The sequence below is a fragment of the Nicotiana tomentosiformis genome, chromosome 8 (genome assembly GCF_000390325.3).
Source record: "Nicotiana tomentosiformis chromosome 8, ASM39032v3, whole genome shotgun sequence".
In the NCBI taxonomy this organism is placed as follows: domain Eukaryota; kingdom Viridiplantae; phylum Streptophyta; class Magnoliopsida; order Solanales; family Solanaceae; genus Nicotiana; species Nicotiana tomentosiformis.
In genome coordinates, this window is record NC_090819.1 from 105,792,772 (window position 1) to 105,864,860 (window position 72,089).

Below are 72,089 nucleotides of genomic sequence, written 5' to 3' on the forward strand. Positions count from 1 at the left end.
TCACAATATATTTCTAATAATTTAAGTAAATAAGGAATATAATTTACACATGTAATTTATGATTTGAGTCCTAAACTACTCGGACTTTAGCATAAATAGTAGCTACGCACGGACTCTCGTCACCTCGTGCGCACGTAGCCCCCACACTTAGCAATAATTATTAATTTAATCACATATGGGGTAAATTTCCCCTTACAAAGTAAGACAAGAGACTTGCCTTGTCTTAATGCCCACTTCCGATCTCCATGTCGTGTAAAAAACCCAATTCGGTGTCGAAAATCCGAAACTATCCAAAAGTTATATGAAATAATTAATACATGTTCAAAAATTAGAAATTAGGATATTAAATTAATTACCCAACTTAAAATGGTAAAATTTCTAAAATTCACCCCGGGCCCGCGTGCCCGGATTCTGAAAAATTCGGAGGAAATCGTTACCCATAACCCCAAGAACTCAAATATACCATTTCCATCCAATTCCATAGCCATTTTCGTGGTTGAAATCCAAAATACCAATTCTAGGTTTTTCTTCAAAATCCCAAATTTCTACAAATTTTCATGTCTAAATCCGCGTATAATCCTTTTATGTAACTCACAACTAGTAGAAATCACTTATCTCATGCTTTATGATGAAATCCCCTCTTCAAAAGCTCCAAACATTGCCTCAAGTCGTGTGAAAAATGGGTGAAATGAACTTAAACCTCGCTTAAAAACGTTCTGCCCAGCCCAGGTCTGCCCTTCTTCGCGTTCGCGACCAAAGCCTCGCGTCCGCGAAGGCCAAAGGTTTCTGACCCAAATTTACTCTTCGCGTTCGCGTCATACCAGTCGCATTCATGAAGGCCAGCTGCCCAGACCCCTCGCGTTCACGTTCCCCTCCACGCGTTCGCGTAGGTCAAATGGCCTTAGGCCCAACTCATCATTTCTTCTTCGCGTTCGCGTCGCATTGGCCGCTATCGCGAAGGCTTGCCCAGCTCTTGCCTCGCATTCGTATCCACTGCCTCGCGTTCATGAAGACCAAACCAAAAGCCCCCTAGATTTCCTCTTCGCGAACGCGGGACTCCCTTTGCGTTCGCAAAGAAGGAAACCAGACACCAGCAACAGCAGTTCCAAAACAGTCTGAAATGATATGAAACCACCCCGAAACACACCCGAGGCCCCCGGGACCCCGTCCAATCATACCAACCAGTCCCATAACATGACACAAACTTGATCGAGACCTCAAATCATATCAAACAACATCAAAATCATGAATCGCACCCAATTCAAACTTAATGAACTTTGAAACTTCAAACTTCTACAATTGATGTCGAAACATATCAAATCACGTCCGATTGTCCTCAAATTTTGCACAGAAGTCACATTTGACATTACGGACCTACTACAACTTCGGGAATCGAATTCCAACCCCGATATCAAAAAGTCCACTTCCGATCAAACTTCTCAAAAACTTTCAAATTTCTAGCTTTAGCCAAATGACTCCAAAATGACCTACGGACCTCCGAAACCACTTCCGGACGCGCTCCCAATACCAAAATCACCATACGGAGTTATTCCCAGACTCGGAATCCCAAACGGATATTGATAACATTGAAATGCACTTCAACCCAAATTTATGAAATTCTTCCAAAATGCCAACTTCCAAAATAGGCGCCAAAATGTTCCCGGGTCATCCAAAACCCGATCCGGACATACGCCCAAGTCCGAAATCATCATACGAACCTATTGGAACATTCAAATCTCAATTCTGAGATCATTTACTCAAAAATCCAACCTTAGTCAATTCTTCCAACTTAAAGCTTCTGAATGAGAATTTTCTTTCCAAATCAACTTTGAACTTCCGATATTTCAATTACAACTACGTGTACAAGTCATAATACCTGAAGTGAAGCTATTCATGGCCTCAAACTAGTGAACGACGTGCTAGGGCTCAAAATGATCGGTCGGGTCATTACACTTCATTTTAAACTGCTCCAGTGAATACCTGAAGGTTCAAATTAATGAAATCACGAACCCTCGCACTGATGGCCCTATCTGCATGACCAATACCTACCTCCTAATGCCAAGCTTATGCAACTACTAATCGAGTTAATAGTTGAATAGGATTTCTCATCTCCTATCCCGGTATATCTGGCTGAGGAGCCGGATATACAGGGGCAGGCGCTGGAGCTGGTGCCCCTCGGAGCTCCTCTAGAGAGGGAGGGGAATGTAAAGTCTGACACGGTCTGTAGACAACCCTAGGACAGAACTGTTCTAATACCACTTTTATCACGACCCAAACCGATGGTCCATGACAAGTGCTCGAGTCCTACCTGTCGAATACCCCTAAGCATGCGTCTAAGATATAAACATGAATTAAGGGTAGGTCATGAATAATATCTGTCAATAAACTGTTGAATTACGTGAATAACATATGTGAGGAAAACATGTCCAAAAGACACATATACATATACATGCGAAATACGGTAGGCGAGCCGGCAAGACTACTATAGACAACTATATATACAAAACTGGAAGCCGACAAGGCCACATACTATCCAACTATACATGACTGTCTACAGACCTCTAATAGAGTGTACAACTGTATAAAGGACGGGTCTGGGCCCCGTCGTACCTATATCTACAAACCAAAAATAGCATACCAAAACTAGTAACAGCTCCGAATCAAGTGGAGCACACCAACTTTCGCTGATCAAAAATACTAAAAAGGGGGACCGTCAGGCTGTCTACCTGCACCTGCGGGCATGAAACGCAGTGTCCCCAGGAAAAAGGGACGTCAGTGCGAATAATGTACCAAGTATGTAAGGCATGAAAATTAGTACATAAAAGACATAAAAGAAACATGGAGTAAAGGAATCCACCAGTAAGTCTAAATAACTTTGTAAATCCTGAAATATTTATAAGGTCATGCATGTGCGTATAAATGTCGTATCATGCGTAGGTATATGTGTACATAACATCATCAAGCCTCTGAGGGCATCCTATCATATCATCTCGGCCTTTGTGGGCAAAATCATCAACGTATATCAATTGATCAGGTGGTGGTGCATATATAACGCTGTAACCTTTTCCCATATCCCATATAAATATAACATACGCATATATAACACCATCTAGTCATGGATCAATGTACATGTATAAATGAATGAAATGCATAAGAAGTAAGTTAATAAGATTTCTCGAAACGTCATCAGATCAATATGTCTTCGGATAAACTTTATCAATTAGGCATTTTTCTAAGACCCATGAACAGAAGATATAATAATAAGACACATGGGAATTCAAGAATATAGGCACCCCTAGTGCTTCTATGAATAGAGACATTTATGAAAGTTGTGCATTTGCTCATTTCGTTTGTATCATATGGGTCATGCCAAAAGAAAAGAAATGATAGCCTTAATATACCTGATCTGATTCTCTTAACAATCCCTCTAACCCACGTCTTTTGCGAAAAATACGTAACGACGGACCGAAGTAAGGAAAAATCCGTATGATATTCTTGAGAAAAATAATAGCGTGCTCCCTTAGAATTTCAAGTCACGCTGCTTATAGCATTTTGTGGGTCGTATGAATTCTTTTGTGGCTTTCCCATCCGTTACTTAGAAAATATAAGTGTGATGTAGGAAGATTTCTTTATCAAAGTGGTGGGCCCCACTTTTTATGGATTCTTGTCAAAGAGTCCCCTAAATAAGCCACCTAGCCACATATGCCAAAGAGCCACCATTAGAGCTTTGATCCATTTTTCACTTGCTGCCACGTGGGGGTAGTCTACCCTCCCCCCCCCTTCCTCGTGCGCAATATTTATCAAAAATTTTCTAATTACCTTGTTAATCTCCCACTAAAATTAATAATTAACCTATTACCCACATAATCAAGAATTATCTCAAATTACTTACAATACTAATCACTTTTAATACACTTTATATACCTTACAATCATGGTCATATAGTACCTTGTATGGCACTAGCCCATAAATACGGGATATTATAGTTTGGACCGTATTTTATCCCAAATTGATAACCTTCAATGAAACTCATTTCTTTGATTTGTTTACCCTCTAACCTTCATGGTACTTACTTATCACTTGTTACAAATAACATAAATACTTATAACCTCAAAAATAATCTCATTCCTGAGCTTACGTCGATTAACTTACGGCAAAACTTTAACATACAAAATGCGGGATGTAACATTATTATTTTCCTGTTGTGCCTTTCTATGTGAGTTCGTTCTTCCGTTTCTTTGTGTTTTGAAGTTCTTGTATTGATTTACTTGCCATATTCTCGTGTAATTGTTGTTGTTGCTGTTGTATTCAATGTTGCTGAGCCGAGGACTATACGTGGTTGTGATATTGCAACTGTTTTGAGGAAATATTGTGGCATGTAGGCACATATTATGAAAGTCATTTATTGTTATATTTTTGGCATACGTGTTTTGTTGAGAAAATTGTTTATGTGTTTGCACGAGGTTTCTATCGTGTGATTTTTATTATGTAGCACGAGGTTTCTGTCGTACGGTATTTATCGTGTTGCACGAGGTTTCTGACGTGCGGTTGTTATTATGTTGCACGAGGTTCTTGCCGTGCTATTATTATTGATACGCATGCGGTGCTATAAGGTCTGGGTGTTGAAACGCATGCGGTGAGATAAGGTGGGCTTGAAATGCGTGGCTAGTAGGGGAACTACTAGAAGTCATGCGGTGTGATAAGGTGGGCTAAAACGCGGGATGCTATTTCGGAAAAATAATTTTCAAAAACTAAATATAAAGGCTCCCGCGGTGATATAAGGAAAGTTGTGATTCATTTACGATTTGAGACTACGAGATGGTACCTCGGGAGTGCTCTTGTTGTCATTTCCCCCTTTTCTATGTACTTGTCTTTGATTGTTGTTTTCCTTAGCATACTATTAATTGCTTTTCTCCGTGTTGCACTATTTGCTCAGATCTGTGTAGCTAATCTTGTTGTATTGGTCATTGCTTCAAACTTCATTGTTGCTTCTGTTACACCGTACATTTCGTGGTGATCGTTGCTTATGTGTCATTTATTGACTTTACTCTTATTTGTTGACTGGAATTATAGTAGAACACTTGCACAAGCATACACGTAGTTAAATCACCCATATCGGTTTTAAAAGGTGAATCCTGGTGATATTAACCATTATACGTACTCTTGTCTTTTTGCCTTCTGTGTGAGGATTGTCATATTGGCATGTGAGTCCGTGCGGTTATTAGTTATAATGTGGGCACAAGATGCCAAGTGATTAGAGTTCATGAATTGGGACCCGTGAGCTGTGATTATGAGGTTCGGTACCTCGTGGAAATGTTTGAACAAATTTGGTATGAAAGCGGTTGTTCTCATTGAGTTGTTGATAGTTTTCCCTGTACTTAGACTGTGATTAGTTACTCTACAACATTATTACCTGACTGCTTCCTGTTGAATATTTTTGTTACTAGTGTTTCATTGCAAGTATTGTCTTGTATTCCTTATCCCGCTTAGCTTTATATTAATATTGTTTCTCTGTTAGTTCATCTACACACTTGTTCAGGTTGCTTAGTCCGGTAGGTGTCTTGACTGTCCCTCGTCACTACTTTACCGAGGTTAGTCTTGATACTTACTGAGTACCGTAGTGGTGTACTCATACTACACTTTTGCACATTTTTTGTGCAGATCCAGGTGACTCGATTGTTGTTGATTATTAGCTGGTTGGTCGAGCTATGGAGACTCAAGGTAAATTTGTTGTCGCGTTCGCGGGCCTCGGAGTCACCTTCTGATATTTTCATTGTACTGTTTAATTCCATCCGAACAATTGTATGTAGGGATTTTCTAGCAAACTCAGTAGAGCTTATGACTTGTACTACCGATTTTGGGAATTGTAATTTGTATAAAAAAAATTTATCTCGGATTTTTCAAGTGATGGTTGAATTCTTCTAATTATTTAGTAAGTATTAGGATTACCTAGTCTTAGAGACTAAATGTCGTCACGACATCCTACAGAGGGAAATTGGGATCGTATATATATATATATATATATATATATATATATATATAGTTACTATTTATTAGACTGAAAATAAAAAACGAACAAAAAAAGTGAAACAAGAAAATACTACAGAAAAGTTATGTTTTCTCGTCACTATGATTTTTGTGTGAGTTAGTGAAAGTTTTATGGTTTTTGTGTGAGAAAATAAAATTATATGACTTTGGTGAAAAAATATTATAGTTATATGATCATTTATGAAATTTAACCAAATGAATAATGATCATTTACAGAACCAAATTTAACTACTTTTAGATTAAAAATAATTATTATTTTTGTTGTTGTCATTGAATTCAATTTTTACTATGTCATTTCTTGTCACGATTCTAAAATCATTTCAGGTAAAGAAATCATATGACAATTATCAGCATGATATTTTTAACTCTCAAAAATAAAAGAATTTCCATATAAAATGGAAGCTTCTGGAACCAAACGAGAGCCAAAAACCAAAAAAACAAAATGAATAAAGGGTTGCTTTTGAATTTGTGAGAAAGCACGGGAGAAAATATATTATTGATATTAGATAATAAATACAATACAAGAGGTCCTTATTTATAGCTATACACTACAACGAGATATTACTCCTCTTCCAATATGGGACAAGACTACACAATACATGCTAACACTCCCCCTCAAGCCGGTGCATACATATCATATGTACTGAGCTTGTTACACATGTAGATAATACGAGAACCAGTAAGAGACTTAGTGAAAATATCTGCTAGCTGATCATTTGACTTTACAAACTTTGTAACAATATCTCCTGAAAGTATTTTTTCTCTAACAAAGTGACAGTCGATCTCAATATGTTTAGTCCTCTCATGGAACACCGGATTTGACGTAATATGAAGAGCAGCTTGGTTATCACACACTAGTTTCATCTTGCTTATTTCTCCGAACTTTAACTCCTTGAGCAACTGCTTGACCCAAACTAACTCACACATCGCTATAGCCATGGCCCGATATTCGGCTTCGGCGCTAGATCGAGCAACTACATTCTGTTTCTTACTCTTCCACGAGACCAAGTTACCTCCTACTAGAACACAATATCAAGACGTAGAACGTCTATCAAAAGGTGATCCTGCCCAATCAGCATCTGTGTACCCAACAATCTGCTCGTGGCCTCGATTCTCGAATAGTAATTATTTGCCTGGAGCTGACTTTATATACCGAAGAATGCGAACAACTGCATCCCGGTGACTATCACATGGAGAATCCATAAACTGACTTACAACACTCACCGGAAAAGAAATGTGAGGTCTAGTCACTGTGAGGTAATTCAATTTGCCAACCAAGCTCATATATATCGTAGGGTCTCTAAGAGGCTCCCCCTGTCCAGGCAGAAGCTTAGAATTCGGATCCATAGGAGAGTCAATAGGTATGCAACTCATCATTCCAGTCTCCTCAAGAATGTCTAAGGCATACTTCCGCTGTGAAATAACAATACCTGAGCTAGACTGAGCGACCTCAATACCTAGAAAATACTTCAATCTACCCAGATCCTTAGTCTGGAAGTGCTGAAAGAGATGTTGCTTCAAATTAGTATTATCATCCTGATCATTGCCAGTAATAACAATATCATCAATATAAACTACTAGATAAATACACATATTAGGAGCAGAATGCCGATAAAACACAGAGTGATCAGCCTCACTACGAGTCATGCCGAACTCCTGAATAATTATGCTGAATTTACCAAACAAAGCTCGAGGGGACTGTTTCAAACCATATAGTGACCTGCGCAATCTGCACACATAACCATTAAACTCCCCCTGAGCAACAAAACCAGGTGGTTGCTCCATATAAACTTCTTTCTCAAGATCACGGTGGAGAAAAGCATTCTTAATGTCTAACTGATAAAGAGTCCAATGACGTACAACAACCATGGACAAAAAGAAACGAACATATGATACTTTAGCCACGGGAGAGAAAGTATCACTATAATCAAGCCCAAAAATATGAGTATATCCGTTTACAACAAGACGAGTCTTAAGCCGATCAACCTGGCCAACCAAGCTGACTTTGACTGCATAAACCCAACGACAACCAACAGTAGACTTACCTGCACGAAGAGGAACAAGCTCCCAAGTGCCACTCGCATGTAAAGCAGACATCTCGTCAATTATAGCATGTCGCCATCCTGGATGAGATAGTACCTCACATGTAGACTTAGGGATAGAAACAGTGGACAAAGAAGATATAAAAGCATAATGAGTTGACGACAGATGATGATAACTTAGACCGATATAGTGGGGATTAGGATTAAGTGTGGATCGTACACCTTTGCGGAGTGCAATTATTTGACTAAGAGGAGACAAGTCCGCAGTAGGTGTAGAATCTGATGCGGGGCGTGAATCACTTGGGCCTGATGCTGGATGTGGACGACGATGATAAGTCAAGAGTGGTGGAGCTGCAGAAGGTTGAACTAGATTATGTGGAGGAGCTGGAGATATAGGTGGTGGAGCTACAACTGGAGCTGTAGGTGGTGGAACTGGAGTTATAGGTGGTGGAGCTACAACTGGAGCTGTAGGTGGTGGAACTGGAGCTATAGGTGGTGGAGCTACAACAGGAGCTGTAGGCGGTGGAGCTGGAGTGACTGAATCTCCAAAATATGAAACTGGTAGTACCTCAAAAATATCTAAGTGATTACTTAAACCTGTGAAGTATGATTGGGTTTCAAAGAAGGTAACATCAGCGGACATAAGGTACCATTGGAGGTCAGGAGAGTAGCATCGATACCCCTTTTGTGTTCTCGAGAAACCCAGAAATACACACTTAAGAGCACGAGGAGCTAACTTATATGTTCCTGGAGTAAGGTTACGGACAAAACAAGTGCTTCCAAATACACGGGGTGGAAAAGAGAACAAAGGTAAGTGGGGAAACATGACAGAGAATGGAACTTGGTTCTGGATAGATGAAGATGGCATACGATTAATAAGATAGCAAGATGTAGAAACTGCATCCCCCCAAAAGCGCAACGGAGCATGAGATTGTATGAGTAGGGTACGAGCAGTTTCAATAAGATGTCTATTCTTTCTTTCAGCTACCCCATTTTGTTGAGATGTGTACGGACAAGATGTTTGATGAATAATCCCATGATATTTCATAAACTGCTGAAATGGGGAAGACAAATACTCTCGAGCATTATCACTACGAAATGTGCGAATAGAAATCCCAAATTGATTTTGAATTTCAGCGTGGAAGGTCTGGAAAATAGAAAACAACTTAGATCGATTTTTTATTAAAAATATCCAAGTGCACTTGTAATAATCATCAATGAAACTGACAAAGTAGCGGAATCCCAAGGTAGAACTGACCTGACTAGGACCCCAAATATTTGAATGGACTAAAGTAAAAGGTGACTCTACTTAATTATCAAGACGCCAAGGGAAATGGGAGCGAGTATGCTTACCGAGCTGACATGACTCACACTCTAGAGCTGACAAGTGAGATAAACCAGATACCATTTTCTGAAGTTTTGACAAACTGGGATGTCCCAACCGTTTATGTAATAAATCTGCTGAATTAATAACAGGACAAGTTGTAGAAGGAAGACAAGATGTGAGTCCATATGATTTAGCAAGGATAAGGTAATGAAGTCCGTTTCATTCATGTCCGGTACCAATGATCCGCCCCGTACTGCGTTCCTATATAAAAATATAGTCATCAAGAAATAAAATAGTGCATTTAAGTGATTTGGCTAAGCGACGAATAACTATGAGATTAAAAGGACTATTAGGAACATAAAAGAACTGAATCTAAAGGTAAGGAGGGAAGTGGGCTTGCTTGACCTATTGCAGTTGCCATGGTTTGAGACCCATTGGCCATTGTGACTTTTGGAAGAGATTGAGAATACGAAATAGTAGTAAAAAGAGATTTGTTACCAGAAATATGATCTGATGCACCTGAATCAATGACCCAAGACTCAGAGGATGAAGATTGGGAGAAACAAGTCATGTTATTACCTGTTTGAACAACAGAAGCTATCTCAGAAGATATCTGCTTACATGTTTTGTACTGAAGGAACTCAATATAATCTGCTAAATAAACCATCCGACTATTCAAAGCATCGGTTCCCATGTCGCTACGAGATGTCTGCTTACATGCTTTGTACTGAAGGAACTCAATATAATCTGCTAAATAAACCATCCGACTATTCAAAGCATCTGTTCCATGTCACTACAATTTGTAGTAGTAGAGTTAACTTGAAATAGTTGAAATAAGTAACTCTAGAAACAATGTTTACAACAGGAAACAAAACACTGTTATGTGCCGGAAAAAATGTTCATGCTGGGAAACACTGTAGATCGCCGGAATCTACTGTAGCTGACGGAAAAACTCAAAGTGGTCGGAATGAAACAAAACTAGTGAGGGGTAGGATCGAAATTATCAGACGATCCTACTGTTCAACTGGAACTTTTTAACAATCTGGTCGGAACAATTTTCACTCGCCGGCGCGTGGGTCAAATCTCGCCGGAAAAAAAAGGCGCGTGAGGGCGAGTGGACGTGTGTTTTTCGGTGGGGTTGACTGGGGTTTGGTCGCCGGAGCCTGAGGAGTCTTGTGGTGGTGTTGGTTTTTGCACAACACCAACAGAAAGTGATTTGCTTACGGACAGCCTTCTAAGTTACCGGAAAATTGCACGGCGAAGAGGTCTTTCTTCCCGGAAGTCGCTGGAATGATGCACATCGACGGGTTTCTCACTAATGCTCTGATACCATGTGAGAAAGCACGGGAGAAAATATATTATTGATATTAGATAATAAATACAATACAAGAGGTCCCTATTTATAGTTATACACTACAAGAAGATATTACTCTTCTTCCAATGTGGAACAAGACTACACTATATATGCTAACAGAATCTGTGGAAACTTCAAAAAGGAATATAACTGAGAAATATAGAGTTCCAAAACATTTTAAATACTTTGGTTCTTCCTTCAGTTTGTTCTCATACTTGCTTTATTTTAAAAAAACAAAATCATAAGAGTAGCATTGATTGAAAGGTAGAAAGATCGTTCAACTTTATATGAGCACTTGCATAGGTGCATTGCATGTATTTTCATGTTAATTACTACACGATTTGTGTTAGATAGTTTACCAAAAATTTAAAAAAATTATTCATATTTTACTCATGTTAACGGGACTTCTAAACCGTAACCTTATTCTATTCATACCCGAGTAATCACATAGGCATCCGAACTCGATTATTATTACCAGTTCTTGTAAACTTTTAGCTCGACCATTATCTTATTATATATATATATATATTATTTTTTTCTTTGTACAAAATATTGATCAATATTTTTACCGTTTAAAACAATTTCACATTTTAAAAAAATTTTCATTTGATTATTTCCTAATATTTAGACAATAAAACTGGACAAAAAATTTGAATATACTTCAAATTCTAAGTCCTTATTAGTCAAAGAAAAAAGAACGTTGTAATTGCTAAGTCTAAATTCATATCACTTCAATATAATGCTTCCATATTTTTTAATCAAAATTATGTTTTATGTGCCTTAGCTAAAACAATTGAATTATAATAGTATAGATATTTCGCTAAGGGTGTTGGTACTTTTAATATAGTATAGATAGATATAAATAGATTAATTGTCGAGTTTACTTTATGTGAGATAGTTTCGAAAAAAGAATTTTCACATGATGATATGCGAGCGCTAATTTACAGTTTTAATAGGCACTTTCAATAGTTTCAAACAATTACTATTACTACTAAACTTAACAATACTTTTCGTTGTGTAGCAATTTAAGTCAACCATGTATCCCTTGATTTTAGGCTCCAATTTTGATAAAATCTATTCCTCCGAATCTTCCTAATTTGCTCTAACACGCTCTCCCTCCCTCTCCTTGCATATCTTTCTACAATGAAGAACAATCAGCTTGAAACCCACAACGAAGAACAATTAACTTCTTCGCTCGATTTCTCTCAGAGATAGGTCACTTTCGAATTTTAGATCACTGATCTAAGTTTGAAAAAATAGTCAACTTTTAAATATAAACTCCAAAAAGGCTAGTTTTGCAAATAAGGTGAGAACAAGTGTTGAGCCATGGAGGTCCAGATGGTTTTGTTCTAACATAGACCAAAGAAAGGAATATTGAGAAGGAAATTTTACATCATATAGCAAAGCTTTACACCATATTTATTATAAATAAAAATCTTTTAAAATATTATTTTCTATAGCTACCTTTTAGTTTTTATAGCAAAATATGTATTTATAGTCACTTCCTACTGTTAAGCCATTAAATATGATGTCTAATATTTTTCTCTCTCATTCTTTTAGTTTATTCTCTCCCTAAATCATGCATAATATCTTATTATCTCTCTCTCCACGATCTCTCTCTCATTCTTTCCTATATGAACCAGAAAACTGGTTTCCTCAGATAGACGGTGAGCTTTTCCATAATTTTCATGGTTATCACTACTCTTCAGCCATGAAAATAATGAGCTTTTTCATGATTTCCTACAAGTTTTCTTAATATTCTTTTCAAAATTGTTCTTTCCCAATTCCACAAGATGTGGAGGCGTGACACCAAACTTTTTTCCTTTTGATTCATGATTTCTTACTTCTGTCAAAAACTATGAAATTGTGCAAGTCGTAAATCATCAACACAGATTTTCATCACTCACCACTAAAGTTTTTGGATTTTTGGCCAGTTAAAACTTCTTCTTTTTCACTTCAACAGTTTTTTTTTAAAAATATTCACCATTGTTAGGTTTTCTGCAGAATACCCATTAAAGCACTCAATTTCGAATGGTCATCTTTCGATTTACAAATCACTCAAGAGGAACCTGTATTTGCAGGTTCATCAGCAACCATTGAAACCGAAAGGAGAATAAAAATACGCAATGACCCTAATTGTAGATGTATTTATATGTATTCGAGTCCGCATACATTAATTTTTAGTTTCTACCGTGGTTTTCTCTTCTTGTATTTATATGTATTCGATAAGGTATACACTGATTTTTGTACAGTGATTTTTGACTGTTATATTTAGATGTATTTATATGTATTTGAGTTCTTACAATAATATTTTTAAATACATTGTTAGTTCTATCATTTTGATGTTATTCATCAATTAGTTATGAATTCAATCTAACTGTATTAATCTGTATTTTAAATATAGGTTTATCCATCTGTATTTAAAGCAACAATACAGTGAAATACAGTAAAATACTCTCAATACAAATAGAAAATCAATGAATACAACCAGTGAAATATACTCAATAAAGTAGTAATGCCATATATTAGGAATAAATAAAATATTATGAATACAAAAATAAACTTGAATACATTGAACACACCTATTAGATACAACAAAATACAAGTACTAGGTTTATTATGAAATATGCAGGCAATAGGTTACTATTACAGGTTGTATCTGACATAAATACATGATGTATTCATATATAGAAAATTGAATTTCAAAATATTTCTGTAGATACTTGTATCAATTCTGAGCAGAACCTCGAACAATGTCAGGAAAAAAAAACTCGAACTGTATCAGAAAAAAAAAAAAAAAAGGGACTGAAACTCTGAAGAATGTTATGATTTTTGGTGTTTAGCATCTGATAAATCTTCACATTAATTGGATTGATAATGATGTGTGTTATAATTGATTTAGGTGAGTTATATTAGGATTGTATCCCGTTAAATTAGTAGCTTTTCGCTATTAATCAACTTGAGAGACCTATTATTACGTTGTATTCATGAATACATGTGAATACAACGGCTAACAGATGGACTGTCCTATTTTTTGGCCGATTTTTGCTATTGTATTCATGAATATAGTAGCTCGAATACATCGAATACATTACCATAACAACCGAAAGGTAGCTACGAAAAGTAATTATATATATGATAACTATAGGAAGTTAATAGCCACTAAACAATAGTCATTTCTGAAAATTTCTCATTAAGGAAATTTTACCTCCCAACTTGAGAGACCTATTATTATATTGTATTCATAAATACATGGTATAAATACATGTGAATACAATGGCTGATAGCTGGGTTATCCTATTTTTTAGCCGATTTTTGCTATTGTATTCATGAATACAGTAGTTCGAATACATCGAATACATTACCATAATAACTGAAAAGTAGCTACGGAAAGTAATTATGTATATGATAGTTATAGGAAGTTAATAGTCACTAAACAATAGTCATTTCTGAAAATTCCTTGTCATGAAAAATTAGAAAATCTACACTGCCTGGCAGCCCAAAGTATCTCATTTAAGAAAGAGCCATATTTCTTTTTTATTACCCAATTTGCATATTTCTAAAAAAATATAGCTACATTTTATAGCTAAGTCCTAGATGTCATGCCCATTCCATACCGCTGCTTTCCATTCCCTATCCTATCCCCGCGATTGTGGCATCAAGATGGATTGAGTGGGTGAGGGAGGTGATCCAAATTAGGCTTGAGAAAAAAAAATAGCTACAAAATATATGGCTAGAGCGGCTAAATATATATTTAGTTCGGGCGACCAAAAACGTTAGAAATAAAAGAGACAAGGGGTTTGGGTCGAAAGATGTTTTAAACTAATTATTTTAAGTTAGGTTGATAGAAGTATATTTTATCACATGAATATATGAATTTGAATTGTTAAATGAATCATCTTTCACAAAGTTTTTAGAGTTTAAATTTTGTCTATAATTTTTAATGTCTTATAGTGAAAAGTATATCACATAAATCAATAAGAAATGAGGTTTTTGGACATAATATTTTTATTGAGTATACATTAAGTTGTTAACTAATATATCACCTTAGAATGAAATATTGATGTTATCAAAATAATTAGTGAAAATAGCACGGGCTAGCCAGTTTTCGGACTGGTAATTAAAAAATAGACAACGTTTGCAAAGTCATTGAAAAATAGCCATTATTTTGCTGCAACACGAAAACTTTCAGCATAATATACTGGAGATTGATGCACATGTGTATGAACTTCCAGCATATTATGCTGGACCAGTATATTATGCTGGAATTCTAGTCTGCGATAGCCAGGTAAGGTTTTTGTCTAAGATAGCTAGTGGCAATGTTGTGTCTTACTATTTCGCTTTTCAGTGAAGGACCTATTAACTAGCTATCGCTTTTGCTTTGTATCTTTCTTGTGGATTTTATGGTGTTCTTATCTTTTCTATGATTGATGTGGTGATACTAATATTGTCTTCTTTTGCCTTTTTGTCTTTTTGTTTTCTTGAGCTGAGGGGTCTTTCGGAAACAACCTCTCTACTCCTTCGGGGTAGGGGTAAGGTCTGCGTACACACTGCCCTCCCCAGACCCCATTAGTAAAATTTTACTGGGTTGTTGTTGTTGTATGCTGGAAGTTCACATGTAAAAAATTCGAACTCCAATATATTATGCTGGAATATTTTTCGGATTTTGAACAGTGTTTTTGTTCAGATTTATATTTACATGAAAAATGACTAAATTTCGATTACTTTTGAAACTGTGACTATTTTTCAATTACTTGTAAATCTGCCTATTTTTAAATTTCACCCAAATAATTACCCTGAGTCCATTATCGAAGATACAAGACGGGGAATATGCTTAAGATAATTAAAGAAAATAAAACTAATAATTTCCATTTTTCATAAGCAATTGAATACAAACGCGCATCTAAAGACTAAAAGTCAGCGCAGACCCAAAATATTTTGGTTGATTCATGGTCGTCTAAATCTGACCACGTAGAGGATGAGTTTGACCAGTATAGGACTTCTCCAAATGCAACTTGAACAGAGTCGGACCTACTTTGTGGGGTTAAGGGTTGAGGGGTCACGGGACCCGTTAGCCTCGACAAAAATATTGTATATATATATTATATATATTTGTTCATATATATGGGATCTCCTAAATATTTAAGATGTGCCCCAGACACAAAAAGGTAGATGGAGAAGTGGTTGTGTTAGGCATTTAAGTTCACTTCTTGTCTCGATCAAACGTGCTTAATCAAACACCTCCACTTTCCATATCATCTATTTTGCGAAGGAATCTCTCTTTGTTCAGTGATTTCTATTTTTTTAGAATTTTTTTTTATTTATACTTGAACGATATGTCATCATAATATTAAGTTTTCAAAGAGTTGCACGCCGAATTTAATTTATCGCTAGTGATTAGCATACAGTGGTACCCTGTTGTGCTCAAATCTTGGTTCCGCCATCGAACTTGACAAAGAAGTTGTGAACATTGAATTTTTGTACTTGTCATCTAATTATTCTCCTCATTAAAAAGTATATAAGCTAAATATTTTTGCTTATACGGTGGTATTCAAACTGAAACAGTTATCATATCCTTTTATCGGAACATGTATTTGTTAATTCTATTCATCAGAAAATCATCTTATTGTTTTGCCTTGGATTTGAATATTGTTTTGTCATTGTCTCATCAATTGTTTAGTTCAGCCCTTAGAGGCTAATATTCTTGAATCAATAAGCTAATAAGATAAAGAAAACTTTAACAAAATACTGATAAAGGAAAGTTTTGAGAGGAATTTCATATTCATTCTCACTAAAGTTGTTTAAATGATCATTAAATTAAACTTTTCTAATTACCAAATATCGATTCTTAAATTGGATATTGAATTATGTTCTTGTAGGGATTAGAATGTTTTAATCGATTTGTATTGATTTTATGTAATGAAGATCTCTTGTAATCAAATTAATTAGTTTTACTTATCAATTACGCATCAATTTTATCGCTCTTTTTGTTTTAAAAAAATTAGTTTATAAAAATATTTTTTGGGAAAACCCCGACGATATGGACACATATTTTTTATCAATTTGCTATAAAAACTATCAAAATGTGATTTTAGGCTCAAAACTCTTTTTTAGTTAATTATGCAAATGAGATTCGAAACCATCGGTATCCTATTAGCTTCTACATTCTTCACTTCCAAATCAAATAATTCATGTTCTTAATTTAAAAACATTCACAAATGTTAGTCCTAAAATAATCTTATAAATGACGAGAATGAATTAAGATGGTAGAAATGAATCAAAAATGCAAAATAAATAATGAGCATTTATATAACCAAATTTAATTAGTTGGCGACTAAAAACTAGGGAGTAATAATTATTTATGCTGTTGTTGTCGTAAAATTCAATTTTTAGTATGTCATTTCTTTCCACGACCCAAAAAACTTTTCTTAAAGAAATCATATGACAATTATCAGCATTATATTTTTAATTCTCAAAAATAAAAGAATTCCCATAATTGGGGAAATAATGGGAAAAGGGAAGCTTCTATGGAAACCAAACGAACAAAAAACCAGAAAAAGAAAATAAATAAAGGGCTGCTTTTGAATCTGTGGAAACTTCAAAAAACGAATATATCTGAGAATATAGAGTTTCAAATCAGTTTAAATACTTGGTTTAAAGAATCAGAGTATTAAAATCAATCAGCTATTCAACTTGCAGTTTGAGTAGTTGTTGAAAGATACTGATTCACAGAGAGAGATCTGAATTTCGTGTAAATCATGGCTTCAAGTTCAGCGAAGAACAGTCCGTTACTACCAATGACGACGGCGGTGGCGGCCGGTTCACCGCCGCCGCGAACGGAGGAGAAGCTCTTCAAAGGATCGGCCATGACCAAACGCGGTGCTTATGCTGCTATATCTTACATGTCATGTGCTGGTATGAATATTTCCTCTTTCTTCGTTCCCTCCATATTAGCGTATCTGTTACTGTTGAATTGGGAAGTTGCGTTTCTGAAATTTTGCTTCGTTTTTTGAGGAATCGCAATTGTTAAAGTTTCTCCCTATACTTTGAAGACAGTTGTTGAAATTGCAATTTTTAGAGCTAGGAAGAGAGTTGATTTATCTGTTTATTACGTTCGATTCAAATTGAGAGTTTATTTGTTGATCGTGAGTGGAGTGATTCGTTATGGAACCTAGTGTTCTACGGCCGTTAGTTAATTAAACAGTTGAATTTTGACTTTCTCTATCACATCGGACAAACTAGTTGAAATTGCAATCCTTAGAGTTAGCATGGGAGTTGCTTCTACCTGTCCAATTCAAATAAAGAGTTTATTTTTGTTGATGGAGGGCTGAGTGATTCGTCATGAAATGAAGTATTATAAGGTGTTTCCTTTCCTAATTGTCTTTTGATTCATGCATGGTGTTATTAATAGGAAGTTCTCTTTCCAATTTGGTGTTATTCAAGGGAAAACCATGTATCCAAGTACTAAATGTGTAAATATACCACTGTTATTAAATAGGATTAGTAGCTCAATATCTTTGAAATGTTGAACTTTATGTGCCTTACACATCAAATGCCTTAGGTATTTTCTAACTCCTTAAAAGAAGAACTGCCATTCTTGTTGGTTCTTTTCGAGTATTTTTTTCTTTCCTCAGTTGTATAAAAAGTTATCATGCTTGTCGGCTTGCTCATCTTTTGATGGCATGATCAGATGTTCTTTTGGATGAATTTATCCCTCGTTGTATAGTGGAGGGATTTTTGGGGGTTGGATATGAAAGAGTTATGCACAATCTCATACCATCTAGAATGCCACTCTGACTTTAAATTGCACCAATTGATCATTAACATGTTCATTTGATCTTGGCAATGTTGGATTTAGACCCTCAGGCCTCATCATTACTCTTTAAATTATTTAGCACTTTTACACACAAAAATGTGTTGATTATCTTGGACACTGGATACATATTGATCCAATAGTGTGTATTCACGCATCCTTAAAATGTCGCATGTTGTCAAATGATAGACATGTTTGAAGACTCGACTTTTCCTTTGCTTTGCTTTTTGTCAAGTCCACTCGTGTTATAAATGGATGACTTCATGGGATAAAAGTAACTGGATAAGGAAGGTCAAACTTACTATAAAGTTATTAACTTATGATGGACACTTGTATTATTTGGAATCGTAGCTTTTATGTCCACCAAAGTTGTCTTTCTAGGCATTATAAGCAATTAATATTAAATATATAAAAATTTTGTGTTGTGTCTTTGGCACATCTCATGCTACATGATTCAGACAAATAGATCATATTTATGTCGTTCCGGATGCGACTTTTGTCCAAATATGTCTACCGTAGTGGGAAATTAACATGTTTTTTTTGTGGGTGGTAAATCCATGTCTAGATGTCAGTGTTATATTAATGATATTCTACAACTTAAAGTGCGCAGATTAAAATCGGCTGTTTATCACGTATTTGAAAAAAGAAAAGCTAAAAGATTTCAGATTGGTCTAGTGACTCCATTGTTTAACATACTAAATTAGGGTTTACCTTTGACTTTGCTTTGAATCAAAACATGAGGACTCTGAAGATAAAGAGTCAACGAAGACCTCATCGCATGCCGTTGCTTTGAGCTCCATTTCTGGATGTTATTCTTTGTCCATTCTTGCACTGTCAATGTTAATTCAAGTACAGTGAGGTCAGTGGAGTCCACTCGGTACTAAAATTATATGTTAGGACATTTAGTTGAAAAATCAAACACTTAATAATGTGACCCCAATGACAAGAATTAAGACATAGCCACTGATGTCTTGTAATGATGCATGGTAGCAATAAGCATATACATCTAGAAGAATTTCAAATTCAAAGTCAAGTGCCGAAGTATAGTTGCCCGTCTTGAATTTTGATTCTGTCAGGTCGAATTATAGAAACTTCCTGTTATTTGCTCTATCCCTTTGCTTCACCTTTCTAAGCATCATAGTCCTAAAGTTGATTTAGTCCTATTGTTTATCAAAGACCTTTTGGTTCTCCATAATATATATTTCCTTGTGGTTTCCCATTTGCGTTTAAGGACGTTTCATCTTATTCTTTTGGAGAAGTTCACCATAGTCATTTATGGCACTGCTTGATGCTTACAAAATTACCTGATTTTGACTTGCAGTTCTCTTGGTATTATTCAATAAAGCAGCTCTTTCTTCATACAACTTCCCATCTGCAAATGTCATCACACTCTGTCAGGTACCTAGAGACTTTGGTTTAACAGGGATGCCAGTCTCAGCATTGTACCACACATTATTTATTCATTTTTTGCAGCTGGTAGCAAACATTTATCCTAAGCAATTTGTCTTCATGACCTTTAAATAGATTGTCAGTTCATCATGCAAAGGCTCTGGCTTATTTCTTAAGTTTTACATGGTTTATTAAATATACTGTTTTACTTTAGTAATATCTCCATATAATGTATTATATTTCTAAATGAGTTGTGAGACTTGTACTTGACAGGAGTTATTTTGTTCCGTGCTTTTCAAAAGCAGTTCTCTATATCAGTTGGCATCACCAAACTGATATATTTAGCTTCCTGTCATTTGCAGATAATATGTTCATGTTGTTTTCTTTATCTCCTAAGACGGTTGAAGCTTATTTCTTTTCATTTGAGTGAATCTCCGGTAATACCTGACAATTTTAAAACATTTGTGCCACTGAAGACACTGATTGATACTTCACCCGTTGCTGTGACCTATCTTCTCTACATGGTAATTGCTTCATTTAGTATTTTTATGCTTATTATTTCCTCAAAGGTCAGGAGTTCGCATCTCACCAAAAGATTTTATGTGGTCTCTGGTTCTCCTTGAAAGCTAGTTACGATGGAGTCTGTTCGGGGAGTAAATGTACCCATGTACACAACTCTTAGGAGGACAACTGTTGTATTTACAATGATTGTGGAATCCATTCTTGCAGGTCAGAGGTACAGTCGTCCTGTTATTGGAAGGTGAGATTTCCTTTTTCTTTTAGTTAGTTCTTTTGCAGAAGCTATGTCTACAAAAATACTATGGGATCTTGAGATAGACAACTAGGAAAAGTTCCTGATCAAGGGATCAGAATATTAGGAAAGAATATTTAAAACTTAACTTCTCACAGTTTTTAAAACCGAGGAATAACTGGGATTAATGTTTCACTTTCTATTCATTTCGTTCTCTCTCGTGTTCTCGATTTAGGAATTGGAGTTGCTTCCAAGATTTCTTATTAAATCATCTGGCTCACCAACAGCGGACTTTCTCAACAAACTAAACAATCTCCCATAAAGAAGAAAAACTCAATATGGAAAATAGTGACGAGAGGAACCGGATTAATGTTTCAGTTGTTCCTTCATTCTGCTTCCAGAAACAAGATTTATAACTCTGGGAAAAAATGAAATTTTTCCGAGTCAAAATGCCTAAAGTTGAAACGAGGCTTATGACCTTGGGAAATGAGATTTCTGACTAAATGCATAAAGTTGAAAACTGGTTGCTTAACCTGACAGCCTTAAATAGCATAATGGTATGATACATGAGAGCCAAATATATCGCTATATTCCGTTGCTTCATTTGTGCTCTGCTGGAAGCTGCAAGAAAGAATAGAATGTTTAATTTTCTCTTTTATCTCAGTTCTGTTAAATTTCTAGTAATTAGTATTAACGGTCTATTAAGGGGTTTATCATTTAAACACTAAGTGGTTGTTTGGTATGATAGATAATCAAAAATAATCCTGGGATAAAAATCTAGTACCACCTTATCCCTTGTTTGGTTACTAAAAAAAGTACCGGGATAACTTATACCTGCCAGAGGGTGGAATAGTAACCGGATAAGTAGTAAAATTGACAATCTCAGGATTAGTACAACATATCAAACAGTCAATAAGAAATAATACTAGGATAACTAATCCCAGCATAACTTGTCTTCAAACCAGACGACCCCTTTGGTTTCACTGACAAAGTTATGCAGGGATTATAATCCAAGGATGGTAATACAGGGATTTATAATCACTGGTTTATTTAGTGCTTGCCAGATGTTTGGTTCATTGCATTAAAAATGAAATATACGGTGTATAATGTAAAAATTTACAAATTTACCCTTATTTTAAAAGCAAATAAAGAATAGAAAGATGTAGTCAAAGTTATTTTTGTTTTTAGGTGTTTTATCCCCATAAAGTTAATCCCTGTATGAGTTATCCCATGTTGGATCCGGCACAAAATAATACCAAGTTTGTCGTATAAAATTCTAACCAAACACAGTATAAGATATTATTGAATTTTATACCATGACCATTTTCCTAATCTTGGTAACCAAAACGACCCCTGGGATTCTCCTTTTACACTTCTAAATCGACCCGTAAGAAGATAAGTTATTGTTGCCTGCCTTCCGTAAGTTTTATTCTTGCTTCTTCTGTTAAGGGTTCTCTTGATCATACATCATTCAAGCACATAGTTTGAGTAACACCGTGAGCATATTTCTCGCTCGTTCTCTAACAAAACATCGCCTAACATTACCAGTGTGGTGATAATCGTGTTTGGTGCTTTTGTCGCTGGAGCTCGGGACTTGTCATTTGACTTTTATGGCTATGCTGTTGTCTTCTTATCCAACATCACAACGGCAATATACCTTGCAACCATAGCGCGGATTGGTAATGTTTTTGCCTTGTCATTTATTCTTTTCAGGTTGATATCTTTTTGGTCCTTTCTAATATTTCCAGCTATCCAGGAAAATCAAGTGGCCTCAATAGCTTTGGCCTTATGTGGTGCAATGGTATTGCTCTTGTTCTCTATTAGTCATCCTTGTTGTTCATCCTAGTTCTGGTTTTCTGATTTTTTTTGTTCTTTTTACCTCTAATAGGAATCATCTGTGGACCTCTCTTACTTGTTTGGTCACTTATTCGAGGTGACCTGGCACTGACAATGAACTTTCCTTACTTGTTTTCACCAGGTTTCCTGGTAAGTTTCACGATTAACTTGAGTTACGGTAGCTTACTATCTCATTAATATTTTCCTGCACCACATAATGTGATAGGCCACTTTGCTTCATCACATTGTCTCTTGGGGAGCTCAAAGTCATAGGTGTTCTCCCCCACTCCCCCATCTCCCAGCTCTGGGACAATATTTTTGCTTCCCTCGGTTAAAAGGAAAAGCATAGAGAGTGAATCCTGCTCCAAACATTAATGTTGTTTTCAATGTAAATATGTCCCACCATTTTCATACTAGCATACTCTCACCTGGTTCCTTCCAACTGTTGCTGGACATTTAACTGCTACTTATAAATGTCTTAATGGGATGTCATATTGCTGTGTTTTGACTCTCCTATTTTTTTTATGAGCAGGCCGTAATGCTTATGTCTTGCATATTGGCATTTTTCTTGAACTACTGCATATTTCTCAATACAACACTGAATTCAGCCGTCACACAGACAATATGTGGTAACTTGAAGGTTTGTTCTCCGATGAATCTTTTTATTCTATTAAGCTTTCTGATTCACCTTGCTGGGTCGATACTCCAATTGGAGAAAGTGCAAAGTATCATAATGGCAAAAGATGTTTGTGGTCTTGTGGAGGAATCCTAGTCCATAATTCAGGTAGTCAAATACTTTGCTTTGTTGCAACTGGAGTTGAATAGAGTGCACGATTGCAAGCGATTGTGCTATTTTGAGAAAATGAAAGGAGATTTTGTTTTTTGCTTGCATCCTTGCATGCTGACCAGAGGTTTCTTGCTCATAGGATGTAATTTTGACGTTTGGCTCCCCAGTGTGCAAGTTTTTGGTTTTTAATGCCAATTAAAATATCTCATCATCCTAAGCTAGGACTAGCCATTTCATCATCCTAAGCTAGGACTAGCCATTAATGAATAGTAAGAATTTCTAGCACGTTCAGCTCTTCTTTTTGTTATTTTTCACAAAGTTTCGGTTGCTGGAGAATAGTCATTTCTAGAGTACCTGGGCTCCTCATAAGGCTTGTCGCAGTAGAGGGTGCTGATAACCCACATGTGAAGGGTAAAAGATATCTCTGTGAACCTTGCATCTCTTGAAGTTCTGTTCTAATGGAATTCTTTTTTTAAATAAATCCACCTAAATAGGTGGAGGGTTTGGCTCTAACCCCTGCATGTTCATTAAAACATATATAACAGTTACAAAATGGAAGAGGGAGCATATTCCTTATTTTTCTTTTGCTAAGCAAGCAAAAAAAAAGAGGGTGTGTGTGTGGGGGGGGAGGGGGGGTGCCTAACCTCCTTAAGCTAAGCTATGAGTGGACATGCCCACTCCTTTTGTAATTTGATCCTATAATATAAATTTTAGTATAGTTTTTTTTTATAAGGTAAATTGTATTAATCAAAAGGGAGAAAGAACTCCCGTATACAAGAAGTATACCAAAAAGTAGAGAATTTACATCAAAACATGATTCTCTACAAAAAAACGCCCAATCTTCTACACAAGTAGGGGCTATATGAGTGCACCAAAAAGCGATCAAAGATAAAAGACTATTCTTAAGATGTGAAAAAGGAGACTCAATCCCCTCAAAAGCTCTCTTATTTCTCTCCCCCCAAACTATCCACATGAGAGCTAACGGGGAGAACTTCCACGCCTTTTGCTTGCTTCTTCTAGCCCAGCTATATAACATTTCCTTTACAGTGCTTGGCATCACCCATTGAACACCAAAAAGATTCAGGATTGCCCTCCATAAACCCGAGGACACAGGGCAATGCAACAAAAGATGATCAACTTCTTCCCCTGAGCTTTTACACATGTAGCACCAACTAACAAGCGTAATTCCTCTCTTTCGCAGATTTTCAGCAGTCAAGATCACTCCCCTCGCCGCTAGCCATGCAAAAAAGCACACCTTCGTGGGCGCCTTAGGAATCCAGATCGAGGAGTAGGGAAAAGTAGCCTCATCTCTCACCAACATACTCTGGTAAAAGGACTTTACGGTGAACAAACCATCGCCACGTAACCCCCATCTCCAAGAATCACAAGATGGCTGGGGCCTGTCTTGCCTATATAGTAGTGCCAACAAATCTTGGAGCTCCGCAATCTCCAATCTTGCATGTTCCTTCTAAATGAGAGGTCTCATACTACCCCCTTCATGCTCCTTGTGAATCTATTGGACCATCAATTCCTTCTGTTTTGTTGAACCATCAATTCCTTCTGTTTTGAAACTCTGAAGACGTGGGGAAAGAGACCCTCAGCGTATCCTCTCCACACCACTTGTGATTCCAAAAGCTGATTTTCCTTCCATCTCCCACCCTATAAGTGATGTTGCCATTGAAGGCTTCCCAATTCTTCATGATGCTCCTCCACATGTCACACCCGAAAGGTGCTGTGATTGCCTTGGTCCTCCAACCCCCTCCCGTCGAATCGTACTTTTCTACTATGATCTTCCTCCATAGAGCATGCTCTTCTACCCCGAATCTCCACAGCCACTTCCCCAACAAAGCTCTGTTGAATACCCTAAGATCTTTTACTCCAAGTCCACCCCACTTCTTTGGGGAAGTGACTGTCTTCCAATTCACTAGATGAAACTTTCTAGTTCCATCCGCCGCATCCCAAAGAAAATTCCTTTGAAGCCGCTCCAGTTTATTCTTGCAACAAGGACAAGTAATAGGTGGGCATACTCGATAAAGTGCTTTTAATAAGCACTTCCTTACCGCCTTTTGACAAGTACCGTTTCTGCCAGCCTGCTAATCTTTTTTCAACCCTTTCAATCACTGATGTAAATTCTGCCAACAGTTAGAATTCTGCCAACAGTGTATAGAAGGACTCCTATTTACAAAATGACAATTGAAACTAGTTTTACAGTTAGAATTCTTTGACGTTACCTACTATCAAATGGAAAATTCACATCTCTATCTGGTCACGGTTTGCTCCATCTACCTTTTGTTACTCTGAATAATTTTACTACAATATCCATATAAAGTGATGGAGAACCTTCGTCACTTGATTCTCTTTCTAGATTTTCCTGCTTTTGTTTTTATCAGCTTTAGCTAAGAGTTGTTAGAGGAAGATGTGTCAAAAACAGTTAAGAGGCCTGCAGCCTTTGTCCATCATACCTTCCTCTTGAGATATAGTACCAATTATCCAGTGCTCGTTTCCTCTCATGCATGTGGTTGAACGTATCACATTAATCCTTGATTTCTTGTTTAAGAATTAAAGAGTATTGTGGTCTTATAACTTCTCATTTGAATACTTGGAATTTAAAGATGGATGTACAACTCATATGAGGATCAAATACCTAGCAGAACAAGATGCTAACTTCTAAGTATGGATTTAAGTGTTGTGTTTTTCAATTTATTGGAACTGCCATAATCTCGACCTACCATCAGCTACATCCAATATCCCCAAAGTGATGGCAAAGGAGAACAAAATCGCTGAACTTATCGCCTTGTCCCACAGAAGCCAGCTTTATAGAATAGCCTCATATCATTAGGCTACTATTACTGGATTATCATCCTTGTAGTAATTCAATAGATAACTTGCAGATATACTTTCTTAAAACATACCAAAAAATAGCTCATGTCCTTTGTCTAAATTTTCTCATTTCTATGTAGTTGTAGTTGAGCATGAAGCTACATGATTCTTCTGCAGAGCTGATGGAAATTTAGATAAGTTGTCCTTGAGGCTTGTGATGCGGAAATATCTAAGTTTGAAACTGAACCTTTACTCAAAAATGTCAGATTGCACTTTCAGTCGAAAGTTACGTAGCAAACTGAAGAGGTGATCTACCAACCTCTGGCCCCCTCCTCCTGCCCTTCCTAAACCCCTCTAAAGAAGAGTAGAAAAAGTGATCCAATTGCTATGGGGCCAATAAACAAGATTCAGAGCCCTACTGCCCAGAACCTCTTTGCCCTGCAATTCCCTATACACCTTTAAATCTTCATCTACTCCCTGTGTTTTTTGTGAAACAGCAGGTGGCACTTCTAATATGAAAGTGAAAAAAGAAGGGAGAGTTATTCACTATACTGGGCTGGCTGTCAATCTTTATCTCCTTTGAACTTGAGCTGTGCTAATCGCAGCCAGCTGAAAGCTCAGTTAGCTCAGGCGTTTGCAGTTATAGGATTCTCTTAAAGATGAACTTCTTTCTGGGTTTTCATTTCTCAGCAGAGATGGGTTGCACTTTGGTAAGTGGCTTGAGTCCACTTTCCAACCAAGGTCCTATGCTTGCGAGACTTCCATTTATATAACTTGACATGTACCTCGAGTAAAAAGAAGCTAAAATGTCAGTGATTGATGAGTCTCTATCACTACTACAGCTTTTTCTTCCTTTTATGCAGGACTTTTTTACAATCTCCCTAGGATGGTTCATTTTTGGCGGGCTTCCATTTGATATGGTGAGCGTACTATTGCTGTTTCTGTGATTGCCGTTCTATTTTGTCTGCTAATCATTGTAGATGGATATCTGCTTTCAGTTGAATGTACTTGGGCAGCTTCTGGGATTTGTTGGCTCTGGTCTCTACGCCTACTACAAACTCATAGGGAAGTGATTGTTGAGAATGTCCATATGATCGTTCCAGGAAAAGTTATTATTGCAGCATTGTTTTTACCCCATTTTTGTATTGGTAAATTATGTGATGCTTGAAGAGACACTCCGCTGCAAGGTGTAATTTCCTTAATAGGTAATTCAGGTATCCGATCCTCATCGGGGTAGTAAAAATTTCTGTTGACATAATGTTACTGTAAAGATTGTAGCTTGTTGCAGGACCGAATCTTGGCACTGCAGGGCCCTAAAAAGGAGAATTACCCCACAAGGACGAGGGAAACTTAATTAGTTTGAGATGTACACAGTAATGACATTCTTTTTATGAACACATTGTAATTTAAACCCAGTGCTTGACGAGATTCTTCATGGGGCAAGTTGTGACCCCTACGATGTTAGATGTATGATGCCTTTCTTAGGCAATTTGTTTTTTCTTTTTCCTATTAATTCATGTATTTTGCGGTGTTTGTCACGATTTTCTGCTAGTCCATCTTATGAGTCTCTACGAGAGAATTTAATATTTACATTACTTGGTTGGCAAATAGGAGTGCAGGAAGTCAATACATTTTAGATCAACTGGGTCTTCTATCCAACTTTAGAAATAGCAGACCGGCTTGTCGGAGGAAAAGGAGAAAAAGAAAGTGGAAAATTGATTTGCAGATGGCAAATATTTAACTTTTATATAACGACTGTATAAAGAATTTTTATACTATTAACTTTTTTTAAAAGCCAAATACAAGTAATTATATTCATTATAAAATGGAGTGGTAACATGAAAAAGATGATAAATACTTGTTTTAGGTAAATGGAAATCAAAATAAACCATTAGAAACTTTTTTTCCCTTCACTCTATGGTGCATAGGTTCTATCTTTCTTTGGGCGAATCAAAATTTTCTCTGTTGTCATAAACCAATAGAAACTTTTATTAGGAGCTTCGGTGTACCAATTAGTGGTATACAAATCGAACCGAAAAATCGCACTAAACCGAAAAGTCAAACCAAACCGATTAAAAAATCCGACTTAGTTTGGTTTGGTATTGAGTAAAAAAATTTGAATCAACCCGACATATAAATATATAATTTTTATATATACTTTTAAGATTTTATATAGAATTTTCTTTAAAAAATATCTAGAAATATTTGAGATTCTCTTGCGGGATATATATTTTAATAGAATATGAAGTGTTCCATATTTATTGACCTTAAATAATGGGTTGTATGATCATTTTCTTATCAAGTGTTAGTGAAATGCGTCTATCTCTTTGTTCTTCTATATTCATATCATATGTTAAGATCTATTAAATTCTTATATCTTTTTCGAATGTGAAGTGATTATTAATATTTATGTATCATATTGATTTTTATGTTTAATTACTAAATTCGGTTAACCTGAAAGCGTACATCAACGAAAATTTATTATCAGACGACTAAAAAATAACTATTATGTGTTACTAATAGAATTCTCCCATAAGAATATTTTAATCGATAATATGTTAGTCAATTTTTTATATTTTTACTAAATATATATTTACTTATCAAATATTTAATAAAGTAAGATTAAAATAATATTTAAGTAACAAAAAATCCGACAAAACCGAACTAATCCAAACCGATATAGTTGGTTTGATTTGTTTTTGATAAAAATCGAACAAACCCGGTCCATGTATACCCCAGTACCAATACTAGCAACGCATCTATTGCTGGTTCACAAATACTTTGCATATACTATACGAAAAAGTTTCGTAAGATTAATTCAAACGACAAGGAATTTGAACCAATGAAAGTTGGAGAAAATAAAAAAGTTCAAAATCCCTACAACTAATAGTAGCCACCAAATCATTTTGGAAATTTGAAGGGCATTCATATATTACTATGTCGATTAAAAAAAAAACGAGAAGAAGCAAATTTGTTTAACACGCTCGGCTTGGTGCGTGATTGAAACATTTAATTCCGGGAACCAAAATAACTGTCGTCCTATTCCTTACAAAACTTGAAATCAGCAAAAATAACTGCTGTCCTCTCTCCTCTATCACATTCTTTCTCTTTTGAGAATCTCCTCCAATTAAACGAGACTCTAACCCTAATTCTTCACCAAAGAACCAAACCCCTTTGAAACAAAAGGGAAAAAAAACATTTGACAAAAAAATGGTGGTAATGAATCAATGTACAAGTCAGAAATAAGAAGAAGTTTAATTGAGGGTTTGCATACTAGTCATGCAAACCTTAGAGACAATGGAGGAAGATGATGTTAGCCCTAAAGTTTCATTAAGAAGGAACGGATCGTTTATTTGTGTAGCAGCACCTTTCTTGTATGATAAGTTACCTGAGGAACCCCTTAAGCTTACCATCCTCAAATTGGATGGCTCTTCTTTTGGTAACTTTTGGTATAATTATGCATATTTTGGGTTGACGCATATGTGTGAATTTTTGATGGTTTGTAATGTATTGAATTATGGGATTTGTAGATATTGAAGTGGCTAGAAATGGGAGCGTGGAAGATCTCAAATGGGCGGTGGAAGAGGCCTTCAGCCATTGCAAGATTTCATGGTATGCACACTGCTAATGGAAATGCTGCTAATATAGCAAATGCTAGACAGTTTTGTGATGTGTGGCGGAGGGGAGGGGGTGGTAAATAGGATTCAAGGAGTTGTTAAAAATTCGTAGAATATATTAGGAATTTACACAACAAACGAGCATTGTGGTGTTTCTAGCCATTCCACATAAGTTTGGTTTTGTTAGCCTGATGCAGTGCTTTAGAAAGGGTTCCTAATACTTTACATCAAAGGAAAAATTAAATAAGTTGTTGATCATGAATTCTGTACATTGGAATCTATAGCTGTGATGCACCTCGATTCAAATATGTTTTGTTTATCTAGCTATGTGGATTGTGCAACATTGGAAGATAAACTGTGGAACTTAATATAAATTCCTACTAGTTAAACCAAAAAGAAAAAGAAAAAAAAAGAAATCTCAAGTGGTTTTGTGGTTTGTCTCCTTCAATCATTAGGGATATTGATGTTAGTGGATTTTAAATACCGATTCCTTGTTCCATATCCCCTTCTTAAACGCAGCAGGCAATAGTGAACATTTGGCTGGTCTGATGTTCCTTAGACTGCATTCATTAATTGTTGATTTACATTTCCATCTTACTTTCCCACTTTTTAACTGGAGTTCAAAATTTGAGCTGACGAACAACTTCTGTGCTAGCTTGTTCAAAAGTTAAGTTGATTTCTTTCTGAACATGTAAAAAGGTACCAAATTGCGAAGTTCACACGACTCCTAATTTGAGTCTGACTCTGTTGCAGGTTACATGTATGGGGACATTTTTGCCTGAGTTATTGCGGACAGAAGCTACTTACTGATGATGATTTAATAGGAACCTATGGGATCAAGGATGGCGATGAGGTTTATTCTATGTCGTAGGAAGTTTAGCGATAGATTATTCTCATATAATGTTATATGTTTTTATGGTGTATGCGTGTTTCCAATACATTGGAATGATGGAATCTGCAATCTGAAAAAAGGAGACAGTATAGGATTAGACTGAAAACGGCATTAAAATCATTCAATTTATCTAACGCCCAGGCATTGTAGAATCTTTAGATTTTATAATTTTAGGACCTTCACCTTCTGCAGCTAATGTTTTCACTAGCCCACATAAGTTTATTCACGGTCCATCTGGTTGGCTAATTCTCTTTTTGATCATGAAGTATTACTTTCCGGTGATGGCCAAGACCAAATAACAGAAAGAAAAGATCTTTTACTCTCCTGTTCTCTCAAGCTAATAAATCTCTGATGGATGAACCATTGAGATCAGCATATCTGGTGTAAACTGAGCATAGACAACAGCCAAACAGAGATTCTTTTAACACCTTAGATTTTTGTTCTATGAGAATTTCCTTTAGCATCCATATTGGCTACTTGGTAAAGGGAATCATTCCTTTGTCAGACTGAGATCTTTTAGATATAGGTCACCCTGAGATCCTCTAAAGTTATTTTTGTGTCCCAAATCAGCTTCCGGAAGGGAAATTGGACTCCTTATATGGTCTTGGGCAATCATCATCTCATGAGCTAGCTTTTGGGGTTGAGTTAGGCCCAATGTCCATTTCTTTATTGGTTGGTCACATCAGTGACATGCACTTATGCAGCTGTGATGACTGATTCATAAGAATGTCAAAACTAATCTGCATGAAGATCTTGGTTTATATGGATTTTCCTACCTCCCAACCCCCCCCCCCCCCCCCCAAAACCCACACACACACGAAAAAAATAGGAGAAAAAGAAAAGAGGAGGGGCGACAGTAAAGATAATTTATGACATTAGAATTGATTGCTCAGGGTATACAAATCTGCACAGTTATCTGTTTCCAGAAGCTGTGGTATCTTTTACTAGATTTGCTCCTCTAATTAAGTAAACCGTAGAATTGTCAAGAACCAACTGTGGCCAAAAGAGGTCCTAGGTGGAGTCTCATCTTGCCATCATGAGATACAATTCTCCTTTGCAAGAACGATGTTTTGTTCTGTGTTAGTGCAAGTGAAACTGTTTGAATATACAATCGATGTTCTAACATATATTTCTTTTTCTCTTTTTGCAGTTTAGTTTTGTGACACATGTATCCATTGGTTACATTTCTTTTTCTCTTTTTGCAGCTTAGTTTTGTAAGACATGTATCCATTGGTTACAATCCGGTAAAAATGCGACCAGAAGGAGGGGACCGTCATTTTGATGAACCCAGCACGTAAGTTCTCTAATATCGACTTCATCCTTATCCTTTTCTGCGGATGTAATTGTTCTTCATGTCTTTTATATCCTGCAATGCACTCGTTTATGCAATAATAATATTGTTACCACAACTTACATCACTCTTGAGGTGGTATTTGAGTAAATGGGAGGGAGTATGATTGTCTACCTTGTGTGATAACTGATAACAGAGTAGAAATAGAGGATTCCCAATCTCTTTAAGCATTTTCAGCCATTCAGATGTTTGAAATTGAAGGAATTAAAGAGGTCTTGACATGGAAAAAGAACATTTGACTCATATATGACTTCTATCAAATTTTTAGGGTGTAAAAGGGAAAATACAGAGATGCTGTTGTCCTGAATTTTTTAGTTCAACAAAAAAATCAGAAGTATTGTCTTCTACTTGTTGCTAGTATAGTACAGAGTTTGCAGTAATGGTTTAAAGGACAAAGAAATTATTGTAAGGATAATTACTTCTATAAATGAAAAATTGGAGGGGCTGCTAGACTATTTAGCTCTTTAGGATTGAAGAATTTCTTATATTTTTCCCGTTTTGGCTTGTCTTTTACTCTGGCGATTGTGTGGGATTGGTGGGAGGAAGTCGTACTTTTCCAAAAGGTTGTCTTTTCTAAACTACGGGTGAAGTCAAGTGATTTGTGGAAGCATGTTTGACACTATAGCTAAGTACGTGTTGAAACACTAAGTGTGAAATGTTTGGACCTTGCTTGTCAAGAATTACTGTTTGTCGCTTCATCTTTTCCCAATGTAAGCTTGGTTATTTCACTTTAGCTTCACATCATCAGAGTTGCACCCTATATTTTGTTGAGACTGCACATTCGAAGTGTCTGCTATGTTCATGAATACCTCTAGCACTCCTACACTGTAAGAGCACTTGGGCTAACATTTTCTTGGAAAACACAATCTGCAGATCCAATGGCTTTGATGACAAAGAGCGGAGAGGTGAAAAAGAGGATAATCAATCCCAGGATGATTCAGAGAATGATGAAGACAGCACTTCTGAGGATGAGAATGATGGGGGTGTTCTTAGCAGTTGCCAATACAGGTTGTTTCATTTATTTAGAGGGTGGTTATCTTACCAGAAACTGGCGAACTCAGAAAGGAGAGTGGAACAGAAGATGGAGTAATGCATCAAGATTACCCCATGGTTACTTAGGGAGTTTTGAGAAATTGTTGTGCAGTTGCACAATAACAAGTATTGACTTTCCATAGAGAGTTGGAAAGAAGAACAATAACCAGCATTTTTGCAGCTCTAGGATATGAATCAAGTTGAACATCAACTGTAATCAACTCTGATTGGAGCTCTAGACTTGTAACTTTCCAATTATTTCAACAGGCCAAGCTGCTTCTGGAGAGAGTGATACCAACACGTTGACTCTACGATTAGCTTCTTTGGATGATACAATCATTTGAGGCTCACAATGAAATGTGTTACTTGATACCAGCTTGAGCTTATCATTAGAGAAGATATACTGCTGCTGCTTGTAGTGTATCTTCTCATCTATAGATGATAATAGGTTGTATGGAGATGAGCTCGGGCGTCATTTAGAGAGACTCTAGACAAGCTAGATCAGCAAGATAATTAAGAAAATATCTGTTTTTGTACTAAAAACCTCACGGGGTGCAGGTATGAAAATATCTGGTTATTGTGTAAAGGAAACTCCTGACTTTCCTGGGCATGACCCCTTGTTCATCTTTATGTACCCCCATGTCAGATTCAATGTAAGTTTTACCTTTTGGCAGAAACAGATATACAAAAGTATAATTTAAGGCATTGGAAGGAACAAGATCCATCTCCTAGTTTTGACTGAATACTAGGTTGATAAGCAATCCGGCAGAAACAGATATACAAAAGTATAATTTAAGGCATTGGAAGGAACAAGATCCATCTCCTAGTTTTGACTGAATACTAGGTTGATAAGCAATCCATTTCATAGCTTTCTTATGTTCTCACTTTAGATTCTTTACTTTATAATGTCTAGGATGGATATTTTTTGTAAAAATAAAAGGTTTTTATCTCGGTGTAAAAAGGGCAGCCCGATGCACTAAGCTTCCGCTATGCGCGGGATCTAGTGAAGGGCCAGACTATAAGGGTCTATTGTACGCAACTTTACCCTGTATTTCTGCAAGAGGCTATTTTCACGGCTCGAACACGTGACCTCCTGGTCACATGGTAGCAACTTTACCAGTTACGCAAAGGCTCCCCTTTGTTTTTATCTCTTTGTATGGAACGAAAAAATGGAAAATAAGGTAAATGGTTTAATCAATTACATATCTTAGCTAGTTCTAGTCATTCATTTATGCTCATTTTTTCAAAGTCAAAGAAAGGAGACCACTTAATGAATCTGCATCTAATTTGCTACTAGGTATGCATACGGCCAAAATCGAGCTCGCTTGCGATATGGTAGATCAGGCTCGAAACGTGGCAATAAAAGGCTGAAGATCGACCTCAAGTCCCACCGAGTTAGAACCCAAGGGCAGAACGCCTGCTTTCGAAGAATATCGAAACTGTGATCCCGGAATCGGTCCTAACCTCGAACGAAGTCGAAAAAACATTGTTAGCATAGCCAACAGAAGGCCGAAATATTGGTGACAGTCGGATATTATGGCGGGAATCACAGCACGTATCGATAAGGGATCGTTAATCAGTAAATCAAGAGATTTATTTACCGTTTATAGAATTGTACCTAAAGTAGGACTCCTCTACTATATAAAGGGGGTCTAATAATTAATAAAACATATTATAACACATTCCAAAAACCAATATATTATTATTTTTCTCTTTAAGCTCTTATTCATCTGCATCTTAAGATCCATACGGTTAGAGGGTGACTGGTCTTCCAAGACTGAAATTGTCATATTCGTGTGGTTTGGATTTACTTTATCGTTATTTATTTCAATTGCAACTCAATTTATCATTTGTATTAAGTTAATCTGCATATCCTTAAAATCACTTACAAATTCAATTGTTATCCGATTTTGAGGATAAATAGTTTGGCGTCCACCGTGGGGCTAAGGATAATAGTGGTTATTTGATACAAATTTTCATAATACACACTACTTTACACTTGTTCTTTGAAGTGTCTCTAATTTCATGTTAAAGCTTAAAATGTCAAACTCTCAGTCGGCACCCTTATATGTAGACAATGAGTCCGGCCATCACGGTAAAAATAACAACATAGTGCCCAGTGGCGAGATATCACCTGTTGATCCCATTGGAATTCTGGTCGCTGACCCGATTAACGCCAACTCGCATGTGGCCATCAACGCAAATTTGCCTATCGACCTTGAGAATAGCGTACGTGGCGAAGCCCGATCAGCAACCTGAAATAACAAGACGTTAGAGGGGACGAAATCAAGTTACGGGTGATTTTCGAAATGTTGCAGGCTCAGCAGGCGGCGATAGCCCAGTTGCAAAACCAAAGTCGCGCGCCGAGCAGAATCGAGCCCGATCCATCCCGGGAAGCCACCCGCAGAAATGAACTGGTCGCAGAGAGGCCGAATGAAAGTGAATCAGGGACTAACCCTGAGATCATAAAGATGCTCGAGGAACTGACAAAACGGGTAGAATCAGGGGAGAAGAAAATCAAAGCTAATGACAAAAAGGTGGAAACCTACAATTCCAGGGTCGACCAAATCCCAGGAGCACCGCCGATATTGAAAGGCCTGGATTCCAAAAGTTCGTTCAAAAACCTTTTCCTCCAAGCACGGCTCCAAAGTCGATCCCTAAGAAGTTCCGCATGCCCGAGATTCCTAAGTACAACGGAACGACCGACCCAAATGAGCATGTGACCTCATACACATGTGCCATCAAAGGGAACGACTTGGAGGGTGATGAGATCGAGTCTGTCTTGTTGAAAAAGTTCGGGGAAACCCTGTCGAAGGGAACTATGATATGGTATCACAACTTACCTCCTAATTCTATTGACTCATTCGCTATGCTTGTAGATTCCTTCGTAAAAGCACACGCTGGGGCTATTAAGGTCGAGACCAGGAAGTCGGACATTTTCAAAATAAAATAGAAGGATAATGAGATGCTCAGAGAATTCATGTCCCGGTTTCAAATGGAACAGATGGACCTGCCACCGGTCACTGATGATTGGACCGTTCAGTCTTTCACCCAAGGACTCAACGTTCGGAGCTCGTTGGCTTCACAACAGTTGAAACAAAATTTGGTAGAATATCCGGCTGTCACTTGGGCCGATGTCCATAACCGGTATCAATTGAAAATAAAGGTCGAAGATGATCAGCTTGGGTCCTCTTCCTGGTCTGTGTATCCCGTCAGAACCATCGACAGAGTCAAAAGAGACATCGATCGTGAACCAAGATCAAATAGGGATCGGAATCAGCCATACAATGGAGACCAAAAAAGCAGTGGGTCTGGGCAGAACCCTATGAGAAATGAAAGGAGAAATGACCGAGGTTAGAGCAACCAGGGACTCATGGGCAAAACAACTTCGACAGGCCTGTCGGACCTAAAGAAGCGCCAAGATTATCAGAGTACAACTTCAATGTCGATGCCGCCGCTATCGTATCTGCCATCGGACACATCAAAGATACCAAATGGCCAAGACTTTTACAATCTGATCCAGCCCAAATGGATCCCAACCTAATGTGAAAATATCATGGCACTCATGGCCACAGAACATGTAACACCTCGAAAATTTTTGAAGTACTTAAGTGTAAAGCCCGGTAAAATTTGCAAAGAAAATAATGTTTCATGGTGCCGGACTAGGCTTACATGTTTGAGGATTGTACAAATTCTTCGCGGCTTGCTCGCCGCGGCTCGGACGTTTTGGGTTAAACAATGCACAGAAAAGTAAAGGAAAATTTTTGGCGGAAAAGTGCGTTTATGAGGTCCATTATGCGACCGCATAATCACTCTGCGGGCCGCATAATGGCCGTAGAAGTGAGCAGGAGAGGGCCATTCTGTAAGCAGCTATGCGATCGATTATGCAACCGCATAACTGTTATGCGGTGCATTATGCGACCGCATAACAGTTATGCGGACCACATAGTGACCGCATACACATACAGATTTTTGATCATTTTTGTCGACCGACTGCAGAACCGTTCCGGAGCTCCATTTTTGGGTTTTTAAAACCCAAGCCTATTTCGTTAAATACACTCTTTGGGCCATTTTTGAGCAATAATCTAACACTTTAGAGTGAGATAGAGTGCCCTAGAGTGAGAAGGTGTTCTTCAATAATTATTCTTCAATTATTGCTCAAGGTTTGGAAGATTAAGGAGGGAAACTCACTAGGTCTTCGTCCTAGAGGTAAGATTCTACACCCTAACCCTCAATTTCGAATTTTGTGTGGGAATGGATAATTAGCAAGATAATATTTGGGGATGAGGGTTGTTTATTTTACATGCATATGTTATCAAAGGGTGTAGGAAGATTGTTGAGCTAAAAATGGTAAAGATTGGGTTGTGGGATGATGGAATCCTTCATAAAAAGGACCTTGAAACCTTATGCACACCTAGTGTTTGATAAAATGCTCAAGTGAGCTAGAACCATGATCATCTTCCTAATTTTGGTTCAATTTGTTATATTTCTAAAATAGATTGAAGTTGCTAAAAATTCGGGAACATTTAGAGTGTAAGGAAGCTCAAGTGAGGTATGTTGGCTAAACTCTTCTCTTAGAATTGAATCTCACGATATTCATGTAAATTATGTAAGTCTCGAGTGATTCATTATGAAACTGGCTATTCCGAGTAAGATTAGGTTGGAAGATATATGTTCAACAAGCATCCCAAATGCTTTATTCATGTTATGTTACCAATTGAGGATGTGTTAAAATATGGGCTGTGCATTAATAATGTTTTGACTTTAAGTCAAGTTCAAATGAAGGCTATTATGCCAAATTTTGTGAAATATCTCTATGTGCCTTAGACTCTAAATTGCTCACATGCGTACTACACAGCTTTGATCTGAATTGTATTTGTTGTTGATGATGATAATGACATTTGAAATTGATAAGGTGAGCATGAAATACTGAATATGGCCAACGTGCCAAGAATGATTTATATAAATTTGGCCACTAGTGCCAATGAGATGAAAAGATGTAAAAGAAGTATGTAATTTGATGATTGATATAAAAAGGTTGATGTCTCGAATAAGACAGCCTAGCTGATCGGGTCGTGATCGGACACCATGCCACACACATAGTGGTGATTGTATTGGAAATTATAATTGAAATTGAGATTTTTATTGATGTCTTCAAATAAGACAGCCTAGCCAATCGGGTCGTGATCGGACTCCGTGCTAAAATTACGGTGGTATTGGTACTGATAGTAATTATGGTTGATTCTCTAAGGAGATAACCTAGCCGATCGGGTCGTGATCGGACTCCGTGTTAAAGATGATGGTATTGATATTGAGAGTAATTGTGGTTGATGTCTCTAATGAGATAGCCTAGCCGATCGGGTCGTGATCGGACTCTGTACTGAGAATACTGTGGTACTAGTATTGTGGACAATGGTATATCGATACTAAAAATCTCCCAATGTGAGATATGGAAATTAATTTGAACACTGTCTTGATCCTAAAATGAGGTTTGATGTTGATTAAGGCTTTCATTGATATTATGATAATCTTGTTTGTATTATTTGTCATTTTATTGAGAGGGTGTTTAGTTATACATACTAGTACTATTCGACGGTACTAACGTCCCTTTTGTCGGGGGCGCTGCATATTTCAATGGATATAGGTGGTTCCTCAGCAGGAGATATTGATCAGTGATAGCAGTGCACCTTCTTTCCAGCTGACTTGGTGAGCCCCACTTTATTCCGGGGTCATGAATCTTTTGTACTTGTGTATTCTGTTTGAGGTATAGCCGGGGCCTTATTGCTGGCATTATCATTGAACTCTTCTTTATCTATAGAGGCTTCGTAGACATAGTGTGGGTTGTGTATTGGTGCTGGGAAAGTCAAAATATATATTATGTTGTGGTTGTATTACTTGTCCATTTGAGACTTTAAAAATGATGAAACTATTGGAAATGAATTGGTATTGTAGACATGAACATCTTTTGTCTAATTAATAAAAATATGTATTATCTCCATTCATGGATGAGTTTGGGTAGAAGAAAATCTAACAGGCTTGCTCGATCGGGTTCATTCGGTTGAGCGCCGGCCGCGCTCCTCGATTTTGGGGCGTGACAAACTTGGTATCAGAGCCTAAGGTTTTAATATGTCCTAGGATGTCTCAGAGCCGTGTCTAGTAGAGTCCTTATTATCGGTGTGTTATCGACCACATCTATAATTGGGATGCTACATGGGCATTTAGGAATAATACCCTTCTTTCATGTTCTTGATCATGCGATAAAACTGGTTGTAAGATTGTTCTCCTTTAACTCCTGAGTTGCTCTAATTTTCAGTACATGGCACCTAAGAAGAAGGCAAGAACTGGCCAAAGAGCCAATGTCACCCTAGGAGTGACAGTTGATCATATAATTTATGTTGCGGATGAGAACCCAACAAGTGAGGATATTCCTCCAGTTACTACACTGCCTGATTCTACTACAACTAATCAGACCGCATCTGTCCCTACACCTACTGAAGGTACAACAGTTCCTATAACTGATATACTAGTTGCATCTTCCGATTCTGGTGTTTCTGATGTTGATCTTAGGGGAGCCATACAGATGTTGGCTCAAATAGTGGCTTTCCAGACCCAGAGGTCAAATATTGCACCCACTTCTTCCAGTCAGCCAAGGGATTCTACTGGTTCCAGGGTGAACAAGTTTCTCCAGTTGGATCCTCTAGTGTTCACGGGTACTAACCCCGAGGAAGATCCCCAGGATTCATTAATGAGATGCACAAGACTCTCCGATTCATGCGTGCTACTGAGACAGAGGCAGTGAAATTGGCCTCCTACCGCCTGAAAGAGGTGGCATATTCTTGGTTTGAACTATGGGAGGAGTCCCGTGAAGAAGGGAGCTCTCCGACGAGGTGGGGTGAGTTTGCTGATGACTTCATTGATCATTTCTTGCCTGCCGAGACTAAGGCAGCCCGTGCTGCTGAGTTTGAGAACTTGAGGCAAGGTAGCCTAAGTGTGTGGGATTACCATATGAGATTCGCGTACCTGTCTAAGTATGCTATTTACATGCTGCCCACTATGGAGGCTAGAGAGTGTCGATTTGTACAGGGCCTTAGTCCCTTGGTAATTAATGAGGATGATACAACTGCCTTGAATTCTGATATGAACTATAGAAAGATGGTGGCATTCGCTCAAGTCACAGAGACCCGCAAATTAAGGAACAGAATGGAGCGAGAGGGTAGTAATAAGGCCCGGTCTACGGGCAACTTTGGTAGTTCTTCGGGTGGTGGCAAGTCAACATTCAGAGGAGGGTCGTCAGGGCCATCACAGTCCTTTGCTCAGTCTTCGGCTAGTGCACCGCTATCAGGGTCAGCAGTAGCAGTGGAGCCGTTTCAGGCCCAGTCAGGTCAACAGGGGTTCATATCAGCAGGGTCGTCATGGTGGTAGATTCCAGCAGTAGAGGAGGCCCCCATGTCCTCATTGTGAAAAGATGCACCTAGGAATACGCTACATGGACTTACCCATATGCTACGGATGCGAATTGAGGGGTCACATTCAGAGGGATTGTCGTTCGTCCTGCCAGGGTGCAGGTAGGGGCATGGCACATCCAGCCAATTCTGTAGCTATTACATCCGCATCACCTCCTCCAGCTCGAGGCACTCCAACACCCGCAGGGCATGGTGCAGCTAGGGGTGGAGCACAGAGTTCGGGAGGATCCAGCCGTTTCTATGCTATAAGGGGTCGCCAGAATTTAGAGGCTTCTCCAGATGTTGTCACAGGTATATTAACTCTCCAATCTCATGATGTATATACTCTTATTGATCCCGGTTCCACTTTGTCATATGTCACACCTTATGTTGCTACGGAATTTGGGATAGAACCAGAACAGCTTTATGAGTTATTCTTAGTATCTATTCCGGTTGGTGAGTCTATTTTAGTCGTGCGGGTTTATAGGGATTGTGTTGTCACGTTGCATGGTCGGGACATCGTGGCCGATCTTATTGAATTGAGAATGGTCGATTTTGATGTGATAATGGGGATGGATTGGCTTTATTCATGTTTTGCCAAGCTTGATTGACGAGCTGGAACTGTTAGGATCGAATTTCCAAATGAGCCAGTTATTGAGTAGAAGGGTGATGATGTGGTGCCAAAGGGTAGGTTTATTTCCTACCTTAAGGCCACAAAGATGATCAACAAGGGATGTATTTACCATTTGGTCTGGGTTACGGACACCGATGCTGAGGCACCTACACTTGAGTTCGTGCCTGTTGTGAATGAATTTCCGGGAGTCTTTCCGGATGAACTCCCTGGGATCCTACCAGACAGGGAGATTGATTTTGGGATTGATGTGATGCCATACACATATCCTATATCTATTCCACACTACAGAATGGCACCGACAGAATTGAAGGAGCTAAAGGAACAATTAAGAGATTTGTTAGAAAAGGGTTTCATCCAGTCGAGTGTGCCACCTTGGGGCGCACCGGTCCTTTTTGTAAGAAAGAAAGATGGGTCACTGAGAATGTGTATTGACTATTGGCAGCTTAATAAGGTAACAGTCAAAAATAAGTACCCACTGCCAAGGATAGATGACTTGTTTGACCAATTGCAAGGTGTTAGGTACTTCTTCAAAATTGATTTACGATCCGGGTATCACCAATTGAAGATCAGGGAGCGGGATATTCCGAAAATAGCTTTTAGGAACCGTTATGGGCATTTTAAATTTCTGGTGATGTCTTTTGGGCTAACAAATGCCCCAGCAGCCTTCATGGATCTTATGAATCGAGTTTTTAAGCCATTCCTCGACTCTTTTGTGATAGTATTTATTGACGATATTCTTGTATATTCACAAAGTCGAGAAGACCATGTCGATCATCTTAGGGTAGTTCTGGAAACCCTACAGCAGTACCAGTTATGCAAAGTTTTCAAAGTGTGAATTTTGGCTTGAATCGGTTATATTCTTGGGTCATGTAGTCTCTAGTGAGGGAATTAAGGTTGATCCTCAGAAAATTTCAGCTGTGAAAAATTGGCCGAGGCCTGCAACTCCAACAAAGATTCGCAGTTTCTTAGGCTTAGCTGGGTATTACAGAAAGTTTGTGGAGGGGTTTTCTACTCTTGCCTCTCCATTGACTAAATTGACGCAGAAGTCAATTAAGTTCCAATGGTCAGATGCTTGTGAAAAGAGTTTCCAGGAATTGAAAGCAAGATTGACTACGGCACATGTGTTGACTCTACCAGAGGGTATAGATGGATTTGTGGTATATTATGATGCTTAAAGAATCGGGCTTGGATATGTATTAATGCAACATGGAAAGGTGATAGATTATGCTTCTAGGCAACTAAAGAATCATGTAAAGAACTATCCAACACATGATTTAGAACTTGCGGCGGTGGTATTTCCATTGAAAATTTGGCGTCATTATTTATATAGGGTCCATGTGAATATATTCATGGACCATAAAATCCTTCAATATATTTTCAAGCAGAAGGAATTGAATCTGAGGCAGAGAAGATGGCTTGAGTTACTCAAAGACTACGATATCGATATTATATATCATCCGGGAAAGGCCAATGTTGTGGCAGATGCTCTTAGCCAGAAATCTATGGGTAGTTTGGCTCACTTGGAGGCATATCAAAGGCCATTAGCCAAGGAAGTTCACCGATTGGCTAGTTTGGGAGTTCGTCTTACGGACTCTAGTGAAAGATGGGTAATTGTGCAAAATAGGGCTGAATCATCGCTTGTTGTGGAAGTTAAAGAGAAGCAATACAATGATCCATTGTTGGTGCAATTGAAAGAGGGGATTCATAAATATAGGACCATGGTCTTTTCTCTTGGCATGGATAATGGTACACTAAGGTACCAAGGGCGACTATGTGTTACAAATGTGGATGGTCTCCGTGAAAGAATTTTGACTGAAGCTCACACTTCTAGGTATTATGTGCACCTAGGTTCTACAAAAATGTATCATGATCTTAAGGAAGTCTATTGGTGGAATGATATGAAGAGGAATATGGCGGACTTTGTGGCAAGATGTCCTAATTGTCAGCAATTGAAGGCCGAACACCAAAGGCCCGGTGGGTTGGCACAGAACATAGAAATTCCAATGTGGAAATGGGAAATTATTAATATGGACTTTGTGGTAGGATTACCTCGTACCCCACGTAAGTTTGACTCGATTTGGGTGATTGTGGATTGACTCACGAAATCAACACATTTTTTGCCAGTTAAGTCTACCGACACAGTGGAGCAGTATGCTCAGTTGTATATCAAAGAAATAGTCAGGTTGCATGTCACCCCAGTTTCCATCATTTATGATTGGGGAGCACAATTTACTGCTAATTTTTGGAAGAAATTTCAACAAGGTTTGGGTACTCAGGTGAATCTTAGTACAACCTTTCACCCGCAGACTGACGGGCAGGCAGATCAGACTATTCGGACGCTTGAAGATATGTTGTGTGCTTGCGTTCTAGACTTCAAGGGTAGCTGGGATGATCATTTACCACTCATAGAATTTGCCTACAACAATAGCTATCACGCTAGCATTCAAATGGCACCATTCGAGGCTTTATATGGTAGAAGATGTAGATCTCCCATTGGGTGGTTCGAAATTGGGAAAGCAGAGTTGATAGGGCCAGACCTCGTGCATCAGGCTATGAAAAAAGTTAAAATCATTAAGGAGCGGTTAAAGACTGCTCAGAGTCATCAGAAATCCTATTCGAATGTTCGTCGTATGGATTTGGGGTTCAAAGAAGATGATTGGGTATTCTTGAAAATTTTCCCCATGAAAGGGGTAATGCGATTTGGTAAGAAAAGGAAATTGATTCCGAGGTATGTCGGACCGTACAAAATCATTCAGATGATCGGTGAGGTGGCGTACAAGCTTGAGCTACCACCTGAGATGTCATTAGTACACCCGGTGTTTCATGTGTCTATAATGAAGAAAGTAGTTGGAGATCCCACATTCATTGTTCCGGTTGAGACTATTGAGGTAAATGAGAAATTGACTTACGAAGAGATTTCGGTTTCTATTATTGATCGCCAAGTCCAGAAATTGAGAAATAAATAAATTACCTTCGTGAAAGTGTTGTGGCGAAACCAACAGGTTGAAGAGGCTAATTGGGAGGCCGAGGAAGAAATAAAGAAAAAGTATCCTTATTTGTTTGAATGGCCATGTATTTATAAAGTTGTGATCTAGGAAAATTATAAGACTTACTTTCTATGAATTATGTATGATTTGTACATTTAATGTTGAGGGTGTTCCGTTCTGGAAATATATTTCTTATGAGGCCACAATTGGTGTTGTTTCGTATTATGTTATGTCGTTGGATTTTGTATAAAATGTTAGGATGTATTTCTGGGGCTCTTTGACAAGTGGATAGGCCTAATTACAAAGGAAACTCTAGCGAATATTTTCGAAATTTAGGGAGTTAGTCAAATTTGGGGCTGCTAGTTTATGGTATAAAACAAACAGAGTTGCATAAGATGATAATGACAAAATCTTTACCCTCATTCGAGGACGAATGATCCTAAGCGGGGGAGAATGTAATACCCCGAAAAATTTCGAAGTACTTAAGTGTAAAGCCCGGTAAAATTTGCAAAGAAAATAATATTTCATGGTGCCGGACAAGGCTTACGTGTTTGAGGATTGTAGAAATTCTTCGCGGCGAGATTGCTCGCTGCGGCTCGGACTTTTTGGGTTGAACAATGCACGGGAAAGTAAAGAAAATTTTTTGGCGAAAAAGTGCATTTATGCGGTCCATTATGCGATCGCATAATCATTCTGCGGGCCGCATAATGGCCGCAGAAGTGAGCAGGAGAGGTTCATTCTGGAAGCATCTATGCGGTCGATTATACGACCGCATAACTGTTATGCGGTGCATTATGCGACCGCATAACAGTTATGCGGACTGCATTGTGACCGAATACACATACAGATTTTTGATCATTTTTTTCAGCAATTATGCGACCGATATGCAGTCACATATGCGACCAGAGAACCGTTCCGGAGCTCCATTTTTGGGTTTTTAAAACCCGACCCTATTTCGTTAAATACACTCTTTGGGCCATTTTGAGCAATAATCTGACACTTTAGAGTGAGAGAGAGTGCCCTAGAGTGAGAAGATGTTCTTCAATAATTATTCTTCAATTCTTGCTCAAGTTTTGGAAGATTAGGGAGGGAAACTCACTAGGTCTTCATCCTAGAGGTAAGATTCTATACCCTAACCCTCAATTTTGAATTTTGTGTAGGAATGGATAATTAGCAAGATAATATTTGGGCATGAGGGTTGTTTATTTTACATGCATGTGTTATCAAAGGGTGTAGGAAGATTGTTGAGCTAAAAATAGTAAAGATTGGGTTGTGGGATGATGGAATCCTTCATAAAAAGGACCTTGAAACCTTATGCACACCTAATGTTTGATAAAATGCTCAAGTGAGCTAGAACCATGATCATCTTCCTAATTTTGGTTCAATTTGTTATATTTCTAAAATAGATTGAAGTTGCTAAGAATTCGGGAACATTTAGAGTGTAAGGAAGCTCAAGTGAGGTATGTTGGCTAAACTCTTCTCTTAGAATTGAATCTCACGATATTCATGTAAATTATGTAAGTCTCGAGTGATTCATTATGAAACTGGCTATTCCGAGTAAGATTAGGTTGGAAGATATATGTTCAACAAGCATCCCAAATGCTTTATTCATGTTATGTTACCAATTGAGGATGTGTTAAAATATGGGCTGTGCATTAATAATGTTTTGACTTTAAGTCAAGTTCAAATGAAGGCTATTATGCCAAATTTTGTGAAATATCTCTATGTGCCTTAGACTCTAAATTGCTCACATGCGTACTACACAGCTTTGATCTGAATTGTATTTGTTGTTGATGATGATAATGACATTTGAAATTGATAAGGTGAGCATGAAATACTGAATATGGCCAACGTGCCAAGAATGATTTATATAATTTTGGCCACTAGTGCCAATGAGATGAAAAGATGTAAAAGAAGTATGTAATTTGATGATTGATATAAAAAGGTTGATGTCTCGAATAAGACAGCCTAGCCGATCGGGTCGTGATTAGACACCATGCCACACACTTGATGGTGATTGTGTTGGAAATTATAATTGAAATTGAGATTTTGGATGATGTCTTCAAATAAGACAGCCTAGCCGATCGGGTCATGATCGGACTCCGTGCTAAAATTATGGTGGTATTGGTACTGATAGTAATTATTGTTGATTCTCTAAGGAGATAGCCTAGCCGATCGGGTCGTGATAGGACTCCGTGTTAAAGACTGTGGTATTGATATTGAGAGTAATTGTGGTTGATGTCTCTAATGAGATAGCCTAGCCGATCGGGTTATGATCGGACTCCGTAGTGAGAATACGGTGGTACTAGTATTGTGGACAATGGTATATCGATACTAAAAATCTCCCAATGTGATATATGGAAATTAATTTGAACACTGTCTTGATCCTAAATTGAGGTTTGATGTTGATTAAGGTTTTTGTTGATATTATGATAATCTTGTTTGTATTAATTGTCATTCTATTGAGAGGGTGTTTAGTTATACATACTAGTACTATTCGACGGTACTAACGTCCCTTTTGCCGGGGGCGCTGCATCTTTCAATGGATGCAGGTGGTTCCTCAGCAGGAGATATTGATCAGTGATAGCAGTGCACCTTCTTCCCAGCTGACTTGGGGAGCCCCACTTCATTCCGGGGTCATGAATCTTTTATACTTGTGTATTTTGTTTGAGGTATAGTCGGGGCCTTGTTGCCGGCATTATCATTGTACTCTTCTTTATCTATAGAGGCTCCGTAGACATAGTGTGGGTTGTGTATTGGTGCTGGGAAAGTCAAAATATATATTATGTTGTGGTTGTATTACTTGTCCATTTGAGACTTTAAAAATGATGAAACTATTGGAAATGAATTGGTATTGTAGACGTGAACACATTTTGTCTAATTAATGAAAATATGTATTATCTCCATTCGTGGATGAGTTTGGGTAGAAGAAAATCTAATAGTCTTGCTCGGTCGGGTTCACTCGATTGAGCGCTGGTCACGCTCCTCAGTTTTGGGGCGTGACAAAACAGAGGACTGCCAACAATTAAGAAAAAAGATGGCCCGGCTATTCAACAACGGACATCTATGAGAGTTCCTGAGTGATCCGGCCAAGAACCACTTCAGGAACATGGATTCTAATAAGCAGGCCGAGCATGAGGAACCTCAGCGCGTCATTAACATGATCATCGGTGGGGTCGACATTCCCTAGGGGCCAATGCTGAAGCGCACCAAAGTATATATCACAAGGGAGAAACGGACTCGGGATTACGTGCCGGAAGGAATATTACTTTTAACAACGAAGATGTCGAGGGGATAGTGCATCCCCACAACGATGCACTGGTAATATCGGTACTCATAAATAAATCTCAAATTAAGTATGTGTCAATTGATCCAGGTAGCTAAGCCAACATCATCAGATCGAGGCTCGTGGAACAACTCGGCCTTCAAGATCAGATCGTACCTGCGGTCTGAGTCCTGAACGGGTTCAACATGGCATGCGAGACTACTAAAGGAGAGATAACATTACCGGTGAACATCACCGTAACCGTACATGAAGTCAAGTTCTATGTAATCGAAGGGGATATGATATACATTGCTTTGTTCGGGAGGCCATGGATTCACAGCATGAGAGCAATACCCTCAACACTACACCATGTGCTAAAATTCCCGACACCCGGAGGAATCAAAACAATTTATGGGGAACAACCGGATGCCTAGGAGATGTTCGCGGTCGATGAGGTGATCCCGGCATCCACATTCTCGATATCGGAGGACCCAAGTCGGATGGTCAAAGATGGGGCCAAATAGTAATCACTGATACTAGTCTCGACAGAATTGGAGGAACGAGGGGTAGACAAGGACGACGACTACGCAGTCCTAAGATCTTTCATAGCCCTCTACGATTCTTACGCTACAAAATCAATGGTCGAGGAACTGGAGCAAGTCGTACTAATTCAACACTTACCCGATCGAAAGGTATACCTAGGCATGGGGTTAAACCCCGAGCTCAGGAAAAAACTCATTCAATTTCTTATAGCTAACGAAGATTGTTTTGCTTGGTCCAACCTTGATATGACAGGGATCCCGCCAGAAATAACCACTCACAAGCTTAACCTGGACCCGAAGTTCCACCCGTTCAAGTAGAAGAGGAGACCCCTGTCCGAGGTCAAACATGCTTTCATCAAGGACGAGGTATCTAAACTCCTTAAAATAGGGTCCATTCGGAAGGTTAAATACTCGGATTGGCTAGCGAACGTAGTGGTAGTCTCTAAAAAATGGAATAAGTTAAAAGTGTGTGTAGACAATAAGGATTTGAATAAGGCATGTCCTAAAGACTTCTTCCCTTTGGCCAATATCGATTGCATAATCAGTGCCACGTCCGGCCACAAGATTCTCAGTTTTCTCGACTCCTACTTTGGGTACAACCAAATACGGATGAACCCGAGCGATCAGGTAAAAACCTCCTTCATCACTAAGTGCAGCACTTAGTACTATAACGTGATGCCATTTGGATTAAAAAATGTCGGTGTCGCTTACCAACGCCTAGTAAAGCGGATGTTCGAGGAAAAAATAGGAAAATTAATGGAGGTTTACATTGACGATATGTTGGTTAAGTTCCTGCGAGTAGAGGACCATTTGAAACATTTGCAAGAAACCTTCAGCATATTGAAGAAGTATAATATGAAGCTGAACCCGGAGAAATGTGCATTTGGAGTTGGATCCGATAAATTCCTCGGATTCATGGTGTCCAACAGGGGAATCGAGATCAATCCCGACAAGATTAAAGCTATCGAAGATATCACGGTTGTGGACAACGTGAAGGTCGTGCAAAGATTAACCAGACGCATAGCCGCCCTGGGACGATTCATCTCCAGTCCTCTGATAAGAGCCACCGATTCTTCTCACTATTGAATAAGAAGAAGAATAACTTTTCATGGACACTGGAATGCCAACGGGCCATGGAGGAACTCAAGCGGTATCTATCGAGCCAACCTCTGCTTTATACTCCGAAGACGGATGAGCAGCTATACCTGTACTTAGCAGTATAGGAAGTAGCGGTAAGTGGAGTCCTAGCACGAGAAGAGAAAGGTACGTAATTCCCAATTTACTATGTTAGTAGGACTTTAGGCGAGGCCGAAACTAAATACCCTCACCTAGAGAAATTGGCGCTCGCTTTGCTTAGTGCCTTTAGAAAGCTTAAATCGTACTTTTAATGTCACCCCATATGTGTTGTGACTACTTACCCATTGAGGAATATAATGCATAAGCCCGAGCTCTCGGGATAGTTGGCCAAATGGGCCGTGGAAATCAGTGGGTACGATATTGAATATCGACCCCGGACTGTCATTAAATCTCAAATTTTGGTAGATTTTGTGGCCAACTTTACGCCGGCACTAATACCCGAGGTCGAAAGAGAGTTATTGTTGAACTCGGGGACTTCTTCAAGGATCTGGACCCTTTTTTACAGATGGCACCTCGATCGCAAAAGGGTCCGGACTTGGCATCATATTGAAGCCACCGACATGCAATGTAGTTAGATAATCTATTAGAACTGTAAAATTGACTAACAACGAGGCCGAATATGAGGCCATGATTGCAGGTCTCGAACTAGCCAAAATCTTGGAGGCGGAGGTGATCGAAGCTAAGTGTGACTATTTCCTTGTGGTGGTTAATGGACGTTCGAGTTAAGAGAAGAACGAATGAAAAGGTACCTGGATAAGTTGCAGGTAACAATACATCAATTCAAGGAGTGGACTCTACAAAACGTGCCTCAGGATCAAAACAGTGAGGCCGATGCCCTTGCTAACCTGGGATTGTCGGTCGAGGACGATGAGTTCAACTCAGGGGCAGTCGTACAACTCATGAGATTGGTAGTAGAGGAAGGTCATGCCGAAATAAACTCAACGAGCCTAACTTGGGACTGGATAAACAAATGTTTAGAATGTCTGAAGACCTAAAAACTGCCCTCGGATCCAAAAGAATCGAGGGCCCTGCATACGAAGGCAGCCCGGTTCAGCTTGTCCGAAGACGGAACCCTGTTCAGAAGAACATCCGATGGCCCACTCGTGATATGTCTAGGACCATGAGATACCGAGTAAGTTCTGAGAGAAATTCACGAAGGCACCTGCGGAAATCATTAAGGCGCCGAATCATTGGCTCGAAATATAATCAGAGTCGGCTACTATTGGATCGACATGGAAAAGGACGCGAAGGAGTTCGTACAAAAATGTAATGAATGTCAAAGACATGCTCCGATGATTCATCAACCCAAGGAGCTGCTTCATTCAGTTTTGTCACCATGACCATTCATGAAATGGGTAATGGATATCGTTGTCCCTCTTCCATGGGCACCAGGTAAGGCTCAATTTATATTATTTATGACTGACTATTTTTCTAAGTGGTTGGAAGCCTAAGCATATGAGAAAGTCAGAGAGAAAGAAGTTATCGATTTCATTTGGGACCACATCATATGTCGATTCGGAATGCCGACCGAGATCGTGTGCGATAACGGAAAACAATTCATCGACAACAAAGTAAGCAAGTTTCTGGAAGACCATAAGATCAAAAGGATCCTATCAACGCCCTACCACCCTAGTGGGAACGGACAAGAAGAATCGACCAAAAAAATCATACTCCAAAACCTCAAAAAGAGGTTAACTGACGCCAAAGGAAAATGGAAGGAAATCCTGCCCGAAGTCCTATGGGCATACCGCACAACCTCAAAATCCAGTACCGGGGCCACCCCGTTCTCGCTGGTTTACGGTGATGAATGTCACAACCCGCACATTGGGGTTGTGACTTCGGCAAAGAACTGGTGAGAAAAGGCTCTTCTGATTGTCTGACGTAGATCTGTCTACTCGGGCAACTTGGGCTTTTTAATTTTAAGCATATATAAGGGGGGTATATGTGATGAAAGCTCCGACCTGCCTCCCCCATACGTGCTGCCACCAAGCCGTATCGAACGAGCTACCTTGGGGGTGACCTCAAGGGCCTTCCTGGATGACTCAAAGGAGTGTCCTAGGTATCCATACGAGTTTGGGAACTCTATGGACGACGCGATGCCTTCGGGCTAGCGTTGGGCACCAAAGTGGTGTTGGACGCTCGATGTGTAGGACAACCAGCCTCTCAGGCTGCCAAATGTTGGAATGACTTCCGTGCCGATTAGATACTTGACGCACCTATCTTAGGGGCATCATGTGTCGACTTGTGAGCATGGCTTGGGTTTAACCATACAAGTAAGGGTCAGTTGGCCTAAAGGTGCAGTTGCGGGGCGACACTGCACTATTCAGGATAGAAGTATGTCGCGAGGGCTATGTATGGGCATGGAACGAAAGACGTGCATGGCAATGGCCAAGGACTAAAGTTTGCCTTACTCGGGCGAGGCACGAGCGAGTTGCGGATGCACTAGGCGAGTGTGAAGCTTGAGGATTGGACTGTGAATGTGGGAGCGATGCTCAGTCTTGGGCGAGGGACAAGACATGTTCTAAGCCAATCCCACAGGGCGCGCATGGATTATGATCCTAAGATGAAGCGCCACGACATGTCTAGGGCCAAGTGCCTAGACATCTTACGGGCGGCACAAGTTGGGGCGAGCCTCATGGGCGAGTCCCACCAACAGGCACATGATCGTGCTTAAAATCCTGGGAAAGGAGATAGGCTGGCCTACAGAGAGGGGAACTGCAGGTGCCGCACGGGCGAATCGGTGCCGCTGGAAAGCGTAAGGAAGTCAGCCCGCGACACGTGGTATCAGAGCTGATTAAGGCCATACTTTGCCATGGCACAATGTCAAGGCAATGGGTGGATATGGAGAGTGCATTTTGGATGTCAGTACGGAGATCATATCAAATTAGAGATTGATGTTCATATGCCACCAGAGATCGAGAACCCGATACTGCTGGTCGAATAAAGAAATGGATGATTCAATTGTCTTTCGAAAGTCTAGGGTGCTACTGAATATGGTAATATGCTGATAAGTCGGATGGTCAAGAGAAGGCCATGTTTGCCAGGTCGGGCAACCATATTGCAAAAGAGTGGGAGCCGTAGACTATAAACATTGGGCATGATCATAGTGGAGATCTTGCAAAGGATGCGTGTGATGCATCAGTTGAGTGTCATTCCTTCGGGAGAGACTTGTGAGCTGACTGAGGGCATTGCCAAGGTGAGGAAACGAATTTGAGGGTATAGTGAAGCTTCAGAATTGGGCGAATTTCCAAGTTGGAAAATGTCATCATTCTGGAAAGGGGTACGCAGAATGATCGGGGACCGTTGAGAGTCCAAGTGCGAGGCACACCGAACCGGGAAGCCATGCTAGCAGGACCATGAGAGTACCTATCTATAGGGCGAGTATTGAAGTACTATCGGGAGCATTGGGTACTTGCTGAGGAAGTGAAAGTTGGAAAACAAAGAGCTTTGTTCGGGAATGCGGTGATGCTATGACTTTGAGAATGTAGTTTTAACACCCCAGAAAATTTCGAAGTACTTAAGTGTAAAGCCCGATAAAATTTGCAAAGAAAATAATGTTTTATGGTGCCGGACTAGGCTTACGTGTTTGAGGATTTATAGGCTCGATCTTTTTGGGTTGAACAATGCACCAGAAAGTAAAGGAAAATGTTTGGCAGAAAAGTGCATTTTTTCGGTCCATTATACGACCACAGAATCACTCAGCGGACCGCATAATGGCCACAGAGTGAGGCAGTTAATTGGGTTAGTTGGAAGCAACTATGTGACCGCATAACTGTTATGCGGTGCATTATGCGACATCATAACAGTTATGTGGACCGCATAGTGACCTCATACACAGACAGTTCTTTTGGCTATTTTGTAACCAATTATGCGACCGATATGCGGTCCGCATATCGATTATGCGATCGCATACCTTGTTCCGGAGCTCCACTTTTGGGTTTTTTAAACCCGACCCTATTTCGTTAAATACACTCTTTGGGCTATTTTTGAGACATAATATGATATTTTAGAGTGAGAGAGAGTGACCTAGAGTGAGAAGGTGTTCTTCAATATTTTTTCTTCAATTCTTGCTCAAGTTTTGGAAGATTAAGAAGGGAAGATCACTAGATCTTCATCCTAGAGGTAAGTTTCTACACCCTAAACCCTAATTTCGAAATCATCTAAAAATGTGTAATTAGCAAGAAACTTTTTGGGCATGAGAGGTGATTATTTTACATGCATGTGATATCAAGGGGTGTAGGAAGATTGTTGAGCTAAAAATAGTAAAGATTGGGTTGTGGGATGATGGAATCCTTCATAAAAAAGACCTTGAAAGCTTGTGCACACCTAGTGTTTGCTAAAATGCTCAACTGAGCTAGAACCATGATCATCTTCCTAATTTTGATTCAATTTGTTATATTTCTAAAATAGATTGAAGTTGCTAAGAATTCCAGAACATTTTAGAGTTTAAGGAAGCTCAATTGAGGTATGTTGGCTAAACTCTTCTCTTAGAATTGAATTTCACGATATTCATGTAAATTATGTAAGTCCCGAGTGACTCATTATGAAATTGGCGAGTAAGATTGGGTTGAAAGATATATGTTCAACAAGCATCCCAAATGCTTTATTCATGTTATGTTACCAATTAAGGATGTGTTAAAATATGGGTTGTGCATTAATAATGTTTCGACTTTAAGTCAAGTTTAAATGAAGGCTATTATGCCAAATTTTGTGAAATATCTCCATGTGCCTTAGACTCTAAATTGCTCACATGTGTACTACACACCTTGATTTGAAGTGTACTTGTTGTTGATGATGATAATGATGTTTGAAATTGATAAGGTGAGCATGAAATACTGAATATGGCCAACGTGCCAAGAATGATCTTATAATTATGGCCACTAGTGCCAATGAAATGAAAAGATGTAAAAGTATTATGAAATGCGATGATTGATATAAAAAGGTTGATGTCTCGAATAATACAGCCTAGCCGATCGGGTCGTGATTGGACACCATGCCGCACACATGGTGGTAATTGTGCTGGAAATTGGTAATGATAGTAATTGTGGTTGATGTCTCTAATGAGATGGCCTAGCTGATCGGGTCGTGATCGGACTCCGTACTAAATTATGGTGGTATTGGTATTGATAGTAATTGTGGTTGATTCTCTAATGAGATAGCCTAGTCGATCAGGTCGTGATCGGACTCCGTGCTAAACGTACGGTGGCATTGGTATTGTGAATACTGGTATTGCGGACAATGGTATATCGATACTAAAAATCTCCCAATGTGATATATGGAAATTAATTTGAACACTGTCTTGATCCTAAATTGAGGTTTTATGTTGATTAAGGTTTTTGTTGATATTATGATAATCTTGTTTGTATTAATTGTCATTCTATTGAGAGGGTGTTTAGTTATACATACTAATACTATTCGACGATACTAACGTCCCTTTTGCCGGGGGCGCTGCATCTTTCAATGGATGCAGGTGGTTCCTCAGCAGGAGATATTGATCAGTGATAGCAGTGCACCTTCTTCCCAGCTGACTTGGGGAGCCCCACTTCATTCCGGGGTCATGAATCTTTTATACTTGTGTATTTTGTTTGAGGTATAGCCGGGGCCTTGTTGCCGGCATTATCATTGTACTCTTCTTTATCTATAGAGGCTCTGTACACATAGTGTGGGTTGTGTATTGGTGCTGGGAAAGTCAAAATATATATTATGTTGTGGTTGTATTACTTGTCCATTTGAGACTTTAAAAATGATGAAACTATTGGAAATGAATTGGTATTGTAGACGTGAACACCTTTTGTCAAATTTATGAAAATATGTATTATCTCTATTCGTGGATGAATTTGGGTAGAATCAAATCTAACAGGCTTGTTCGGTCGAGTTCACTCGGTTGAGCGCTGGTCGCGCTCCTCGGTTTTGGGGCGTGACAGTAGTACTCACCAAGAGTCGACCCAAGAGCTGGCTGAATGCTGAGTGGGACGACATCGCTAAGATGTATCCTCCACATTGAGTGTGGGAGGATCCCGCCTATGCTAGAGGCATAAGGGCAAAGTCATGGGTCTGGAAGCAAACACATCTTCAAAGGTATTGAGGGCAAGGAAAGGCTACGGGAGCAAAGGCTACTTTAGCTATGTTAGAGGGCGTTTTAAGGCTACGGGAGCCATGCCAGAGGGCATCTTAAGGCTACGGGAGCGAAAGGCTACGGGAACTGCGCCAGAAAGCACATTGAGGTGCTAACCATTGAAGGAAAAGCTTCAGATGTACATAAAGGTCGTGAGGGTCATGGTGTAGTTGACTAGTGTGGGTCAACTACAAAGTTAGACGCCAGAGGGTGTAAGTGCGGAGGCACTTTCTAAGTGAACACCGAAAGGAGGTGAAGTGCAGAGGCACGCTTGGAAGATACTTGGGGGAGAAGTGCATGGGGAGCGACTCCTTTTGAGAAAGGACTTCAAGGAAGTCCATCCCACAGGACAAAGGAAGCCGAAATTAGCATACCTGAGGGGGCAGACTCCGGGATGTCGTAGGCCATGATGTGTCATCGGGGACGACGACATTATGAGTATGGGAGGATGTCACAACTCACACATTGGGGTTGTGACTTCGGCAAAGAACTGGTGAGAAAAGGCTCTTCTAATTGTCTGACGTAGATCTGTCTACTCGGGCAACTTGAGCTTTTTAATTTTAAGCATATATAAGGGGGATATATGTGATGAAAGCTCCGACCTGCCTCTCCCATACGTGCTGCCACCAAGACGTATCGAACAAGCTACCTTGGAGGCAACCTCAAGGGCCTGCCTGGATGACTCAAAGGAGTGTCCTAGGTATCCATACGAGTTTGGAAAATCTATGGACGGCGCGACACCTTCGGGTTAGCGTTGGGAACCAAAGTGGCACTGGAGGCTCAATGTATGGGACGGCCATCCTCGCGGGCTGCCGAATGTTGGAACGACCTCCGTGCCGATTAGATACTTGACGCACCTATCTTAGGGGCATCATGTGTTGACTTGTGAAAATGGCTTGGGTTCAACCATGCAAGTAAGGGTCCGTTATCCTAAAGGTGCAGTTGTGGGGAGACACTGCACTATTCGGGATGGAAGCGTGTCGCGAGGGCTATGCATGGGCATGGCACGAAAGACGCGCATGGCAATGGCCAAGGACTAAAGGTTGCCTTACTCGGGCGAGGCATGAGCTAGTTGCGGATGCATTAGGCGAGTGTCAAGCTTGAGGATTGGGCTGTGCACGTGAGAGCGATGCTCAGTCTTGGGCGAGGGACAAGACATGTCCTAAGCCAATCCCCCAGGGCGCGCATGGATTATGATCCTAAGATGAAGCGCCATGACATGTCTAGGGCCAAGTGCCTAGACATCTTACGGGCGGCACAAGTTGGGGCGAGCCTCATGGGCGAGTCCCACCAACAGGAACAGGATCGTGCTTGAAAGCCTGGGAAAGAAGATAGGCTGGCCTGCAGCGAGGGGAACTGCAGGCACCGCACGGGCGAATCGGTGCCGTTGGCAAGCGTAAGGAAGTCGTCCCGTGACATGAAGCTCTAATACTGGTTGAAGTTGGAGAACCAAGTCTCAGGTTCCGATATACAACCAAGGAATTAAACGACGAGGCCATGAACACGAGCTTGGAGCTATTAGATGAAAGGCACGAAGCCACCCTTGTCCGATTGGCCTCCCAAAAATAGCGGATCGAGAGGAATTACAATCGAAGGGCCAACCTTCGACACTTCAATGTTGGGGACTTAGTGTTAATGAAGGTCACACTAAGAACCCGGAACCCGAATGAAGGGAAGTTGGGGCCGAACTGGGAAGGGCAATATCAAATTACCTAGATCACTGGAAAAAGATCGTACAAACTCGGAGAAATGAACGGCGAAGGACTACCGAACAACTGGAACGTAAATCACTTAAAGAGATACTACTGCTAAGGTACCACCCCATTCATTCATTTTACTTATTTGCATTTTGAACTAACACTTGCAGGCAACCGTTAAATTGCGATACTATTCTTAGGCCTGAAAGAACACATTGCACTCTTTTTTCCTTAGACCGGTTTTGTCCCAAATGAGTTTTCCGGCAAGGTTTTTACCGAGGCAACAGTAAGTCGTGCTAACTTAGAATTGAAGGCCAGTTACGAATCGGTGTTAAAGAACATAACAACAGTATTCGAGCCTTCTCTATGATTGGCCTCGAACACTGGGGGCATCACCCTCGGACAATGACTTTAGCAAGGAAAGAAACTTTGTGATCGAATAGTCTCGACTTGATCGATTGGATTTAATGTAAGGGCCAAATGGTCGAATGAACCATGCCCACATAGGCTACTCGAGCCCTGATATAAAGCTTGTACACATGTGTAACCATATATATTACACACATAAATAAAAAAAGCCTTTACCTTGCGGATAAATATCTTGTCCCTTAAAAAAAAAATTTATTTTTTTTTCTCTTAATTAATTTCCTACATTCGATCCCCCAAAGGTATCGAGCCCAAGGGTCGCCTTTATGTGGGTTCAAATGATCGCTCTTACTCGGGGACTGCCGTCCAAAGACAAATTCGGACAGCCCAGGCTATCAGAGCCCGGGGGCATAAGACCTATTAGGCAGCACCTGAACTTTAAAGGATACGGTCATCCCTACTCAGGGACTGTTATCTTAGTCAAGCCCAGATAACTGGGGGCAAAAAGCACATTGGGCAACACCCGAACTAAAAAGGCTATGACCATACTAAAACGGCTCGAAGATGTCTAAGACCCAAAATAAAAAACAAGGCCTTCAAAATGTCTAAATCGGTTCTAAAGGCTACCCTCGGCAAACTATAATCTAAAAAATTATAAGTACTTTGGGGAAAATTTTCGGTCATACCGAACCCCCACGATGCCTTAAACAAAATAATATCAAAGGCAAGGCTTATTCGAACCTCTGAACATGACCTAACTATTTCATGCTAAGGCATTTCGATCTTTGCAAACATAAAGAATAAAGCAAAGGAAAACGAACTCAGAAATTGTCGAAGGGAAAAAAGGAGCCTTGTATTATATATACATATAGTCTTTACAATGGCCAAGCGGCCTTGACAAAAAGTACAAAAGTACAAAAATACAAAAAATAAAGGAAAATGTACAAGGCAATTAAACTGCCTGTTCTTTACCGGAACCCGCCTCGTCGCTAGGTTCTTCGGAGTCTTCTCCACCCTCGGATCTGCTCGAACCTTCAGAGTCCTCTTCCTCCTCGGGATATGCCAACTTTTTGGCCTCGGCTTCGAGCCCCTTAGAACTCTCAATTTTAGTTGATAAGTCGAAACCTCGAGCATGAATTTCATCGAGAGCCTCCCTTCGAGATTGCCGCTTCGCATGCTCGACGATATCCTTCAGTCAATCCTGGGCTATCTCGACGTCGGTCTTATATTGGGCCACCATCTCGTCAGCATCGTCTTTGACCACCACAACCACCGACTTGGTTGTTTCGAGCTCCTTGGCGTGTTTCTCGATTAGAGACGGTCGAGCTTAGCTGAGACTGAAGCTCCTCAACCTTTTAGGCCCGCGCCTCAATTTTTTCCTTTGTCGCTCGAAGCTGGACCTCAGCCGAAGTCAGCTGTGCTCAAGCAGTCTCCTTTTACAAGGCCAGGCGGTCTATCCTGCCTCTCCATTCTTTGGCCTCGGCCTTGACTACATCCAGCTCGGCTCGGAGTTGGTCGATCCGATTGATCTTCTGTTGGACCCGCGGATTCCGACCATTAGTCACAGAGTCTAGCTCATCATCACTAACTTCAAATATTTTTACCTGTTCAACCAGGTCGGCATGCTCCTTCCGGGCCACCTCCAGCTTAGCTCGGAGGCTCTTAGCCTTCCCTTCATGCTGCTCGCTCGGAAGTTTATAAATATCTCTCTTTTCAGTGAGCCCTCGAACCTCGGCCTCAAGCAGGTTTAGCTCGTCCCGATATCGAATAAAAGTTTTATGATGAAGCACTGAGGCCTACAGACACAAAGAAAACTATTAGGGTTATCTACGAATTAGTCTAAGTACAAGTTAAAATCATCAAGAAATATCTAAACTTATCTGGTTTAGCACATGTTGTGCTTCATTGAATAGGCAGGGCGCATCTACCTTGTTCATCTTGGCTTGGTCTTCCTCGATCACCAGACACCGAAGGTAGCTGGTCACTCCTACGGGGGCGGAGAGGACCTGGGCATCGTCCGGAATGGAGATGACGATGGATCGCTTTCAGTCAGGATCCACGCTCGGAGTTGGGAACCGGTTGATCAATTTCAGGTTTGAGGAAGGCTCGCTTGTTACCAAATAAGGACTCTTCTTCGGAACCTCTAAGTCACCCAATCCGGTGACGTCCTCCATGGCGGTAGTATACACGCCATCAAAAAGTTGCGAAAGGGGTTGTCCGCTCCATGGGCCCCCTCGTTAGGACGTTCTTTCACCATATGAGCCTCGTTATACATGGACTCGGTGAATGAGGGCAACTCAGTGATGTCTATCACACCATGTACTTCCTTCGGGGCATTGCCTGCATCCTGAGAAGCCTCGACCCCGACCTCCTCGTAGGCCTCCCTAACTAGAGGCAGATCGGCCTCGCCTCTATCCGGTTCGGAGGCCCATTGCCCTTTGACTTGTGGTGGCACGCGGGCCATCAGATTGAAGGCTTTACCTTCTTCTTAGGATTCGTACCTCAACCAATAGAGAGAATCCGAAGATGGTGCTCGAGCGCTGGTGCTTTCTTTAGACTTGCGCACCATCCTTCTTCTTGTTTTATTCTTCTCTGAGCTCGGAGAACTCAGAGCCCTCTTTCTTTTCTTCTCTTCGGCCTGTCTCAGAGCGGGGGACTCAGTAGGTAAGTCCTCTCTACCGGCTAGAGGCCTCAGTTTGACATCCTTGGATAAACCTGCAAAAAAAAATAAAACAAGTGAGAGCTTAATGACACAAGAGGAACCCAAAAATTACTTGCTCAAGAAAGGAATCTCACCATGAGAACGGGCCTCCCAACGGCCCTTCGAAAGCTCGCGCCATGAGCGCTTGGAATAGGGCATTTGTGATACGATGCTCTCGACCCACTCCTTGAGTCGAGGGACTGCGTTCGGGACCCGAGCAATAGTTGCACCACCACAAAAGCACTGATAAGAAGGAAGGAAGAAAAGCGTAAAATCAAATTTTGAAAGCAAAATTATACTTACGTGATATATTCCACTTCTCGGGAAACGACATATACTCAACTGGGATCAAATCCAAAGTCCTCACTCAAACGAAACGGTCATGCCAGCGCACGAGAATGGGGCTTTGTTGTCCCGGCGCACGAGCTTTATCATCCCCCCCCCGAATGATTCGGGGACTGTATAAGTGCATAAAGTGGTCGACAGTGAACGAGAATCCATCGATCTTGCTCAGAAAGAATCAAAGAAGGATCACGATCCTCCAGAGTGAAGGATGAATTTGACCAAGGCATACTTCGTATCTTTTGCAGAAGTCGATGATGACGGGATCAAATGGGCCCATTGTAAAGGGATAAGTGTAGACACTTAAGTGTCCCTCGACGTGGGTGGTGATGGCTTCATCGGGGTCGGGAACCACTACGTGCTTGTCAACCCAATTTTAATCCTTTTTTACCATGGGGAGAACCCATTCCGGAGCTTCAATTTTGGGATTTTTAAACCCGATCCAATTCCGTTAAAACACACCTCATAGACTATTTTGAGCACATTTCTAATATTTTAGAGTGAGAGAGAGAGTTCTTAGAGTGGGGGAGCAATATTTAATCATTATCCATCAATTATTGCTCAATTATTGAGGATTAACAAAGGGAGTCTTCACCCTAAAGGTAAGAATCTATGTCCTAGCTCTCAATTTCGAAATTTTGCAAAAATAGGGTAATTAGAGAGACATTTATTGGGTATGGGGGTTGTTGTATTGCATGCATGCATCCTTGAAGTATGTGGGAAGGTTGTGACCTAAAAATGGTAGAGAGTGGGTTGGGAAATGATGGAATCTTCCACAAAAGAGCCTTAGAACCTTAATGCACACCTAGTGTTTGATAAAATGCTCAAATGAGCTAAAACCATAATCATCTTCCTAATTTTTGGTTCAACTTGTTATATTTCTAAAATAGATTGAAGTTGCTAAGAATTTCGGATCATTTTAGAGTTTGAGAAGCTCAATTGAGGTATGTTGGCTAAACCCCCTTCTTCTTAGAATCGAATCCCATGATGTTCATGTAATTGGAGTAAGTCCTTGATCATTATTGAATTGGCTTGTCCTAATGTGGTTGTGTTGAAGGATGTTGGTTCAATGCTTATTCTAATTACTTCATCATGTCATCTTGCCATTTGAGAATATGTTCAAAATGTGGAATATGTGTTAGGAATGTTAAAACTTCATGTCAAGACTGAAATAAAGGTTGTTATGCCAAATTATATAAAAGACCTCTATGTGCCTAAGATTTCCCAAAATTCCCATATGTGAATTAATGTCTTGAATGGGAAGCCCTATTGATGTTGATAATGATAATGATATTTGAATGTGGAAAAGGGAACTGGAACTATGAAATACGGCCAAGTGCCAAGAATGACTTTGTAATTGTTAAGAAGTACGATGTGAGATGATTGACTGAAGAAGGTAATATCTCAAATGAGATGGCCTAGCCGATCGGGCCAAGTTCGGACTCCATATAAGAACACTGTGGTATTGTATATGAAATTGTGGTAATATCTCAAATGAGATGGCCTAGCCGATTGGGCCGTGATCGGACGCTATGCCGCACACATGGTGGTACTGTGCTGGAAATTATAATGAAATTATGGTAATGTCTCAAATGAGATGGCCTAGCCGATCGGGCCGAGATCGTACTCCGTGTAAGAATACGGAGGTATTGTGAATTGTGAAATATCGATACTAAAGGCCACCTAACTTAATAATACAGAAATTTACTTGAAAATGTATATGATCCTTAACATTATTGTTTCTATATTATTTGAAGCCCTTATTGAATTCTTGATTGTTCCTCTTGTATTATTATTCATTCTATTGAGTTGGTGTTTAGCTTTACATGCTAGTGCTATTCGATGGTACTAACGTCCATTTTGCCTGGGGCGCTGCATCTTTAAATGAAAGCAGGTGGTTACATAGCAGACAGTGTTGATCACAAATAGTGCTGCATCCTCTTCTCAGCGGACTCGGTGAGCCCCATTTCATTCCGGGGTCAAGTATTGTACCTTTTATTTATATTGTGGTCATATTTTGAGGTATAGTCGGGGCCTTATTGTCGGCACCATCTTTACTCTCTTTTGTATCTTTAGAGGCTCCGTAGACACTATGTGGGTTGTACATGGGTGCTAGAAAGGTCAAACGGATTATGTTGTATTTTGGATTGTTGTTCCACTAAATCACAAAATGTATGCCTTTTGAAACTTAACAGGAAGTAGCAAAAAATGAAATGGTTTAGTAATGTCTATGCATATGGTCCTTCTATTGTTTAGCTAATAAAAACATGCCTTCTCTTATCATGGGTGAGTTGGGTAGAAAGTATCTAACAAGCTTGCTCGGCTAGGTTCACTCGGTTGAGCGCCGGTCGCTCCTCCTGAGGTTGGGGCGTGACAGTTTTTCAACCTTAAAATCAACATTGACCGGAAACCCCCCGGGGATGAACATTTTCAGAGGAGGTTCCGGTACCGATTTCTCGATGACAGTATGCGAAGCGATCCCCTCGGCGGACGGCCACGAGGAGGAAGGAGTTTCTTTTTGGGGAACGATTTTTGAAGTCTTCACCATTTCTTTGAAAAATGGAGGGAAATGAGGGAAAAAGAGGAAGTTAAAGGAATGCACTTGATGACTTTAGATGAAGACGAACAAGAGTTCTTACAAAAGATCCCAAATAACCGAGATATAAATGCCAGAAAGTATTGAGATTTCTAAGGTACGAGGGGAGAAGGCTTGGATGTAAAATTTAAATGAACAAAGGAAGAGGTATTTATAGTTTTTCAGCGGCGGTTCGCTTCCAGGAATGGCCGACCGGTGGCTGACAAGCATTTAATGCCATTAAGACTTGACTGACGAGACGTTTAGTTTGTTTTGTCATTTCCGTCACGGGATATCGAAGTAAGAATCGGAAGCTCATGTCGTTTCTCGTCGTCTACTCTCCAAAAAATGAGGGGCTATCTTTATACGACCAAAATCGAGCTCGCCTGCGATATGGTAGATCAGGCTCGAAACGTGGTAATAAAGGGCTGAAGATCAACCCCAAGTCCCACCGGGTTAGAACACGGGGGCAGAACGCCTGCCTTCGAAGAATATCGAAATCATGATCCCAGAATCGGTCCTAGCCTTGAACGAGTTCGAAGAAACATGTTAGCATAGCCAACAGAAGGCCGAAATATCCGTGTCCGGTCGGATATTACGGCGGAAATCACGACACGTATCGATAAGGGATCGTTAATCAGTAAATCAAGAGATTTATTTACCATTTATAGAATTGTACCTAAAGTAGGACTTCTCTACTATATAAATGGGGTCTGATAATTCATAAAACATATTGTAACGCATTCCAAAAAGCAATATATTATTATTTTTCTCTTTAAGCTCTTATTCATCTGCATCTTAAGACCGATCGAAGTACATCCGGTTAGAGGGTGACTGGTCTTCTAAGACTGAAATTGTCCAATTCGTGTGGTTTGGATTTACTTTATCGTTATTTATTTCAATTGCAACTCAATTTATCATTTTGTATCAAGTTAATCCGTATATCCTTAAAATCACTTACAATTTCAATTGTTATTTAATTTTGATGGTAAAAAAGGTATATTAATGTTTTCAACCTCTAAATTGAAATAGGGAAGACAATGTGCGTCAAATGCAATCAAACTTGAAAAGGCACACTTGGAACTTCTCTTGGCTCTCAAAGCAATTATGGAAGCATAAAATCTCATTATCGTATACCTTGATAGGTGAGATTGTCATTTCATACATATTTTATGCCTTAGATTATTTCACATGTACGTCTCAAGAATGGTTTGTGTACTTACGTTTAGTCTAAGATTGTCTGCCTTGTACAATGTACATTTTTTTAAAAAAATTTCTTGTTGGCATTTGACTATACCTTTGTGTCGTTTTATAGTTAAACTTTGGTGACTTGAAATATTGCCATGTACCTATATAATTATGCTAGATAGTTAATCATTTTTTCCCCACATTTTTGCGCTTTTAAGCTTTGTACAATTCTTAATATATTTTCTATGATAGGAATTGTCCCTGCTTGCCTCCGGTGGACAATTTGGAAAAAGAGACATCAAAGATGTTTTGAAGATGGTAGAAGTTCCATTCAGATATTGAAGATGAACTGTCTAGTTCTCTTTTATTTTTGGTGTAAACATGAGTACTTATAAGAAGCTGAATCTATTTATGAGATTTTGGATAACTTATAATAGTTTAAGGGTTACGAACTAAGGCTTCAATTCTCCTTGTAATTATATAGGACTAGGCTTCAATTCTTCTTGTAATTATATAGAACTACAGTTAAAATAGCACGGGCTAGTCAGTTTTCGGATTGGTCATTCAAAAATAGCCGGTGTTTGCCAAGTCATTAAAAAATAGTCACTATTTTGCTGCAACAAAGACCGGTCCAGCATAATATACTGAAATTCGGTGCACCTGTGTATGAACTTCCAGCATATTATGCTGGACCGGTATACTTTGCTGGCTCCAGTATAATATACTGGAGTTCCATCAAAGTATACTGGAACTCCAAACTCCAGTATAATATACTGAAGTTCCAGTATATTATACCGGAATTCCAATATATTATGCTGGAGTATTTTCCGAATTTTCAACAATGTTTTTGTTCTGATTTATCTTTACATGAAAAGTGGCTAAATTTTGATCTTTTGAAACTGTGGCTATTTTTGAATGACCACTTAAAAATCTGGCTATTTTTTAATTTCTCTCGGGACTACACTGCTTTGTGTAATCCCTGTTTAATACATATATTTTAATATGTTACCTTCTTAAACAAAATCTATAATTTCTCGAATTTTATAAATTATCTGTTATGCCTCAAATTATATAAATAATCTGAATTCATCCCTTTCTATTTAGATCAACTTTTACATTTTTACCTATTTTTCAAATTTTATTTTATTTTAATGGCACGTGAGTGGCACGCCCGTTGCCACTGGTGAGAATTTGAGAATTGAGAAATCCATCTCAGCCGCTTCAAGAATGTGTGGCATAGAATGAGATAACCTTTCTGAGATCTTCCTTTCTTCCACCAGAAAAATCAAATATCAACCAACCCCTCTCTCACAAAACCAAACAAATCAAAAAATCAGTTCATTCATCTGAAAAAAAAGTAGCAGCAAAAGAATTTCAAGAAAATAGCCTAGCCATGGCCAACATGATCATGGCTTCCTCCAAAGCCCTAATCACTTCTTCCATTCCTTCATCACCAAGAACCAAACTTTCCCTCCCACAAATTCCAATTCCAAAACTACCCCTCCCCAAATTGCCCAAATCCCCAATAACCCTTTCCCTCGCATCAAATCTCAAGTCAATATCAGTCATTCTTGCTAGCTCATTAGCCTTTGCACCCCCTTCACTTGCTGAAGAAATTGAAAAAGCTTCACTCTTTGACTTCAATTTAACTCTCCCTATTATAATGGCTGAGTTCCTTTTCCTCATGTTTGCTTTAGACAAACTTTACTTTTCCCCATTAGGGAAATTTATGGATGAAAGAGATTCTGCTATTAAAGAGAAATTAAACAGTGTGAAGGACACTTCAGCTGAAGTGAAGCAATTGGAAGATCAAGCAGCAGCTATAATGAAAGCTGCAAGAGCTGAAATATCAGCTGCATTGAGTAAGATGAAGAAAGAGACACAATTGGAAGTGGAGCAGAAGATTGCTGAAGGAAGGAAGAAAGTTGAAGCTGAGTTGCAGGAAGCTTTAGCTAGCTTGGACAAACAAAAGGAGGAGACTATTAAGTCTCTTGACTCTCAGATTGCTGCTCTTAGTGATGAGATTGTCAAGAAGGTTCTTCCTGTTAGTAACTAAGTAATTAATTTCTTTGAAATTTATAATTTGTAATTTGGTTTTTGATTTGATAAAAGTTGCATAAATGTGAAATACTTTGGTACTATCTTATATTGTGAATTTATCTCTAGTGGTGTACATCTTGTTGGAGCTTCTCACTTCTTGTTCCTGATTTAAGTTTAGTTGCATAATTTACATGGGGTGGTGAGTTTTTGAAAAATAATTATGTGAAATTTAATAGTGTCAAGTTTATGGTTGACTTTTTAAGATTGCTGTAACATTTGAGAGTTCCTAAACTAGGGAAATAAATTGGAGTAGAATTTCTTTTCTCTTTTTTTTTTTTTTTGGGGGGGGGGGGGGAGTGGGGGGGGAGGGAGTGTTGAAGTAAAGTTCAAGCTTCAAATCTTGAAAATGTTGCATCAAGGGCATGATTTTTGATTTATTTAAGATAAATCATATCTGTGATGAGAATGCATGGAATATGTTTCAACATGTGGTACACTAATGGACTGTCGAGTAATGGACACATTGATACTTCAGATGTGGATATTTCAGATTGGTAATTTAGAACGGAATTAATGGGTTCACTATTTGTCGGGACCGAAAAAGTCAGGTGTCATGCGGAAGCTACTAATGTAAACCTTGAACGACGATAAATCAGACAGCAAACGAGAAATATATCAAAAGAGACATAAACATTTAACGTGGTTCGGTCAATTGACCTACGTCCACGGCGGAGATGAGTAATCCACTATATAAAAGAGAGTACAAAATATTGAGAGAACAACCTCACGAAGAGGCAAACACAAGTGACATACTAACACTTGTCCCGTAAAGTTCTCCCCCTAAACACGACTCTCTAACCCCATATGGTTACATTGTAGATGCTACTGAATGAGAAGGAAGGATCCTCAATTTATAGAAGTCCACACCTTTTTCTACAAGAAAAAGGACTAGCCAATATGGAAGATTTATAATTTCCTTCTACGAGAAGGAAAACCCAATTATGGTAAATATGTTGCCCTTTCCTTCGAGAAATAGGAAAACCAAATATGGTAAGAAAATTAGGACAGCACGTAACACTATTCTCTTTGTATTGAACTTGTGAAATAGGAAAGAACTCTTTCCTTTCAGTGGTGGAGCCACTTACGTTGGCACCCCTTCGCTGTAAAATTAAGCTACGTTGCTAGGTAATTTTATATATACTCTATATGAATCCCCTTAACTTTTTTCTATGTTTACTTCTTTATGTTTTGACACTGTCCACCATAGTTTCCTTTAGCTGTAGTTAAGCTAATAGTCAAAGATGTCTGTTCCACCTTCCTACTTTCGAGTGGTAAGTATTTATACATCTGCGGCATTGATCAGTTTAGAATGAAAGCCAGTTTGTGATCAATACTTATTCTGGAAACCACTGATTGTTTTCTCACACTTTTTCTTGTCATTATGTACATTACTTGTAGTATTACTTTGGGTAGGGCATAAGTTTTTTGTTGCTGATGCATTAAGGTATGCCATAACTCTAGTAGTATATCTTCTCCTATGAAAGAACAGTAAACAAATTGACAGCTTCTTTTATCAACTGAGGAAAAGAAAGTTGTATAGGCTGGTTGAGATAAAGAAAAAGCAAAAGAAGTAAATGCAAGATTAAATAGCCAATACGTTTCTAGAATGGACAGCTGAATGTTTTCTCACTGTTGTGGTTGCATAAGCTGGTTATGAAGCAGAGGCGGAGCCGGAATTTGAAGTTACTGGGTTCGAGATTTTATCCTTTTTATGTTACTGGGTTCTAAAGTAAGAATTTGTACTTATTCAATGGATTTCTTAAGACAAATATAGGATTTACACTAAAGCTATTGGGTTCAGCCGAACCCGTTATCGAAGCTCTAGCTCCGCCCCTGTTATGAAGTAGTTATGACCTATGCTATATGTTTATGAGTATATTCACTCATGTCGGCCTGTTTGGCACGGGTACAGCAATATATGTCATCTATAAGCTAGGCTTCAAGAGACTGGAAAATCGAAATTCAGTTTCAGGACCTTAATATATGATCTTTCTGGAAATTGAGTGAAGCAAAGGATGTTTGTTTTAGCACTCAAGCAATTTATGACTCTATTTAAAAAAGGCAAAATGGCCTCGGAACCACTTAAACTTACACCTGTTTGTCAACCCGATAAATAAACTTACTATTTTCCGATTTGAACACCTCAACTTGATCAAAACCCATATTTTAAACACCTCCACCAGAGCGTGAACCTCAATTGCGCTGACAAGGATTACGCATCACATGCTAAACCTTTTATTATTTGACATGTGTAATTAGTGAGTCCCATTTTTAAATATTTTTTAAATTAATTTCTGAAAATTTTAAATTCATTATCTTTCTCTTCTTCTCCAGCTCTATCAAAACAATTCCAATGGTGAACCAAAGCACCACCAGAAGGTCCAGAACCACAATCTTCGTCTACCACCACCATTAGCTCTAGCCATAAATACTAATTAGACATTTAGACCTACTATCACCATAAAAGGAAAAAATACCAAATCAACCACAACAACCTTTAGCGACTCCAACTGATAAAATTTCAGTGTCAAACTCAATTTCAACGGCACCAGCAAAATTGGAAAATTCCTCCAATGCAAACTTTGATTTAGTGATTTCAACAAAAAGAAAAAATGCTCTAACCCTAAAAAATATTTCTTTTACTCCAAATATCAACCCCAATATACATTAGTTATTATCACCACTGTAAACAAAGGAATATGTGGATGGGAAGAAAGGGGTGGCGGTTGAAATGCAAGGGGAAACACATCTGGCGAGGAAGGGATTAAGGTGCTAGGATTTTGGGGGAGGGGGGGAGCGTGAGGGAGATGATAGAATGTTTTTGTTCTTTTGGGTCTTTCCTTTCTATTTTTAATTTTTATTTCTGATTTAAGTATTTTATTTTAATAAAAATCTATATTCACTAGCTTTGGTGGTCGGTTACCTAAGTATAGCTGGTGGAAGCTAACAAGTATCAAATAGTTATGTATGTAAATTGGCATGAACACCGTCACGATACAAAATAAAAAGGAAATAATATGTATTTATCTGATTGTAAAACCCTCTCCACAGTATACAAACTAAAAGAAGCAACTTTTATTTGATGTAATTGGATACAAAGTCGGCCAGCGAATAAAAAGATAGAGATAATGGGCGACAAATAATTAACCTCATGCATGAAAATAATTATAACATGGATGTCCGTTTATTACTCCGTTATAAATAATCTTCCTGAAGAAAATTATCCGTTTGGTATTCTATTGAAGTTTATCTACAAGTAGCTGATACAGGCAGGTTGCAAGCAACTCAATTAAATGATTTGCAGCAGTTTCTTATTAAACAAGCAGGTTGCAAGCAACTCATGCAGACAGCTTACAAGCAGCTAAAAAAAAAGCCTCACACCTGCTTCTTGAAAAAATCCGCAGCTGCTTCCTTTCCTTTATAAATAGAGGACTTTTCAGTTCATCATGTACAACAGTTTGAAGTTGAATAATATATCAATCTCTCTCTATACTTGTCTTCGATTTATTTTTTTATAGTTTTTATTTTATAATACGTTATTAGCACGAGACTCTGCCATTTTGAGCACTTACTTCGAATTTAATTTTTATTTCAGTGTTCATCTCCGATGTAAGGCGACACTCTTATGTACGTGGTTAGATCTTCTTCATTCCGAGCCTCATAAGGCAGATTATATCCTTGAGGTGGTGAGTTTTTCTTCTTGGCAGTAGTGATGTAGATATCACTTACATATGGAGTGGCCAAATTTGCGTAATTTAATTTGAGCCTTTTGTTCATATTTTAATATCTTTATCATCGCTTGTTTGGTTATATGTTACGTATATAATACCTATTTTGGTATTTGTTTTCATCCTAATTATCTTAATAAAGGATTACAAAGTAGATAACATTGTTAGATCCACTTAAACTCCAGCAGAGTTTGCAAGAAATATACAACCACCAGAAGTGGTTATGTTTCGTATATCTCATTGTAACTAAATTTTGTTAACCATCGGAAGTGATATATGCCTATGACCACCAGAAGTGATAATTTAGGTTTTTTATGGTTACAATTAAAGATAAACTAGAGAAATATTCTCGATATTACATGCACGCCTCGATTTGCTCCTGAAGTAGTAAATATTTTAAAAGAGGTTGAAGTATCACAATTTGATGTGATTAATGCGCGTTCAGATAATTATGTTCGATTTCCTAAAGGATGAGAATTTTTGATAAATATTAATCAATTCCCTGAAGTGAATGTGATAATATTAATAAAGTCATAAATATGAACGCGCTCTTGTTGTAAATATATTACAATTTACCTCCAGAAGAGTTAATATGATTGAGAGAATATATACTCAATATTTCGTATTTTAAATTTGCTCCTGAAGAAGTAACACAATTGAAATTTTCTCCTGAAGTAGGAAAATATTTTGAAGCAATATCTTTCTGTTCTTAAACAAAATAATGAGTTATTCAAAGTTTTTTTTGAAGCACATTTTCATTCCCTGGAGTGAACGAAGAAATACCACAACTCACCTCCTGAAGAGGTAGAATAATAGAGGATATAAATATTATTTTTGTAGCATAAAGATCATTTCCACACATACTTGTTGTACGTAAAATATCTTGGATAATTTTATTAAGTATCATTCTAAGGCAAAAGCATTCTTGTAGAATGCTTTGTACTACAACCACATTGATATATTATGGTTAGTTGTTATTAACTACCCCGAAGAAAATAACAACTCATGCATATTTTTCTGAAGGATATAATGACTATGTGGTTGTCGCTTTGATATAAAATATTCAGATGTTAATGGCGTTTCTCCCCGAAGGAGATATTTGTCACAAAGTTGGTCGTAAAAATATTGAAATTCTTGATTTCTGACATTTATAAATTTAGAATTGTCTTTATATTATTTTATTTGATTAAGATTTTCTCTCATGATACCAGAAGTGTCTGAGCAATATTTGATAGTATAAAATATATCAAAAACTCCTGAAGAACTAACTGTTTGTCTAGAAGACACGTGACACCAGTAGTGTCCAAATAATATTAAATTGTGGATAATAAATGAAGGATATAGAAGAGCTTATATACAAATATGTCATTCATATTATATGATGATGGTCAAAACATATGTTGTAGTAAACCCGAAGTTTACTGATACAAATGGTTATCATATTGAGACCACAAATGATAGGAAGATTGAAAATCTTCATGTTTTCACAATCATAGGGGGTAAAATAATATGTATGTGAGAAGTTATCCGCCTTATTCTTCAATTTATACTATATCATGTATCACAATAAACCAGAAGTTTACTAATGCAAAAGCAGTCACAGTAAACCAGAAGTTTTACTGAGGTAAAAGTAGCTACTGTAAACCAGAAATTTACTGATACAAAAGTAGCCACAGTAAATCAGAAGTTTACTGATGCAAAAGTTTATGCTATAGTAAACCAGAAGTTTACTTAGAGATAGCACATACCATGATAAACTTGAAGTTTTCATTTGCCATTTTTAAATGAGCTATTCGAGAATTCAAATAAGCATATATTGATGAACTAGAAGATTCTTCAAGAATTCTCTTATGTTGTTTATTCACATAATAAATTGATTATACTAGCTAAAATTGGGACTAAAACTCCTAAATTCTGGAATATATAAAAGGTAAATATGTGTCCATTCACCTATCATGTGAACCACTTATAGATGCATATATGAGATGGTTACATGTATGTTTATTGTCGACCTGCAGTTTGGCATTTGAAATTGCCTTTTTTAATTAAGAGCATAATTTTCAGATTATAAAATCAAGATAGTTCATCTTGATGATGTTGGTTTATATCCAAGCTAGTTTAGCATTGAATACCTCCTATTAATGGCTAAACTATTGCTTATGAGAATAAAGTCTTATGTGTTGGTCTAAGATTTTTTAAATTACATACATC

At 38.8% G+C, this 72,089-nt stretch overlaps 3 protein-coding genes and 1 long non-coding RNA gene across 5 annotated transcripts; all 4 read left to right on the forward strand.

The window, feature by feature from the left end:
- Positions 1-17,290: 17,290 nt before the first annotated feature.
- Positions 17,291-27,708, forward strand: LOC104086284 (UDP-N-acetylglucosamine transporter UGNT1-like). 2 transcript variants are annotated; one of them, XR_684050.4, is made up of 11 exons: positions 17,291-17,686; positions 19,906-19,982; positions 20,336-20,497; positions 20,600-20,733; positions 22,273-22,403; positions 22,481-22,525; positions 22,613-22,710; positions 23,093-23,200; positions 27,031-27,087; positions 27,166-27,372; positions 27,456-27,708. XR_684050.4 is itself a non-coding variant. In XM_009590520.4 (10 exons), the coding sequence occupies exons 1-10, from the start codon at positions 17,530-17,532 to the stop codon at positions 27,238-27,240; spliced, it is 1,044 nt and encodes a 347-aa protein (XP_009588815.1). In that variant the 5' UTR covers positions 17,291-17,529; the 3' UTR covers positions 27,241-27,708. The 2 variants fall into 2 exon arrangements, 1 of the variants encoding a protein (XP_009588815.1); XM_009590520.4 differs by having other exon boundaries at positions 27,166-27,708.
- LOC138896931 (uncharacterized) lies at positions 23,207-26,113 on the forward strand. Its single transcript, XR_011410542.1, has 2 exons — positions 23,207-24,065; positions 25,490-26,113. It is a non-coding gene; the product is annotated as an uncharacterized lncRNA (long non-coding RNA).
- A 1,433-nt stretch (positions 27,709-29,141) lies between the features above and the next one.
- LOC104086285 (uncharacterized) lies at positions 29,142-33,777 on the forward strand. Its single transcript, XM_009590521.4, has 5 exons — positions 29,142-29,606; positions 29,698-29,779; positions 30,538-30,637; positions 31,882-31,970; positions 32,901-33,777. Exons 1-5 carry the CDS (start codon positions 29,447-29,449, stop codon positions 33,115-33,117), a joined length of 648 nt encoding a protein of 215 aa, XP_009588816.1. The 5' UTR covers positions 29,142-29,446; the 3' UTR covers positions 33,118-33,777.
- A 31,454-nt stretch (positions 33,778-65,231) lies between these two features.
- Positions 65,232-66,223, forward strand: LOC104086286 (ATP synthase subunit b', chloroplastic-like). Its single transcript, XM_009590522.4, has one exon. It carries the CDS (start codon positions 65,444-65,446, stop codon positions 66,104-66,106), a length of 663 nt encoding a protein of 220 aa, XP_009588817.1. The 5' UTR covers positions 65,232-65,443; the 3' UTR covers positions 66,107-66,223.
- The last annotated feature ends 5,866 nt before the right edge of the window (positions 66,224-72,089 follow it).

Bases quoted from the DNA above. Each gene is read 5' to 3' on its own strand.
- LOC104086284 (XM_009590520.4), top strand. From the start codon at position 17,530: ATGGCTTCAAGTTCAGCGAAGAACAGTCCGTTACTACCAATGACGACG. The intron at 19,983-20,335 runs GTACCTAGAGAC...TGTCATTTGCAG, and splicing joins ATGTCATCACACTCTGTCAG to ATAATATGTTCATGTTGTTT. The intron at 22,526-22,612 runs GTATTGCTCTTG...TACCTCTAATAG, and splicing joins TGGCCTTATGTGGTGCAATG to GAATCATCTGTGGACCTCTC.
- LOC104086285 (XM_009590521.4), top strand. From the start codon at position 29,447: ATGCAAACCTTAGAGACAATGGAGGAAGATGATGTTAGCCCTAAAGTT. The intron at 29,607-29,697 runs GTAACTTTTGGT...TGGGATTTGTAG, and splicing joins ATTGGATGGCTCTTCTTTTG to ATATTGAAGTGGCTAGAAAT. The intron at 31,971-32,900 runs GTAAGTTCTCTA...CACAATCTGCAG, and splicing joins CATTTTGATGAACCCAGCAC to ATCCAATGGCTTTGATGACA.
- LOC104086286 (XM_009590522.4), top strand. From the start codon at position 65,444: ATGGCCAACATGATCATGGCTTCCTCCAAAGCCCTAATCACTTCTTCC.